General features: G+C 48.7%; 1 protein-coding gene across 2 annotated transcripts; it reads left to right on the top strand.

Moving 5' to 3' along the window:
• The first annotated feature begins 4,563 nt into the window (after positions 1 to 4,563).
• Positions 4,564 to 59,059, top strand: FIGLA (folliculogenesis specific bHLH transcription factor). 2 transcript variants are annotated; one of them, XM_075342905.1, is made up of 6 exons: positions 4,564 to 4,913; positions 23,793 to 24,023; positions 26,564 to 26,716; positions 37,789 to 38,022; positions 44,286 to 44,332; positions 58,917 to 59,059. In XM_075342905.1, exons 1-5 carry the CDS (start codon positions 4,719 to 4,721, stop codon positions 44,304 to 44,306), a joined length of 834 nt encoding a protein of 277 aa, XP_075199020.1. In that variant the 5' UTR covers positions 4,564 to 4,718; the 3' UTR covers positions 44,307 to 44,332; positions 58,917 to 59,059. The 2 variants fall into 2 exon arrangements, with proteins under 2 accessions (XP_075199020.1, XP_075199019.1); XM_075342904.1 differs by lacking the exon at positions 44,286 to 44,332 and having other exon boundaries at positions 58,917 to 58,983.
• The last annotated feature ends 1,889 nt before the right edge of the window (positions 59,060 to 60,948 follow it).

Genomic DNA, 60,948 nt, shown 5'->3' on the forward strand with positions numbered 1-60,948 from the left:
AAATTACTACAGGATGGGGACAAGGATGAGCACATTACTACAGGATAGGGACAGTGATGAGCACATTACTACAGGCTGGGCACATTACTACTGGATAGGGACAAGGATGGGCACATTACTACAGGATGGGGACAAGGATGGGCACATAACTACAGGATGGGAAAATGATGGGCACATTACTACAGGATGGGGACAAGGATGGGCACATAACTACAGGATGGGAAAATGATGGGCACATTACTACAGGATGGGGACAAGGATGGGCACATTACCACAGGATAGGGACAGGGATGGGCCCATTACTTCAGGATGAGAAAATGATGGGCACATTACTACAGGATGGGAAAATGATGGGCACATTACTACAGGATGGGGACAAGGATGGGCACATTACCACAGGATAGGGACAGGGATGGGCCCATTACTACAGGATGGGAAAATGATGGGCACATTACTACAGGATGGGGACAAGGATGGGCACATTACCACAGGATAGGGACAGTGATGAGCACATTACTACAGGCTGGGTACAAGGATGGGCACATTACTACTGGATGGGGACAAGGATGAGCACATTACTACAGGATGGGGACAAGGATGGGCACATTACTACTGGATGGGGACAAGGATGAGCACATTACTACAGGATGGGGACAAGGATGGGCACATTACTACAGGATAGGGACAGTGATGAGCACATTACTACAGGCTGGGTACAAGGATGGGCACATTACTACTGGATGGGGACAAGGATGAGCACATTACTACAGGATGGGGACAAGGATGGGCACATTACTACTGGATGGGGACAAGGATGAGCACATTACTACAGGATGGGGACAAGGATGGGCACATTACTACAGGATGGGGACAAGGATGGGCACATTACTACAGGATGGGGACAAGGATGGGCATATTACTACAGGATGGGGACAAGGATGGGCACATTACCACAGGATAGGGACAGGGATGGGCCCATTACTACAGGATGTGAAAATGATGGGCACATTACTACAGGATGGGGACAAGGATGGGCACATTACCACAGGATAGGGACAGGGATGGGCCCATTACTACAGGATGGGAAAATGATGGGCACATTACTACAGGATGGGGACAAGGATGGGCACATTACCACAGGATAGGGACAAGGATGGGCACATTACTACAGGATAGGGACAAGGTTGGGCACATTACTACAGGATGGGAAAAGGATGGGCACATCACTACAGGATGGGGACAGGGATGGGCACATTACTACAGGACGGGGACAAGGATGGGCACATTACTACAGGATGGGAACAAGGATGGGCACATTACTACAGGAAGGGGACAAGGATAGACATTACTACAGGATAGGGACAGTGATGAGCACATTACTACTGCATGGGGACAAGGATGGGCACATTACTACAGGATGGGGACAAGGATGGGCACATTACTACTGGATGGGGACAGGGATGGGCACATTACTACTGGATAGGGACAAGGATGAGCACATTACTACAGGATGGGGACAAGGATGGGCACATTACTACTGGATGGGGACAGGGATGGGCACATTACTACAGGATGGGGAGAAGGATGGGCACATTACTACAGGATGGAGACAAGGATGGGCACATTACTACAGGATGGGGACAAGGATGGGCACATTACTACAGGATGGAGACAAGGATGGGCACATTACTACAGGATGGGAAAATGATGGGCACATTACTACAGGATGGGGACAAGGATGGACACATTACTACAGGATGGGGAGAAGGATGGGCACATTACTACAGGATGGAGACAAGGATGGGCACATTACTACAGGATGGGGACAAGGATGGGCACATTACTACAGGATGGAGACAAGGATGGGCACATTACTACAGGATGGGAAAATGATGGGCACATTACTACAGGATGGGGACAAGGATGGGCACATTACTACAGGATGGGAACAAGTATGGGCACATTACTACAGGATGGGGACAAGGATGGGCACATTACTACAGGATGGGGACAAGGATGGGGACATTACAGGATGGGAACATTACTACAAGATGTTGGCCAAAATTATTATATGTTGCTAATTGTAAAATGATATTACTTACAAGAAGGGGATAAAATGTAAAAAAAAAAAAATTAAGCATGAATTTTTTTACCATGAAGAATGCTTTTTTATATATCAACTAAAATAAACAAAAAAAGTGCAGGTTTGTCATCGCCACATCCATAATGACTTAAGCTATAAAACCATACCATAGCCCACACAATGAATGCCATAAAAAAAAAAAAAAAAAAAGCTACAAAAAGTGATCCAAAAGGTGTATTGAAAAAAAAATGTGGTATTACTATAAATTTAACTTTGTCCTACAAGGAATGCGGCCCACCAAATTATTTTTGTGCGGACTATATTCCCATAGACTGTTTGTGGTCTATAGGATGCAGTGTGAACGTACGTTAGGTTAACTCCACGCTCTGCTCTGAGAAAACCTCTACACATTGCTATAAATTTCTGCACAAAATAAAATTGAGATGCAGATTTTAAAATCTGCATCATGTCAAATTTTCATATGTATTCACTGTACATTTTGCCCTTTGCAATGGATAGCGCACGACAAATTGTACATGATGTTTTTCATCTAGAAAAATTAAAACTGGATAATTTTTCAGTTGTATAAAGTTCTGTGTTTCCGTTTTCCACGTTCAGGTGACATCCAATTTTTTCATTAAATATAAATAAAAACCTAAAAGGCACAATTCAGTTTTCTACGAAACCTCTGCAATGGATCTGGCAAAATGGGGACCGTCCCTCACACATCTTTGTATGGGAGCGCCAGCGAACCGTCCCTCACAGATTCTGTATGGGAGCGCGAGCGGACTGTCCCTCACACATCAGTCTTTGTATCGGAGCGGGAGCGGACTGTCCCTCACACATCTTTATATGGCAGCGCGAGCAGACCGTCCCTCACACATATGTATATGGCAGCGTGAGCAGACCGTCCCTCACACATTTTTGTATGAGAGCGGGAGCGGACCATCCCTCACACGTCTTTATATTGGAGCGGGAGCGGACCATCCCTCACACATCTGTCTTTATATTGGAGCGGGAGCGGACTGTCCCTCACACATCTTTATAGGAAGCGCGAGCGGAACGTCCCTCACACATCTTTATAGGGAGCGCGAGCGGAACGTCCCTCACACATCTTTATAGGGAGCGCGAGCGGAACGTCCCTCCACATCTTTATAGGGAGCGCGAGCGGAACGTCCCTCAAACATCTTTATAGGCAGCGCTTGCAGACCGTCCCTCACACATCTTTATATGGCAGCGCGAGCGGAACGTCCCTCACACATCTTTATAGGGAGCGCGAGCGGAACGTCCCTCACACATCTTTATAGGCAGCGCTTGCAGACCGTCCCTCACACATCTTTATATGGCAGCGCGAGCGGAACGTCCCTCACACATCTTTATAGGGAGCATGAGTGTAACGTCCCTCACACATCTTTATAGGGAGCGCGAGCGGAACGTCCCTCACACATCTTTATAGGGAGTGCGAGTGGAACGTCCCTCCACATCTTTATAGGGAGCGCGAGCGGAACGTCCCTCACACATCTTTATAGGCAGCGCTTGCAGACCGTCCCTCACACATCTTTATATGGCAGCGCGAGCGGAACGTCCCTCACACATCTTTATAGGGAGCATGAGTGTAACGTCCCTCACACATCTTTATAGGGATCGTGAGCGGAACGTCCCTCACACATCTTTGTATGGGAGTGCGGGAGTGTGAGTGGACCGTCCCTCACATTTTGTAGGGAGCACAAGCGGATCGTCCCTCATACATCTTTATATGGCAGAGCGAGCGGATCGTCCCTCACACATCTTTATAGGGAGCGCGAGTGGAACGTCCCTCACGCATCTTTATAGGGAGCGCGAGCGGAACGTCCCTCACGCATCTTTGTATGGGAGCGCGAGCGGAACGTCTCTCACACATCTGTTTTTGTATGGGAGCGGACCGTCCCTCACACATTTTGTAGGGAGCACAAGCGGATCGTCCCTCACACATCTGTTTTTGTATGGGAGCGTACCGTCCCTCACACACCTTTTTATGGAAGCAGACCGTTCCTCACACATCTGTCTTTGTATGGGAGCGGGAGCAGAAGTGGACCGTCCCTCACACATCTTTTTATGGGAGCGCAAGCGGACCGTCCCTCACTCATCTAAGTGAATTTGCCTCAAGGTGGAAATTTAGTTTTTGCAGAAATATATGCAGTTTGCCTCTTTCTGGTGAACTGACCCCATTCAGTTGACTGGAAACATTTTCCAATTGCAGAAATTTCCTCCTCAGAACCCGCAGCCCTTAATGTGGCAGGGACCGCTCTTGTCCCCCTAAGAATGGAAGGATATTTCACATTCAGATATAATTGCCATGGCCGGAACACATGAGCGATACTGGACCCCATGGGTCTCATCCAGGTGTGGCTGAACATCCTCGCCACAAAGCCTCTAAACCCAGGCGTCGTTCTTTTGTCCGCCATCTTGTCTCACACATCTCCCAACCGGCAGCACAGCACACTATGGGCTGTAACAGACTCCATTTCCTCCCCCGCGTATTCTCCCTCACACAACGGCCTCATATCCGCTGACTAACTCCCTGCCAGCTGCAGCAGTTGAAGCCAATGTAAAATGGCGGCGGGTGAGCGCTGCGTGCGGGCATAGTGCGCAGTATATGAACCCGCTCGTCATGTCTCCTACTCTCGCCAATAGCGCCGGCTACGACATCATGGCGTCAGAGGCGGCAGCAGCGATGGAGCCCGCGGAGGCCGCCACCAACACCACATGCGGCAGCGTTCATAGCAGCGGGCAAACGGCGGAGATGGGAAGAGGGAGACACGAACTGCCTGCTAACATGTGGGCGTGTGAGGTATAAAGAGAGGAAAGTGCTATAATGGAGGCTCGTGTTAGAGTAGTCACCTGTTACAGCCAATCAGAGCACGGCTTATGTTCTGTTTAAAGAGTATTCAGATTAGAAGCAGCGATGTGATTGGTTGATGTGTTATTATATTGTGTCCTGAGTAATGGATGTCTCACATTGGGGACATGGAGCGTGGCCAGGTCTTCATTGGCACATGATGTGGTTTTCTGTGGGACCCCAGAATCCCCTCAGATTTATTGTCTCAGAACTTGTAAACAATATACAGTATATGGTAGTAGTGGACACCCTTTAATGGCTGAACCGTCCCACACTCTCCAGTACAGAAGCCTCATTGTGTTTGGGTTGGCTTGCAGTTTTTGTGCATAGAGCTTAATGGGCCCTTCACAACCTGTCCATGTGAGTCTTGGAGCAGATTCTGCTTCGAAATCCACATGATAAACCCCTTCAAATGTTTTCCGAACAAGCCTCCTATTGATGTCCATGGGAAAAAGGCACTACACTGCTGTTGTGGTTATATTACACATGGAGAACGAAGCTATATCAATTTGTGGAATGTGTTTGTTTTTTTTTTTTTTATTTTTTTTTTTTTTTATTTTCTAGCAAATTCACTTCACTTCAAGGCTGTGTATACACTGCGTCTTTTTCAGGTGGATTCCTGCCACAAAATGCCCCATAAAATGGACATAATGCACAGCTATGTCAAAACGATACAGCTGTGCATGTGTCCTGTCTTAGGCTATGTGCAGATGTTGCGTTTTTTTTTTTTTTTTTTTGCAGATTTTAATCAATTCTGCAAGGAAAAACGTATCCCAGAAAAGTCTGAGAATCCTGACTTGCTGTGCGCACGTTGCTTTTGCAGGAAAAAAACAGATTGTCAATTCTTTTGCCCCTTTTTTTTTTTTTTTCTTCCTGCTTTTTCCCCATCTCCATAAACGAAAATGATGAAATAAATGCGTCAAAAAAAGCGCTATTTTTCAGCAGCATTTTTCCTGCCAAGAGATGCAGTTTTATGTGCAGAAAAAAAATCTGCTACGTGTGCACATAGCCTCATGTCACTCCTTTCAGCCACTTCAGTGTTCGAGCACCACGAAGTGCTTATAAAAAGTAACCTGTTCATTATTTCAGGACTTCTTGACAGCCTTACTCATCGACATCCCCACCTTCCCAAAAAAAAAACATGGGCACTTTTTTTTTTTTTTTTTTTTTTTTTTAAACTGTTTTTCACATTTCTATGGATTTTTTTTAAGCAGAAAAATGAATGCCAGAATCAGGGGAAAAAAAACCACATTTTGTCTATGTGCACACAACGTTTTTGTTTTTTTATTTCCGGTTAGTTTGACTCCATTGAATAATGAAGAACCTGCTAGCTTTTTTTTTTTAATAGCAAAAACAATAGCAAAACGCACCATAACGTTACAGTACCTTCTAAGTGGAAGTCGGCAAAAGAATGGACTTTTGTTTTTTTTTTTTTTTTTTTTTTAAGATTTCTAAAAAAAAGTTAAAAAGCCTGAACATCAAATGAATGGTCATTCATTTGAATGTTTAATAGGCTTTTCAGGTTACTGCTGCAGTGTAATCCAACTGAGAAAGACCGTGTGGATGCACTGAAGTTTTTTTTATTTGTCATTTCTGTGTATTGTTTTTTTTTTTTCCTTCAGTAATCAAATGGGGCGTTGAGGGGGGGGGGTGTTAAGCAGAAATGCCCAATAACTGACATTGCTGGGGGTTTTTTTTTTATTCCCCCCCCCCCCCCCCTATGTGAATGAAACAAACCACCATATGTACTATAGACATATTTTCCCAGGGGAACAGATATGAAGCTTTTTTTTTTTTTTTTTTTTTTTTTTTTTTTTTTTTTTAAAATTGCCATTTTTCATGTGGATTTTAGAGTAGAATCCCGTCTACTTGACATTTTGAAAATAGGATTTTGGAGAGTTTCTGCTTCGAAAAACAGCAAAAAGACTGAACAAACCTCAACTCTCCAATAAAACCTGTCATTTTGGGAGAGTTTTGCACCAAAAACTCAGTTATCCAGGACTTTGCTTCTTTTTCCCTATGGACCTAAGAACATACCAGCTTGTATTTCTATTTGCCTGTTCTGCCCGGTGCTGATCTCTGTTAGCTCAGAGCCATCATGAACCGCCGATTCTGAGGCTTTGGTGATGTCACGTCACCAGAGCAGTTCCTTATCTTCTGATCTGCTCTATTGACAGGTCTCTGGCAATCTTGCCGATTTACAGCTGGATCACCGCTGCTAGGCAGCCGGTAGCCAGCTGTCATTCAGCATCAAGTTGTCAGTGACGCCCTGTCAATAGAGCAGACCGGAAGAGCTGGTCAAATCAAGTAGCAGAATAGTCCTCGAAATTTAGTCCCGTAGAAAAGTAAGCAAATTCCCAGATTACCCCTTTAATCCCTACCCTTCCTGTTAACGCCATAAGTCCTCCAAGAAAATACGCAGGGCTGTGGAGTCGGAGTTGGAGCTCATTTTGGTGGAGTCGGAGTTGGTATAAAATGCACCGACTCCTAAAATATATAATAAATTGGGTACAGTGGTTCAATGCAAAATGCGCTGAATATTTTTTCATAGGAATTTGGGAAAGTTATAAAATGTTCTATTCCTGATCTAAGGCTGCATTCACACACAGCGTTTTTGCTGTGTTTTTTGAGGATACGTTTTTCAGCTGCAAAAGCAGATCAGCTTTTTAAAAAAACGCATCACCTGAAAGGTTTTTGAGCTCATAAATAATGCTTTTGTGCCGCCCCGTTACCTTCAGGTCGTCTCAGGGTCTTCAGGGACTGCACGTCCTTGATCCTTCTTGTCACAGGTAGGTTGACTTCTATGGGATTCGTGACGCCACTCTCGGTATTGCGGTCAGGGCGACCGCCACTGCAGTTTAGTGGACGCCTGGGGCTGATGTTGAGTGCAGTTAGATGTGGTGGCCTCCCAAGAGTGAGACTGGCCCCAGGGCCCAGTGTAGGTGTGTAGTACCATAGGTCGCAGAAGAACTCACACGCACAGCAGTAATGTCTTTCAGGGTTTTTACTAACTTCAGATGGCAGGGGTGAGTTAACCCTGGGCGATGCTGTGATGCTCCAAGTCGGAACCAGGCTCCTTCAGGCTGACTTAGGGGTGGCTGCTGACTCTCTCCTTCCTAGCCCTCGTGTTTTTGTGGTGACCCAGACTTGTAGTCCTACGGGGTCACCCAGGGAAGTTGCTTCTGCCTGTTCTCCCCTTTTTCGGCCCGTTTGCTTGTAGACTGGACCAGGTCACTCCGGCTGCTTGCCTCTTGTGATCTATGGGCCCTCTCGTGGCTGCGGACTCTGTGGTGTTGTGGTGGAGGGTATGAAGTACCCCCACCTGCAGGTTGAGCAGGCCAAATGGGCCCCTGCTCTGGGGACCTGTAACCCCATGCGGGCCTGGTCCTCGCCTGGCAGTCCCCGTACTCAGCCACCTCTCTGCACTCCGGCCTTAGGTGGATTTCGGGCGGCACTACCAGGTGACCGTTCTCCCCTGCCAGCAACCACTGCACCTGCGGTGTCTGACTAGTGACAGCCTCCAGGTTTCCTCCTTGCGACTGCTCTCTCTCCCTGAGCTTCACTAACTGACTGGCTCACTACTCCCTCCCCTCTGTGCCTGCCTCCGCAATTTAGCAACCAGGCTCTCTACCACACTCCTTGAGTGGAGATGGAGGCCACGCCCCCTCCTGGATTCCCCAGGGGTCCCTTCAAAGGTCAGTGTGGGAGACCTGGTTACTATGCGCCTGTGTAACCACACCCCGGTCAGCCTTCTGGATTACTTGTGTTGTACTGCCCCCAGCATGGGTGCAGTACTCGGTGGTGCCTGACCAGGTCAGGGGCGCCACATTCCCCCTTAGTTATCAACAGCACATCCTCGGGCTGCAAGACAAACATTTTAAAATGCATAAAACATTTAAAACAGTAAAAACATTAACATTATAATTATAAAACATTCAAACCAGGTACCATTTTCCACCACGCTCCACCCACAAGTCCGTTACCCACCCAAAAACCTTCTCAAGAGGCAGGTCACCGGTCCTTTTAGCAACCAGGTCTAGGCCATCTGTTTCCCCAGATCTTTCCTCCAATTTTCCTCTCCTGGGGCTGGTGTTTGAAAGCAAGCCCCTTCCCGTCGAGCCGCGTCTTCGGCCTCTTCTGGCAGGAATGTAGAGGCGGCATCCACAGTCAGTCCAGACAGGGTACCCTCTTTGTGGTGGAGAGCCAGGCCCTATAAACAGGCATGCTCTCTGGTCACAGATGAGCCAGGCCCCATAAACGGGCATGGCCAGGTGGTTGTACCTCTGGGGTAACTATACACACTGCAAGAGTTTGTGGCTATAGCCAGTTCATAGCCTATGGTCCATTTTTTTTAAAGTGCACAAACCAGGTGCAAAGTAGGCTTAATTTCTCACAACAGTTTATGTGGGCACATTTCTTAAACTTTAACGTTGCAAACTGGAACTTCTGACTTTCTGAGCTTACATGGACTCTTCACCAGGGCTTTGGCCTGTAGGGCTGTGGTACCTGACACTACTTGTATCTCTGTCGTCATCTGTAGTTGTATCTTCATCTTGTTCTTTGTATTTGTCCTCCTTATCTGTTTTTCTGTTTCTTTATCTTGGCTTACTTGCTTTGGGGGTTGGGTGGAGACAGCTGGGCTACAATAAGGATTCCTGGGGCATGGTGTGACATCTAGTGCGTACCATCCGTGTTCACCTTGGTGCTTGGTAAATTCCACCAGGTCTCCCATGTGTAAGTCTCTTCCAGGGTGTCCTGTAGGCACGTGTGAACGAACATCTCTCCTGCTTACGAATATACCTTCCTTCACACCAGGCGCTATGATAAAGCCGTATCCAGATTTGAGGCTAAACTCTTCAACCATTCCACGATAAAGGGGGCCTCTTTTCTGGTGGCGGGCTTTTCTCAGAAGCTGCTTCTCCTCCAAGTCCCGGGCTGTGACTTCTTCCTTCTGCCGGTCTGGGGAGTGCTGCACAGGGGGTGGTCTTGCTCGGGCGCGGCACCGTGCGTGCTCTGCTCGTGGGGTTCTTATTGACTGCCGCTTCACTGCCTGCGGGCTCTCAGGTGACATACATTCTGGGTATTGTGATGGCCAGCGCTTCATCTTCAGCGGGGGACGTTGGGCTCTCGTCCCAGCGGGAGTAAGGCAGCATCTCTGCCTCCGGGCCTCCCTCAACTCTGCAAGGTGCTGCGTCCTCCTCTGACGGTTCTGGGGTCGACTCCTCAGCCTCCAGGCCTCTCCTTCCCCTTAGTTCTCTTGAGCTCTCCTCTGGCAGCAACACTGGGGGTAAACGCTCTTCAGCAGGCCAGGGTGGTGGGCTTATCTTAGCCAAAACAGCTGCTGGGACCACTCCGTGACCAGGTAACTGCCTGGGGACGATTTACCGGTCCACCAGCTCCTTGGGGTAGCGGGCACTCAGCTCCTCCTTCAGTTTCAGGAAAACTGGGTCTTCTCCTGGCGGGGACGCAGAACCTAATTTCCTGGACCGTGGCTGAGGTGCGATCACCATTTCTGCCTGGCAGGCTGGGGTAGATGGTCTTGCGGCCTGGTGTTGGCGGGCCGAGCCTGGCATGGCTGTGGCCTGGTGTTGGCGGGCCGAGCCTGGCATGGCTGTGGCCTGGTGTTGGCGGGCCGAGCCTGGCATGGCTGCGGCCTGGTGTTGGCGGGCCGAGCCTGGCATGGCTGCGGCCTGGTGTTGGCGGGCCGAGCCTGGCATGGCTGCGGCCTGGTGTTGGCGGGCCGAGCCTGGCATGGCTGCGGCCTGGTGTTGGCGGGCCGAGCCTGGCATGGCTGCGGCCTGGTCTTGGCGGGCCGAGCCTGGCATGGCTGCGGCCTGGTCTTGGCGGGCCGGGCTGGATGTCGCTGCTGCGGCCTGGTCTTGGCGGGCTGGGCGTCATTACCCCAGGCGGCTCTGCAGGAACCGCGGCTTCACAGCGTGGGCCGTGGCGGGCTTCGCCTCCGGGACTGCAACAGGGATCTTCACGGGCGTGGCATGCCGCGGGCATCGCAGCGGGGATCGGTGCGCTCTTGGGGCAACACAAGACTCACCCATCGGTAGCATCATCGGCGTCTGGGTGATCACCGCCCGGTGTTGCAGTTGTCGCGCGGTCCACTTCTCGTAGGCCCGAACCGCTGTAGCCATCTCTCGGAGCTCGGTGCGTCCTTCCCTGATCTGCTGCACGATCCTGGCCTCCAGCCGGTCGCAGAACTGGGCAAGCTCTCAGTCCCACCAGGCAGCGGAGCCTGGCTCCGGATCGCTGTGTGCAGATGCATCCTCTCTTCTCTCTCTGCACGACCTTCCACCTTCACTTCCAGCTGCAGACAACTCGTGACTTCTTCCTGCCGTCTCTGCACAACTCCGCCTCCATCACTTGCGAGGTCAGAACTCTGCAGGGGTTCTCTGGGTAGCCACACCTCTTCGTGGGTGGCTACTTCTAGCTCGGGCTTCTGTTGTTCTTTGTTGCGCATTTCATGGTGGCAATATGGCGGCGCTTCAAACTTTTTAAGCGAACCACCAAGGCACATGGTCACCTGTCTTAACAGGTCTAGTCCTTTATCCTGTTCGTGATGCCAGAGTAGTGCTGCCCCGTGGCCCCGTTACCTTCAGGTCATCTCAGGGTCTTCAGGGACTGCACGTCCTGGATCCTTCTTGTCACAGGTAGGTTGACTTCTATGGGATTTGTGACGCCACTCTCGGTATTGCGGTCAGGGCGACCGCCGCTGCAGTTTAGAGGACGCCTGGGGCTGATGTTGAGTGCAGTTAGATGTGGTGGCCTTACAAGAGTGAGGCTGGCCCCAGGGCCCAGTGTAGGTGTGTAGTACCATAGGTCGCAGAAGAACTCACATGTGAAGCAGCAATGTCTTTCAGGGTTTTTACTCACTTCAGATGACAGGGGTGAGTTAACCCTGGGCGATGCTGTGATGCTGCAAGTCGGAACCAGGCTCCTTCAGGCTGACTTGGGGGTGGCTGCTGACTCTCCTTCCTAGCCCTCGTGTTTTTGTGGTGACCCAGACTTGTAGTCCTACGGGGTCACCCAGGGAAGTTGCTTCTGCCTGTTCTCCCCTTTTTCAGCCTGTTTGCTTGTAGCCTGGACCAGGTCACTCCGGCTGCTTGCCTCTTGTGATCTATGGGCCCTCTCGTGGCTGTGGACTCTGTGGTGGAGGGTATGAAGTACCCCCACCTGCAGGTTGAGCAGGCCAAATGGGCCCCTGCTCTGGGGACCTGTAACCCCATGCGGGCCTGGTCCTCGCCTGGCAGTCCTCGTACTCAGCCACCTCTCTGCACTCCGGCTTTAGGTGGATTTCGAGCGGCACTACCAGGTGACCGTTCTCCCGTGTCAGTAACCACTGCACCTGCGGTGTCTGACTAGTGACAGCCTCCAGGTTTCCTCCTTGCGACTGCTCTCTCTCCCTGAGCTTCACTAACTCACTGGCTCACTACTCCCTCCCCTCTGTGCCTGCCTCCGCAACTTAGCAACCAGGCTCTCTACCACACCCCTTTTGTGGAGATGGAGGCCACGCCCCCTCCTGGATTCCCCAGGGGTCCCTTCAAAGGTCAGTGTGGGAGACTTGGTTACTATGCGCCTGTGTAACCACACCCCGGTCAGCCTTCTGGATTACCTGTGTTGTACTGACTCCAGCATGGGTGCAGTACTCAGTGGTGCCTGACTAGGTCAGGGGCGCCACACTTTCAATAGCAAAAGCAGATTAGAAAAAGGCCACACAAACTGACATGCTCATTCTTTGTGAGGAGCCTCACAAAACGATGTGTCTGAATGTCCTATCTTTTCACCCATTGCCTTTGCTGGGATGCCCGGAGTCACTGCATTTCACTGAATTATTTTGCCATCAATGTTCGATATGTTTGTAACAAAAGAAAGAAATTGTTAGTAAGACACTGGCAGTAAAAGATACTAAAGCTCATCACACCAGCCAGTTTGTCCAGGCCTTAGTGGAAAAAGTTCTGCAAGATTAGGAACTCAAAAAAGAACAGGTTCTTGCTATTGTAAAGGACAATGCTTCAAACATAAGTACAATTACACTGATGAATGAGAGTAATGAACAACAGCTAGAAGAAAATTTAGGATTTAGTATGTAACAGAGAACGGTAGAGAAGGGTTTCAACGCCGCGCCAATGACCGACAGATCCTGAAGTGTCAGATTAATGTTGCTTTATTTCACGCACCCTAGAGGTGAAGTCCTGATCCACCCCTTTTGAAAAAAATCGGCGGGAATCTATACATTTAAAAAACAGCATGACATCATACATTGTAATGAAAGAGTTTTCCGACGTATTCCTTTTGTGATAACTTATTCATGATTAGGGCCATTTTGGGGTTCTTCACTTCAAGGAATTTTTTCTCCTCTTTATTAGGCTGGTTTCACACTACGTCTTTTTAACATCCGTTGAAAACGTTATTTTAGCGGAAGTACGGATCCAGTGCAAATGCGTTTTCATTTCAATGCATTTGCAATGGACTCGCGTTAACATCCGTTCACCTGCGTTTGCGTGCGTTATAGTGCGGATCCGGTGACTTGCAGTTTTTTAACATGTTTCAAAAACGCTACTTGTAGCGTTTTTGAGCTGCGTCAAAATACTGCAAGTCACCGGATCCTGACGAAACAGCACGCGAACGCAGGTGAACGCTGGCGTGGTGATAGACAGGATCCTGCTTTTGTACTGAGCATGCCCAGGAAGTACTGAGCATGCCCAGAACCAGTCTCGCGTGATCTGTCTATCTCTCTACTCCCTCCCTCACCCTCTCTCTCTCTATCTCTGTCTTTCCCCCTTCCTCCCCTTCCTCTCTCCCCCACCTGAGAGCTGCGGACACTCGTAACCAAGGTAAATATCGGGTAACCACTTCTCTTAGTTACCCGATGTTTACGTTGGTTACGCGTGCAGGCAGCCCGGCTCCTAGCAGCTGCAGACACTCGTAACCAAGATAAATATCGGGTATCCAAGGCCGATGTTTACCTTGGTTACCAGCGTCTGCAGCTGTCAGAAGCCTCCTCCCAGTCTAGTTCCCCTCACTCCCGATCACATGACTCCAGTGCCCGCCCCTAAACATCCAGTGCAGGATCCTGCAAAATAACACATGCGTTTGCATACGTTATTTGCTGTAAAAGCAGGATCCGTACTTCCGCTAAAATAACGTTTTCAACGGATGTTAAAAAGACGTAGTGTGAAACCAGCCTTAAGCATGCCCGCTGTTACCACCTCATAATGTAAAGGGTTGGATAGGTTTCTTAGAGCCTCCTGGATGTAGGTCTCTTTGTCCTGCAGTACTATGCCTCCCCCTTTATCCGCATTCCTGATGACCAGGTCAGGATTATTTTTTAGTAAGAAAAGAGCTTTCTTTTCCTCAATATTTAGGTTGGAATTGCCCGAGGTTCTGTGACCAGCAAGTTTTTTGAGATCTTCCAGCACTAGGTCACTAAAGGTCTTCAGATGGTGACCTTTGCTTTGTAGGGGGTAGAAATTGGACTTTAGGGTATGTGCACACGTTGCTTTTTTTTCCGCGCGGAAAAAACCGCACCCTCTGGCAGAGGGGAGAATTGTAAACAATGCTTTTTGAGAAACAACGCATCGAAAACGCATGCGTTTTTCATGCGTTTTTCATGCGTTTTTTTAGGTGCGTTTTTTAAGACTTGGGTACCTATACGTCAGAAAAACCCCACAAGTGACCCCATTTTGGAATCTGCACCCCTCAAGGATTTTATTCAGGAGTATATTAATCATTTTGAATCCACAGCTACTTCCCCCAAAATGTAGCTGTAGCAACAATATTCTCACTGTTGGGCTATGTGGCCATGATCCAGCGACACGGTGTCTAGTACACAGTGTCAGCCTTCCTGCAGAGATGTGAGTGTTTCCCACGGGAGAACGCAGCTGGCCATGCCCACGATTTGGGTTCAGGCTGCTGTGGAGCTCTATGCTACCTGCAGAGAACACTCATCTCCGCAGCATAAATTGACATGCTGAGGCTCGGGAAGCTGCTTCACAGGTCGGTTTATGCTGCAGAGAAAAGCACAGTGGGCATGAGATTTCTAAAAATCCTTCCACTGTGCTTCTACTGCACAATGCAGCGTCATGGACGCAGGGAAAACACTCTGCGCCCAAAACGCTGCAAACCCCGATTGTGGGCACACAACCTAAAAAGCGTCAATGGAGGTCAAATATATATACAACGTCCCACCCCCCCTGCATATTCTAAGCTGGCACCTTTAGTACCTTTCATGTGGCACTAAAGGGTGCCTAGCCTAGTTTTTATCACAAAAAAAAAAAATGGCGTGGGGTCCCCCCTATTTTTGATAGCCAGTCAGGGTAAAGCAGACAGCTGTAGCCTGCAAACCACAGCTGGCAGCTTCATCTTGTCTGGTGATCAATTTGGAGGGCTCCCCAGGTTTTTTTTTTTTTTTATTTATAAATAAAAATAATAAAAAAAAAATAACATGGGGTCCCCCCAAATTAGATCACCAGCCAAGGTGAAGCTGACAGCTGAGGTCTGGTATTCTCAGGGTGGGAAGAGCCATGGTTATTGGACTCTTCCCAGCCTAAAAATAGCAGGCCACAGCCGCCCCAGAAGTGGCGCATCCATTAGATGCGCCAATCCTGGCGCTTCGCCCCAACTCATCCCGCGCCCTGGTGCGTTGGCAAACGGGGTAATAAATGGGGTTGATACCAGATGTGTAATGTCACCTGGCATCAAGCCCAGCAATTAGTGATGTCACGGCGTCTATCAGACACCCGACATAACTAATTGACAGTAAACAAAAGCAAAAAAACCCAAAAATTTTTATTAGAAAAAACACTCCCCAAATCATTCCCTTGTTCTCCAATTTAATAAAAAAAATGGGTCCGCAGAAATCCATTTGGATGTCCCACGTCGGCTCTGGACCTTCTAGAATATGGGGGCACGTTCAGGGAACGTATCCCCCATTTTCTAGGAGGGCAGACCTTCCATTTGAGGAGAGTGGGTGCAAAAATCTGCACCCACTCTCCCCGGGTCACAGCTGCAGAGTGCCGAGCAGCCAGCACAGCTCTCTGCACACAATGCTGGCTGTCAGCTGCTCTGCACATGTGACCGGCCAGCGTACACTGTGAAGGAGGAGGGGGCCGCGGGGGATCAGCGCTGCGACCGGACAGGTATGTATGACACCGGGGGGAATTGGGGTGAACGGGCAGGGCCTGGGTGCATTTTTCTGTCGCATGTCTCAAGGCACATGCGACAGATAACATAGGAGCAGGGCGGCCGGTGCGCTACTGTGCGCGCGGCCATGTTGGATTTTGTTGGGTCGGGGCGGGCACTTTGGCGACACCGGGGGCTTTCCTGAACTTTGCCAGGAAGTGAGGTCAACAGGAAACCACTTGACCTCACTTCCAGGTAAATGCCTGCGTTCTGGCGTGCCGACAAAGCCCGCAGACCGCAACAAAAAAGCAGGTCACTGCGGTGTAGCTGCGTTCTGACCCCACATCATTGATTTCAATGGGGGAGAGAACGCAGCCACAACGCACAAAAGAAGTGACATGCTGCTTTTCTTTCCGCACCGATTTTTGGCATCCAAAACGCTGCGTTTAGAAACGCAGCGTGTGCACTGATTTTTCAGCTTTCTCATACACTTTGCTGGGAAAGCTGAACGCATGCAATTTGCCACTGAAACGCTGCGGTTCAAAACGCAGCGTTTCCGCGGTAAAAAACGCAACGTATGCACACAGCCTTAGCCTGAGATCTGTGTGATTAAAAATAATCAGGCTCCTCCACGCTCTTATCAGAGATGTATTTGTGGATTTGAAAATGTCTGGTTAAAGTAAGCTTCCTAATGAACCTCTGGAAGTCCAAATATACATCATAAGTCATTGGCATTAGATGCTGGACAAAAGGATAGTCCCTTATTAAGGATTTTTATTTCGCCTTTGGAGAGAGCATAATTGGCTGTAATCCCTGTTTTATTATACACCTATAATACTTTGGTTATATACCGATATAGTTTTTCTAATTTTGATTAATTCTCTAATTTCTAACATTTTTAAATGAATATAGATTATTGTTTGACATAAAATCGAACTTTTGGGGAGTTTCTTTTAGCTCCAGCATTGAATTTTTTTCCTTTCACTTGCGCACCTGCGAGTCCTCAGGGTGGAACCGCAGGTTGGGCGACTTCTCACTGTATCCAGCTACTGCTTCACTTTAACCTTTTGGTTGGGTTCACACACGATCTCGCATAAAAATATAATTTCAACCCCTTCTTTTTTTTTTTCTCTAAAAGGAATTATAAATTTATATATATATAAAAAAAGACCCCCACGTCCCCTCTGCTTTTTTTCCTCTTAAGGTGAATATATACCTGGGATAGGTTTTTTTCTGAGCAAATTGATTTGTATATACACGTGGCACAGGCAGCTGCACGCTCCCTGTGCGGTGTTCCCGGCCCCTGGATCATGGACTGCTTAACACTCGGAATGGGGTTCAAGGCAGTTTGTGAGATACAGATATATCTGGAAGTATATGTGTCTTTTGTATATAAAAAAATTTTTTTGGAATACAAGGACTACACCTTCACACATATTGATTTTATACATTTTTTTTATTTTTTTCAATACCACTTTTATTCAGTATTACTAATATCCTGGGATTAAGAATAAGTTATCACAAAAGGAATACGTTGGAAAACTTTCATTACAATGTATGATGTCATATTGTTTTTTAAATGTATAGATTCCCGCCGATTTTTTTTTTTTTTTTTTTTTTTTTCAAAAGGGGTGGATCAGGACTTCACCTCTAAGGTATTTAATGCTGTATAGGGTGCCATGCAGCAGATTTGATGTTCTTTGCCAGCATGTCCTGATGAAGAGAGCTGAGTCTCTTGAAACGCGTTGACCTGACCTGTGCGTGAAATAAAGCAACATTAATCTGACACTTCAGGATCTGTCGGTCATTGGCGCGGCGTTGAAACCCTTCTCTACCGTTCTGTTATCTGCCATTTGGGGACTGCTGCCGTGACCTGGAGTTACATGCTTGCATAGGAGTTGTGACTTTCACAACCCCTTTTGGTGAGTAGGTTTGCTCATTCAAGACCCCTTATATACCGGGGTAGGACCCTATTGCGCTTCTCTTTCCACAGATTTTCCTATACGCAGGATTTAGTATGTATGAGATGGAGCCACAGTGCTGCTCATGTAGCTGAGGAACAAACCGATATTACAACAGAAGAACAGCAAAATGATACTTTAGAATTAGATGATCTTGCTGAAGCTGCTTCAAAACACTTTCATATTCATCATCACATGCGCTGTGTTGTGCACACGCTGCAGCTGGCAATAAGAGAGTCTGCAAAAGGGACCCCAGTTTAGCGGATTCCGTTGTGTCCCATAGACTTGTATTAGTGGCGGATTGTGACTGATTACCTTGCGTTGCATCCGCTGCGCCGCGGTCAGTCGTTTTTGGACTGACCGCCGAGCGGGAACAACGCAGAATGTAACGTTTTTCGGGCCGTCAAAATTAACACACAGCACAGGAATCCGCCGCCATCCGTCAAGCTTGTAATGTATGTCTATGGTGCTTAATTCCGTCGTAATCCGTCTTACGATGGAATCCAGCGCTGGATTCCGTCATGCTCTACCGAGCATGCCCAGCATGTTTGGCACATCTACTGGGCTGTCCCAAACACAAACTGATCATGACTGAGCCGTCAAAAAACGGACGCACAGCGGATGTAACGGATGCAACGGATCAGTTTTTTTCACAGGATTCCTGTGAAACACATCCGTTACGTCAGTTGACATCTAAAAAAACGACTGATCCGTTGCTGACGGACCTGACTGATTTAAAACAAAGGAAATGTGAACCTAGCCTAAAGGTCCAGTCACACTAAACAACTTACCAGCGATCCCAACAACGATAGGGATCGCTGGTAAGTTGCTAGGAGGTTGCTGGTGAGATTCACACTGCGACGCTCCAGCGATCCCACCAGCAACCTGACCTGGCAGGGATCGCTGGAGCGTCGCTACACGAGTTGCTGGTGAGCTCACCAGTAACCAGTGACCAGCGCCGCGGTGAAGATGCTGCGCTTGGTAACTAAGGTAAATATCGGGTAACCAACCCGATATTTACCTTGGTTACCAGCGCACACAGCTACACGTGCAGAGAGCAGGGAGCAGCGCACACTGAGCGCTGGCTCCCTGCTCTCCTAGGTACAGCACACATCGGGTTAATTACCTGATGTGTACTGCAGCTAAATGTGCACAGAGCAGGGAGCAGCGCACACCGGGTGCAGCTGCACAGGGTACATATATAGGGTATAGAGTACAGGGTGCAGCTGCAGGGAGCAGCGCACAATGCTTAGCGCTGGCTCCCTGCTCTCCTAGCTACAGCACACATCGGGTTAATTAACCCGATGTGTCCTGCAACTACATGTGCACAGAGCAGGAGCCGGCACTGACAGTGAGAGCGGCGGACGCTGGTAACAAAGGTAAATATCGGGTAACCAAGGACAGGGCTTCTTGGTTACCCGATGTTTACCGTGGTTACCAGTCTCCGCAGAAGCCGGCTCCTGCTGCCTGCACATTTAGTTGTTGCTGTCTCGCTGTCACACACAGCGATCTGTGCTTCACAGCGGGAGAGCAACAACTAAAAAATGGCCCAGGACATTCAGCAACAACCAACGACCTCACAGCAGGGGCCAGGTTGTTGCTGGATGTCACACACAGCAACATCGCTAGCAACGTCACAAAAGTTGTTCGTTAGCAGCGATGTTGCTTAGTGTGACGGGGCCTTTAGGCAAAGAGAGATCATTATAATCCCATAAGCAGACGACTTCCTGATAGTAGCAAGCTCACAACATGAGCTGGAATGTCATTTCACATTGAACATCTTAGGCTAGTTTCACACTTGCGTTGGACGGGATCCGTAGCATTGCGTTGTGTGACGCATGCAACGGATGCGTTGCATATAGTGACACAACGCATGCTACAGATCGTACAAAATAACGCAATCCGTTGTAGTTTTTTTTTTTTTCCTTGTCTTTACACATCTGAGCATGTGCAGTTGTGTAAAATCAGCTGCGTTAACGGAATCCATCAAATGACGCATTCTAACGGAATCCGCCACCATAGGCGTCCATTATAAAAACAACGGACGCCTAACGGATTCCTGCAGGTTGCGTTTTTTTGACACTCCGCCAAGCGCAGAAAAACGCTACATGCAGCGTTCCATCCGCCTGATGCAGCGTCAAAATAACGACGCTGCGTCGTCCAACGGATGCAACGCAGACACTTGCGTTACAGTGCGTCGTCCATACAAGTCTATGGAGAATAGCGCAGCCCGTTAACAGACTGCGCTATTCTCCATAGTGACGGAATGCGCTGAACGCAAGTGTGAAACTAGCCTTAACCTTATATTTATTAGTATTGGATAATAATAAACTGGTAGAAGTTGGATTTGACACTAGGGACCAGAAAAGTCTTCCTAGAAGGTTTCTGGATTCCCACAGCAGATCTTGTACTTTTCTTCAATCAGCAAAACAGGTGGTAATCGGAGACCAGATTCGATCTTTTCAATGGAAAAGGCACAACTTGGTTAGGTCTATGAGGAGTATCTTTGAGATTGACGTAATGAATTCCCAGTGTGTACTGGTGTCAGTTCCATTTAAGAGGATTTCAGTGAGAGCAGTACTATCCAGATGGGACAGGCAGCACGTGACCCTAGACAAGGAAATTACGCTATGTCTCTTAATAAGAAGATTTCTGGATTGGTGGATTTAATTTGGAAATTCTTCAGAGCGATTCCCTGGTTCTTTGTGCTCATGTGAATTAACATCTGTATAATGAAATTCAATATAATTTTGAGTTGCATCTGTCCTGGTGCAGTACATGGGGGGGGGGGGAACGATGATGGCTGGGGGTGAGGGCCTTAACCTCTTTTGTGGTTTCCTTTGCCTATTAGAGCAGTGTACCCCAACTCCAGGCCTCAAGGGCCACCAACACTGCATGTTTTTAGGTTTTCCTTAGTATAGAACAGATCATGGATCACCTGTGCAGGTAATTAAATTATCGCCTGCGTAAGGAAATCCTGAAAACATGCGCTGCTGGTGGCTCTTGACGTTGGGGAACACTGCTATAGAGGATCAGAAGGACAACCTCCCGTGGTGCTGTCATGATGGACTCCTGGAAATACAATTAGCATTAGGACTAATTCCTTCTTTTTGGTGGGGTTTACCTAAATCATACCAGTCCTCCAAGAAAAGACCACTTTTGGGTGTGGTTTTCCTAAATCCTACCAACTTTAAGTTTAAGTGTCCTGAGAGATCTGGTGCAATTGGCCACTATGCACCTGGCGCCATCACCGAAGCCTTTAAGTGTACGGGTGAGAGCTCGGTACACTGTCCATTCTCTGGTAATGCCGCTTGGTCCCTATTAAAGTTATGAGAACCAATTAAATGACCAAAAGGTAAAGATAGCTACACTCATTCAATAACAAAAACCTATAAAACGTGAGTGACCAAGCCAAATAAAAATATATATAATCTTTATTGAAAATCATTAAAACAAACATGTAGGACAAACAATGATGAGGACACATTCAGTTAACCTCAGGTAAACAGAAATATACAAACAATAAATAGCAAATATGCATACTGGCCGTGTGTCAAAAAGGCATAAGATAGTGCACCAGAAAAAATACTGTCAAGTTTCTTAGGGAGCCGAAAGTCTTTGGGTGGATAAGAAATGTCCCAAAGAACGCCTATGAAATAGGACTATATTAAATGCAAGCTGAACAAAGCTTAGTCCTTCACTAAAGACTAGAAGTATGAGATCCGCATTCCCATTACCGCAACACGTGGCATATATCAAGGAAAGCCAAGAGAGCATATGTCTATGATAATAACAGGATTGTAATCCTATAGGATGTAAGTGTAAGGGTATGTGCGCACGTTGCGTACTGCCCAGCACCGTAAAAGGTGCGCTTCAGAGCGCAGCTGAAAAGCTCCGTTCTGAAGCGCATGGTGCCGGCGAGAACGTGCGCTCTGCCTGCAGCTCCTCCCATAGACAGAGCAGGAGCTGCCGGCAAAGCGCACGGAAGAAGTGACATGTCACTTCTTTTTGCGCAGCGCTTCGGCAGTAGCCGAAGCGCTGCGCACTAAAACGCCACGTGCGCACGGCCCCTGCACAATCTCCATAGACTGTGCAGGGGACGCAGGACGCATGCAGTTACGCTGCGCTGCAAAGCGCAGCGTAACTGCATGAATTTACGCAACGTGCGCACATAGCCTAATGGTTATAAAAACATAGAAAAATCAAGTGGTATAACCACAAAGTGTTTCCCAAATGCCTACAGTCCCAAAAGGGAGGGACAGGATCTCAACCACACATATAGGGATGAAGACAGAAACCGACACAAAAAAAGTGCCAGAATGACACTGTAGCAACAGGGCTAGACTAAGGAAGTCATATTCCCAGTGTTATAATGCATGAAGAGGATTATAACAAACAAAGAAGGCGGCATGGCTTACAATACCAACAGTGTTTACACCTTACAAAGGCACAAAACCAGCCATAAAGACCCACCTTAACACTGGGTTATCAGCCCACAATGACACACACCAAAATGATGTTAACCTGAGGGTAGAATACCCCGACACGTGTTTCGCAGAAAAGCTTCTTCCAAGGGGTGCTGATGCCAGTCAATACCCAGGTATATATACCCCCATCCATCAGCGTGATGTGTAGCAGCGGCGCTCAATCACAGCTCCACCATTGTGCACATGGGGTCTGGCGTCTGACATCATCATGCTCCGCCCATGTCAGACTCGTCATCACATGGGAGGAGCATGGCGAGGCAGGAAGACACGTCGCCCCACAGCACAAAGGGTGGGCGGAGAAATGAGCGCTCCACACCCGCTGGGAAATACTGCCATAGAAACAAGGCAAAACAACAATGTGTCAGTGGCACACAGCTCAGAGACCACTCATACAAACAAGAAACACACTAGAGTGCACGCAAGGTTCAAGCCCGAAGAGTATAGGAAGAAAAATTGTAATGCCATTTGTTTAGAAAGGATTATTAATTTTATAATAAAAGGAAAAATGAAAAAAAAAAAAAAAAAGAAAAAAAAAAATATATAAGTATATATATATCTTAATACAAACATGCATGCAAAAGCATGCACATACATGTCCCCATAAGGATTCTGCACACATAAAAAATACAATAACCATGTGAAAAATACATATAATATAAAATATAAGTCTAAAAGTGCATAGTACAAAAATTGCTGTTACACAATAGCAATAGAAAAGTGCATAGTGCATGTAAAACTAATGCAAAAACGCATAATAAAAGTGTAAAGTGCAAAGATGACCAAACATGTATTAAAATGCATATGAAAGGCCCATGTGTAGTGGCGCACAACGAAAATCAGCAAAACCAATGCTCAGCATATTTTTTTTTTTTTTTCCCTATTAAAGTTAATTGGATCTGACCTGCTCTACTTGATCTCAGCTGATTGGTGGGGGTGCTGCTGTTTAGGCTCCCACCTATCTGATATTGATGACCTGTCCCAGGGATTGGTAATTGCTAACATAATCCTGGACAATCCCTTAAATTTGGATGGTATTTTGGTTTGAAAAGGTGACAATCCTAGCTGTTTCCTACTTATATACATGCATTGTAATGTTATGGATCCCGTTAACTAAATTAGTAAAGAGAGGAGGGGGACAAGAAGGAAGCATCTGTCCCTTCCTCGTCCCATATAAAGGCCCTTATATCCAAGACTCCTAAGTAGTTGGTTGGGTCCTAATCATTGTTTTATTCTGTTTTTGGGATTAATTGCAGAACAAGATCTATTGTGCTCCGCCAGAGAGCAGACAAGATGTTCTGCAGCTCTACGTTACGCCCCCTCCTGAGATGCTGGGGGACGTTCTGAAGGGGCATTACAATAACCTGCCCTACGTGGCCTCCATCAGTAAGATGAAGAGACTGCCATCGGGGCATTATTTGTGTTTGGAAAACTTTGAAGAAGTTCTAGAAAGACGACAGGCAGCCAATGCCAAGGAAAGGGAGCGGGTGAGTATGTTCTCTATCACAATGTGATATTTCAATTCTAAGAATCTCTCTTTAGAAATAAATAATTTTAAATTACACTTTCTTCATATACCTAAAGATCTGTAGAAAGTTCTTAGATTCCAATACTGGTAATGAGCCTGAATCACTGCAGAGACATCTTGGGGTACCTTCACACTTGCGTCGTTTAGCATCCATCACAATGCGTTGTGTGACGCATGTGACAGATGCGTTGTAAATAGTGTCATAATAAAGGCAACGGATTCCTGTGAAATAACACGCTTTAGTTTTTCTTTAGCAGAGAGAGAGCCCCCATCATCACCGGCACTACCGCCCCCCTCATCACCGCACACACTACCGCCCCCCTCATCACCGCACACACGCAAGCACTGCCCCCCCCCCCCCTCATCACCGCACACATGCAGGCACTACTGCCCCCCCATCATCACCGCACACACACAGGCACTACTGCCCCCCCCCCACCATCATCACCGCACACACGCAGGCACTACTGCCCCCCCGTCATCACCGCACACACCGGCACTACTGCCCCCTGACCCCCCCCCACCCTCCTCATCACCGCACACACGCAGGCACTACTGCACCCATCATCACCATACACACCGGCACTACCTCAGTGACGTCCCCGCTGACAGTGCGATTCACTTCAGTTGCTGCATGGAGCTGACAGAGAGCGGTGGTGTTCTACGGCCGCTCCTGTCCGCTTCTTGTAGCAGAGCTGAAAGCATCGTAGGACCTCGTGTGGATTACGTCGGACCTGGAGGGGTATTTGGGGATTAATAAAGTGGTGAAAGAGGGTGTTTTTGTTTTGTTTTTTTTTTGTCCCAAAAAGTATTTTCGGATGTATGTGTTTTATTTATTTACAGGTTAATCATTGCGAGTGTCTTATAGACGCCTGTCATGATTAACCTAGGACTTAGTGGCAGCTATGGGCTGCCATTAACTCCTTATTACCCCAATTTCCACCGCACCAGATCAATTCGGGATGAGCCGGGTAGAGTCCCGGGACTGTTGCATCTAATGGATGCGGCTATTCCGGGTGGCTGCTGGCTGATATTGTTAGGCTTGGGGGCTCCCCATAACGTGGAGCTCCCCATCCTAAGAATACCAGCCTTAAGCCCTGTGGCTTTACCTTGGCTGGTATCAAAATTGATGGGGACCGCACGTGTGTTTTTTTTTTTTTTTTTTTTTTTTTTTTTCTGCACGATATAGACCCACCCACCGGTAGCTGTGATTGGTTGCAGTCACACGCCCCCACGCTGTGTAACAGCTGTCTCCCTGCAACCAATCATAGTCGCCAGTGGGCGGGGAAAGCGTTGAATACGAGATGGAATAATGAGCGGCCGGCATTTTGGAAAGAGGAAAAACCACCAGAGCAGTGTGACAGCCATGCTGGTGATCGGTGAGTATGAGAGAGGGGGTGAGAGGGAGAGACCGACTGACAGAGAGCAGGAGTGATTTTAAACGATTTAGGGTATGTGCGCACGTTGCGTACTAGGCCAGCACCGTAAAAGGTGCGCTTCAGAGCGCAGCTGAAAAGCTCCGTTCTGAGGCGCATGGTGCCGGCGAGAACGTGCGCTCTGCCTGCAGCTCCTGCCATAGACAGAGCAGGAGCTGCCAGCAAAGCGCACGGAAGAAGTGACATGTCACTTCTTTTTACGCAGCGCTTCGGCAGTAGCCGAAGCGCTGCGTTGTAATATGCCACGTGCGCACGGCCCCTGCACAATGTCCATAGATTGTGCAGGGGACGCAGGACGCATGCAGTTGCGCTGCGCTACAAAGCGCAGCGTAACTGCATGAATTTACGCAACGTGCGCACATAGCCTTAGAACGTTCTGCTGTACATGCTGAGCATGCTCAGTAGAACTTGACAGAATCCTGCACTGGAATCCATCGCCAAATGCATGGCAACGGAATCCAGCACCATAGACATTAATTATTCCTCTTAAAGGATCCCTACGGAATTCTGCGGAGTGCGTTTTTTTTTTTTTTTTGTTTTGTTTTTTTACAGCAACAAAAAAATGCTACATTCAGCGTTCCTTCCGCCTGACGGACACCGACAAAACTGATGCGCCGTGGGGCGGATGCAATGCAAGACCATCCGTTGCAATCCGCCCTTAATAGAAGCCTATGAGGAATAAACTGCTTCCTGCAAAAGTTACCGTAATTCCTCAAGGCGGCGGATTGCAACGGATGCTGCACAACGCAAGTGTGAAAGTACCCTTAGCTCCTTACCACTGCCCTGCGGGCTGAGAGAATCTCCTGTATATGTCCCAGTTAGAATCTCTCCTAAATATTTAGAAAGGGGGGAAATAAATCATAAAAAATGTTGTGGACACCCTCTCTAACCTTCCAAACTAACAGCATCATAGGGACCTGTTAAAGGTAATGGAAGCTGCATTCAGGTCTGTGCACTTGGATTATATTACATGGAACTGGTCTGAACATCAACTATGATTTATGTGGTGTTTAAGCAGAACCACCTTTTTTTAGGTTGTTTTTAATATCTAACGTGTTTACAGATCAGGAATATCAATAGCGGGTTTTCCAAATTGAAGACAATTGTCCCACTGATCCCCAAGGACAGAAAGCCAAGTAAGGTGGACACGTTAAAAGCAGCCACAGAATACATCAGACTTCTTCATGACATCCTGGTGGAAACTGGAGGCTTTGAGGTAAAGACTTAATTTTAAATGACCTATTTCTAACGTCCGACATACACAGATATTAATTTTAGGAGAACCTGATATGCTTTGGCTGAAACTGGCTGACCTTCTAATGCAGGGGTGGGGAACCTTTTTACTGCCGGGGGCCATTTGGAATTTCCTACTAACCTTTGGGAGCCGCACAACATTATCAACCTGAAAAATAACCCTGCTATATTTGGTCAAACGATTAATTAACTCACCCCTATTGTGGTGGCCGGAGCTGCTTCTCTTTGGTGCGATTGTGATGTTCGGTGATATTGATCATCTTGTTTCTCACAGCTGCTTTTCCAGGTTTGTCTCTGTCTGGAGATGCTGGGGGCATACACATCACAGGAGGGGCCAGGGCGCATAAATTACAGGAGACACTGGGAGTACACATCACAGGAGGGGCTGGGGCATATACATCACAGGAGGGGCTGGGGCATATACATCACAGGAGGGGCTGGGGCATATACATCACAGGAGGGGCTGGGGCATATACATCACAGGAGGGGCTGGGGCATATACATCACAGGAGGGGCTGGGGCATATACATCAGTAGGGGGCATGGACAGCCCTGGCGGTGGCACAGACATGACTGGGGACACGCACAGCACTGGGTGGCAGCACGGACTGCACTGGGTGGCAGCACGCACTGCACTGGGTGGCAGCACTAGGGAGACAGACAGGTCTGGGGGAACATAGACATCAACAGGAGAGCACGGACTGGGGAGCATAGAAAGCAGTGGGAGGGTACAGACAGCAGTAGCGAGTTAAGAGCACTGAGGGGTGGCACACAGCACTGAGGAGCATGGACAGCATAAGGGGGGCACAGGCAGCACTCACCGTGGCATGGACAGCACTGGTGGCAGCATGGACAGCATTAGGTGGTGCGGACAGCACTGGTGGGGGGGCATAGACATCACCCAGGGGGTACAGACAGCACTAGGGGGGGCACGGACAGCAGTGAGGGGTACACCGCGCTGAGGGGGTACACAGCACTGGGGTGTACACAGCATTAGGGGGTACACACAGCACTAGGGGGTACACACAGCACCTGGGGGTACACAGCACTGGGGGGTACACACTGTACTAGGAGGTACACAGCATGAGGGGGTACACACAGCACGAGGGGGTACACACAGCACGAGGGGGTACACACAGCACGAGGGGGTACACACAGCACGAGGGGGTACACACAGCACGAGGGGGTACACACAGCACGAGGGGGTACACACAGCACGAGGGGGTACACACAGCACGAGGGGGTACACACAGCACGAGGGGGTACACACAGCACGAGGGGGTACACACAGCACGAGGGGGTACACACAGCACGAGGGGGTACACACAGCACGAGGGGGTACACACAGCACGAGGGGGTACACACAGCACGAGGGGGTACACAGCACTAGGGGGTACACAGCACTAGGGGGTACACAGCACTAGGGGGTTACACATAGCATTAGGGGGTACTCACTGTACTAGGGGGTACTCACTGCACTAGGGGGTACTCACTGCACTAGGGGGTACTCACTGCACTAGGGGGTACACAGCACTAGGGGGTACACACTGCACTAGGGGGTACACACTGCACTAGGGGGTACACACTGCACTAGGGGGTACACACTGCACTAGGGGGTACACAGCACGAGGGGGTACACAGCACGAGGGGGTACACAGCACGAGGGGGTACACAGCACGAGGGGGTACACAGCACGAGGGGGTACACAGCACGAGGGGGTACACAGCACGAGGGGGTACACAGCACGAGGGGGTACACACTGTACTAGGGGGTACTCACTGTACTAGGGGGTACTCACTGTACTAGGGGGTACTCACTGCACTAGGGGGTACTCACTGCACTAGGGGGTACACACTGCACTAGGGGGTACGCACTGCACTAGGGGGTACGCACTGCACTAGGGGGTACGCACTGCACTAGGGGGTACACACTGCACTAGGGGGTACACACTGCACTAGGGGGTACACACTGCACTAGGGGGTACACACAGCATTGGGGGGTACATACAGCACGAGGGGGTACACAGCACGAGGGGGTACACAGCACGAGGGGGTACACAGCACGAGGGGGTACACAGCACGAGGGGGTACACAGCACGAGGGGGTACACAGCACGAGGGGGTACACATAGCATTAGGGGGTACTCACTGTACTAGGGGGTACTCACTGCACTAGGGGGTACTCACTGCACTAGGGGGTACGCACTGCACTAGGGGGTACGCACTGCACTAGGGGGTACGCACTGCACTAGGGGGTACGCACTGCACTAGGGGGTACGCACTGCACTAGGGGGTACGCACTGCACTAGGGGGTACGCACTGCACTAGGGGGTACACACTGCACTAGGGGGTACACACTGCACTAGGGGGTACACACTGCACTAGGGGGTACACACTGCACTAGGGGGTACACACTGCACTAGGGGGTACACACTGCACTAGGGGGTACATACAGCACGAGGGGGTACACAGCACGAGGGGGTACATACAGCATTGGGGGGTACACACAGTACGAGGGGGTACACAGCACTGAGCGGGGGGGGGCAGCGATGGGTTGAGTACTCGCAGTGAGGGGGAGGGAGAGTCACACACACACAGCAGGTCCGGGAGGCTGGTAAACCTGCTGCTGCTCTTCTGTGTGACTTTATCGCAGCGTGCTGCTTACCCGCCCACCAGAGCACACAGGCCGGGGATAAGCCTAGAATGTATGGGCTGCAGTCAGGTCCTGGAAGTCAGGATCTGGAGAGAGCCCGTACATTCTAGCATCTAACCACAGGGCATAAGGCAGTGGGATTTAAAGGGCCGGCAGCCGGGAAAAGCGCGGCTGCCACCAAAGCACAATGGTCCCCGGGAATGTGCCCGGGGGCCGCATAAAAAGTTGTCACGGGCCGTATACGGCCCGCGGGCCGGAGGTTCCCCACCCCTGTTCTAATGTGTGAGGGAGACGTGCCGATTCTCAAATATCCGGGAGAAGGATCAGGCAAATTGCTTTAGAGAAAATGAGCCACCAGCAGGTATCTGGCTGCCGCTTATTGCAATATTTTGGTGTTACATATGTCTGACCATGTGTTTTAAGAGCATAAAAAAAATTGTTAAACACTTTCTTTTTTTTTTTTTTTTTTTTTTCATATAAATTCCCCTTCCTCTCCCCACACATTTTCTCATCCATGAGTGCACCTTTGGGGAGGACCTCCCATTACTGCAGGGGGAACCTAAAAAGATGGAACCGCTCTAGGTTCAGTTCTCTTGTGCAGTCGGAATGATCAGGCATCCCAAGGAACTGACTCCAAAGCATATGCCTCTTTATGAATCAGTAGCGTCTGACTCCAGACCATCTCCTCATCAAGACTGGCGTGTACAACCCTGGTCTTCATAAATCAGGATCATTGTGTTTTGGTTTTATTTTTTTTTTTTTTTTTTGTTTTTTTTTTTTAATGCATGCTGGAAATGTGTGAACAAGCCCTTACTGCAGGTGTTATGGTTCTTTTTGGTAAGGATTAAATGGCTGGCATCTGAGTTGGCACCGATCTGGGCTACTACAGTATTAAGTTGTATGATTGTACCTAATACTCCTGTGCCTGCTCCATAAGTCTATGTGCCCACAGGAGCTCACACCTGCGGATATATCCGCAAGTACGGCCGCAGGTTTCCCGCAGCTGTTCGCTGAAATCCGCAGCTATTTAATAGCTGCGGTAGTACAGCGAAATAGCTGCGGTAAACCTACGGACATTCATGCGGATTACCTGCGGAAGTCCTGGCCCCATCTCCATAGTGGAGGGCTGGGGTTTCCGCAGGTAACTCTGCAGAAAGAATTGTCATGCAATTACGTGCGGCTGCGGGAGATCCGCAGCATGTCCCACAGCTGCACCTATCCGCAGCATGGACACAGCACTCCTCATGTCCCATAGGATAACATGGGGAGTGTCTGTGCCTGCTGAAACCTGCGGATTTATCTGGAAAATCCTGAAAATCCGCGGATTTTCCGCAGATAAATTCGCAGGTTTAATCTTCCGTGGGCACACATGGCCTTACAGTAAAGTGGTTAAAAGTAATGACCTGCTTGAAGCAACGATATGGAGCAGGGTAGGAAGGGGTTTAAGAAGTGACCTTTTAAAAAGCGTATTTATGCACAATGACTACTTCTGTGGTTTCCAACCTGTAGCTTATGAGCTATCAATTATAGTGGAAAGTATAGGTGGCACTTGCCACACACAACATTATCTTTGCTTGTACACACCACTTTCATGGATCTAAAAGTGAATACACAAGGCGCGCTGCAGCCCACTCCCTTTTTCACGTCACTGGATATCTTCTCCGTGATTCCTTTCTCGCCTTTTCATTGGGGGACACAGACATTGGGTTATATGGTGTCTCCAGGGGAGGCGTGACACTAGGTTTGAAAAAAGTGTTAGCTCCTCCTCCCACAGCATATAACCCCAGCTAGGCGGGAACTAGCTCAGTTTTTTTTTTCCTAGTGTCAGCAGGGAGGCTGACATGTCTGGACTGAGCTCCACCAGAGGTGCCTCAGGCCAGCCTATTTTTACTTTTTTACTTTGTTTTTCTTTTCTTATTCATTCTATTTTTGATAGGGGCAATACCAGGGTGCCTTGCCACCCTCGTTTCCCCCCCCCAACGGGCAGAGGAAACCTGGCGTGCACAAGCCGTCAGTCTTTCCTCGCGCCCAAGTAGTCGGGTCTGCGTACGCCTCCAGGCTCCCTGGAAGCACCTCACACCAAGGTAGCTCCAGAGGGCTAGCAGAGCCGAGGGCCTGCTTCAGCCTTGAGCCGAAGATGCGTCCCCGAGATCCCCGCATCCCAGGACCGACGTGTCTTCAGACGGAGCCAGGAGCAGGTAGGGAGACGACGAGTCATCTGTCCCCTGCATCCAAACCGCCGCCTGAAAAGGCACAGGTGGGGCGACGCGGGCCGTGATCCCAGGGAAGCATCATTAATTTAGCTCCCGGCTTCGGCCTGCATTCTAGCAACGCCCCCTCCACTGCTCTAGAAGCCGCTCCCTCAAGTGGGCCGTCTCTCCCCTCCATGCTGCCAAAGAACACTGGACGCCATTACATGTTGGGAGCAGACACGGGTGAGATCGCCTCCTTGCCTCCGCGATTCTGCAGCACTATATACCGCTCTGCTCAGTGGTATATCGCTGTCTTTCTAGTGGTGTCTTTCTGCTGGCTGGCGGTGTATATCAGCTTTTAGCAGTATATACTAACTGTGCCTGTAGGTATATACCGACTGTTTGACAGGGTGTGCCACTTTACTCGTTATATACCGGCTCTGCATAGCAGTCATTTATAATACTGCTAGCAGCTCCTCACCCACAGCAGTCCCTTTTATAATACTGCTAGAGGCTCACTGTACTTATTGTGGAACTGTTGCTGACATGCGTAACTGCAAGGGTGATAAAGCTTCCCAGGCGTCCTCTACGGACCTCTACTATGCTTGTACCACCTGTGGACGCTCGTTTTCTAATGGCCGAAGCTATCCACTATGCCGGGGCTGCGATGCCCCTACTACCGTGTCACAACAGCCTCCACTGCCGGACCAGGAGGTCGTGCAGTCTGTGGATTTGGCTGCGGCCACTATCCAGGCAGAACCCCAGTCTGATGACGTTATTCCTGCCTGGGCTCTTCTAATGTCTAAGAGGTTAGATGACCTGGCCGCTCAGATATCCCAGCCTTCCACAGGCTCTCACAGCCTCCCCCCGGCTCAGCTCCCCCAGGGGAGCCCGCCTTCTTCTGGTGTCTCGTTCCCAGTATGTAAAAAGGCTGTCTCCAAAAGGCGCCATTGCGACCGTTACGTCTCGTCCGACTCGGACGATGATCAGTCTGACTCAGGCTCCGTGACCTTTAGTAGTCACGATTCACAAGACTCTGACTCTGACTCTGGTTCAGCTGTCCCTTCTGAGTCTAGACATATGGAAGACACATTAATTTCGGCTGTCAATCACTCTGTCGATTTCTGATCAGCCTTCGGACCAGACTTCTCAGTCGGCAATCAAGCGGGCCAAGAAGCCTCCCAAGTCCTTTGCCCAGGATCCGATTTTTTTTTTTTTTATTTTTTTTTTTTTCCCCATCAAATCATATCTAAACGGTGGGATCACCCTAATAGGTTTAATAAAAAAATCCTCCTTCATTCGCTTATCCCTTTCCATCGGAACTGGTTAAGCTCTGGTCAGTACCCCCCGTTGTGGATCCGCCAGTATCCAGGCTGGCTAAACACACGGTTATGTCTGTCTCAGACACCGCGTCTCTCAAGGACTCGTCCGACCGCGCAGTTGATGCTGCGGTCAAATCTATTTTCCAGGCTTCGGGCTCCTCTCTGCACCCCCTGTTTGCCTTGACATGGGTGGCGAGAGCTATGAGTGTGTGGCGTAGGAACTTGCGCAAGTTGCTTCGCTCTTGCAATATTCCTTCAGAGGCTCTTGAGATCCTTGATTTGTTCTCTCTAGCCTCTAATTATTTTCTTCACGGCTCCCTAGATGCAGCTAGTTTGTCAGCCCTAACGGCAGTCAACGCTGTTTTTGCCCGCAGAGTCCTGTGGCTAAAGATTTGGAACGCGGACAGTGCCTCCAAGAAGTCCCTGTCCATACTCCTGTTCCAGGGTCTTCGTCTGTTTGGAGAATCCCTGGACAAGCTTATATCTGAGACGGGTGGTAAATGTACCATTCTACCACAAAAGCGGCCTGTATCCAAAAATTTTAAAAAAGTCTTCTTGGCGTAGGCAGTCCTTTCGGCCCGCCCCCCCAAAAACCATCACAGGGGTTGTCGCAACGCTCAGATCGGGGATCCAGTCCCTCAAGGGACTCTTCCTGGCGTTCCCACTCCAGGCAATCTCAACCCAAGGGACCTCTCCCCGCGAAGGCCCCTTCAGCATGACGCTCGGTACCCCTCAGAGCCGACTCCTGTTGGAGGGCGGCTTCTGCTTTTTCGGGATATCTGGCTAGACCATACTCACGATGCTTGGGTTCGAGAAATCGTCACCTCAGGTTACAAGATCGATTTCTATTCCCTACCGGCCAACAGTTTTCTCCATTCTCTGCTTCCAAAGTCCACAACGCAAAGCCAGGCCTTATGTCAGGCCATAGCCTCTGTGCAAAAAGCAAACGTTATCATTCCAGTGCCCCTGGAACAGCGCGGCAAAGGTTTCTATTCAAACCTCTTTGTCATCCCCAAAAAAGATGGCTCTGTCCGTCCTATCCTGGACCTCAAAAGGCTAAACAGGTCCGTACGGATTTGGACTTTCCGAATGGAATCATTGCGAGCCGTACTAGCTGCTATGGAACCGGGAGAATTCCTAGCTTCCATAGACATTCAAGATGCTTATTTACACATTCCCATATGTGTATCGCATCAACTGTTCCTTCGTTTTGCCGTAGGACACAGTAATTTCCAATTCAGGGCCCTTACCTTTGGACTGGCTACTGCGCCTCAGGTCTTCACAAAGGTCATGGCAGCCGTCATGTCGATTTTTACAGAGGCGTCCTGGTCGTTTCCCATTTGGACGACCTACTTATCAAAGGGAGCTCTCCAAGTTTGCTCAGAAAGCGTTCAAATTTGCCCAGACACGTTCTCAAGGCCAGGGTGGCTTCTCAACTTCAACAAGTCATCCCTCATTCCTCATCAGCGCATCACCTTTTTAGGTATGCTGATACACGGTTCAGGCCCGGGGTTTTTCTTCCAGAAGACAAGAGGTCTTCCCTGATCCGGGCCGCCCAATCCCTCCGCTCCCGCCGTTACACATCCCTCGAGTGGGATGAGTGTGTTGGTCAAGATGGTAGCAGTCATGGAAGCCGTGTTGTTTGCCCAATTCCATTTGCGCCCTCTGCAATTGGATCTTCTGTCCTCTTGGGACAAGAATCCAGCCTCTCTAGACCGGTCAGTCCGCTTATCTCGGACTGCCCTTAGCTCCCTCGTCTAGTGAACTCAGGTCTCATCCCTATCTCAGGGGAAGTCCTTCCACCCTGTCCACTGGCACGTAGTCACGACAGATGCCAGCCTTTTAGGCTGGGGGGCGGTGTTTCTCCACCACACTGCTCATGGACGCTGGTCTCACCCCGGGCGATCCCTTCATATCAACGTTCTGGAGATCAGGGCCATATTTCTGGCCCTTCAGACCTTTCAACCCTTGCTTCTGGGCCTCCCGGTTCGGATCCAGTCAGACAATGTCACGGCTGTGGCTTAAGTCAACCGTCCGGGAGGAACTCTCAGCAGGGCATCGATGAAAGAAGTCTCCAGGATTCTTCTTTGGGCAGAGATGCACATTCCCATTATTTCAGCTGTCCATATTCCGGGGATAGACAACTGGGCCGCAGACTTTCTCAGCAGGCAAGGTCTAGCGGCAGGGGAATGGTCCCTCCACGACGAGGTGTTCCATCAGATCACTCTTCGTTGGGGGCTCTCAGATGTGGACCTCATGGCGTCTCTGCTGTACATCCCTTCGTATCCCGGTCGAGAGACCCGCTAGCGCTCGGCTCTGATGCTCTAGTCCTCCCGTGGTCGCAGTTTCGCCTGCCATACGTTTTCCTTCCGTTCCCTCTCATTCTGAGAGTAATCAAGAAAATCCAAGCGGAGGGAATGGTGATCCTTGTGGCCCCGGACTGGCCCAGAAGAGCCTGGTTTCCAGAGCTCCTCCACCTTCTCGGCGACACTCCCTGGCGTCTTCCTGACCGCCCGGATCTTCTGTCGCAAGGTCCAATATTCCACCAGAATACAGCACGGCTGCATTTGACGGCGTGGCGCTTGAATCCTTGATTCTCGCAAAGTCGCGTTTTTCTTCCAGGGTAGTTCATACCATGCTTAATGCTCGCAAGCCTTCCTCCGCCAGCATTTATCACAGGACCTGGAAGACCTATCTGTCCTGGTGTGACCGTCGTAATCAGTCGCCCCTTACCTTTTCAATCCCTAATGTTCTTGCCTTTTTGCAAGACGGTATGGACTCAGGTCTTGCTCTCAATACCCTTAAAGGACAAGTTTCTGCCTTGTCAATTTTTTTCCAGAAGCAGCTGGCTTCTTGCCCTCAGGTCCGTACCTTTCCTCAAGGGGTGGCGCATTTGGTCCCCCCCTTATCGTCACCCCTTAGATCCCTGGGATCTGAATTTGGTTCTCGGAGCTCTTCAGCTTCCTCCTTTCGAACCCTTGAGAGAAATCTCTCTTAAACGGCTGTCTTGGAAATTTGCCTTTTTAGTCGCTATTACCTCTATCAGGTCAGTGTCCAAACTGGCAGCTCTGTCCTGTCACTCGCTTTACCTGATATTCCATCATAAGGTGGTCCTTTGGCCTTCCCCCGCCTTCCTTCCGAAGGTCGTATCCTCTTTCCACCTGAACGAGCACATTGTGTTGCCGTCATTCTGCTCGGCCCCGGTCCACTCCTTTTTGAGAAAGCCCTTCACACTCTCGATCTTGTCAGGACTCTGCGGATCTACATCTCCAGAACAGCGCCGTTGCGCAAGTCCGATGCCCTTTTCGTCCGCTCAGAAGGACACAAAAAGGGCGACCGGGCTTCCAAATCCACGATTTCTCAATGGATCAGGACTGCCATCTGTGAAACTTACAAAGCACGAGGTGTCGTTCCCCCCTCAATCTGTGCAGGCCCACTCTACACGAGCAGTGGGTGCCTCCTGGGCTATCCGCCATCAGGCTTCGGCGGCCCAACTTTGCAAGGCCGCTACCTGGTCCAGTGTGCACACGTTTACAAAATTCTACAGAGTGCATACGCATGCCTCCGCGGATGCTGCTCTTGGAAAACAAGTCCTTCAGACGGCAGTGGCCCATTTATAAGTGGCCACTGCTTGGTTTTTTGACAGTTTATGTGTTCCCTGCAGTTGTTAGTCAGCTATTAGGCTGATGTTCTTCACTGTTAATAGTTCAGTTCCCACCCAGGGACTGCTTTGGGACGTCTCAATGTCTGTGTCCCCCAATGAAAAGGCGAGAAAGGAAAGGACATTTTTGTGTACTCACCGTAAAATGTCTTTCTTGGAGCCTTTCATTGGGGGACACAGCTCCCACCCTTGTGGTTTTGGTTGTGCTTCTCCTACTGCTTTTACAACAAACTGAGCTAGTTCCCACCTAGCTTGGGTTATATGCTGTGGGAGGAGGAGCTAACACTTTTTTTTTAAACCTAGTGTCACGCCTCCCCTGGAGACACCATATAACCCAATGTCTGTGTCCCCCAATGAAAGGCTCCAAGAAAGACAGACATTTTACGGTGAGTACACAAAAATGTCCTTTTTATGATGACACAAAACGGCCATTGAATGAAGCGCATTGTTTGACTTTTTACCCCACTTCCATGGATCTAATGCAATAAAGTACGGTAATTATTGCATGTGGAGATGTCACCTATTCTTTCCACTAGATCTGTTATAAGGACTTTGATACTGGAGGCTGAGCTCCATGCTTTGCCAGAATCATTTCTGTTCTAGGAGGAAAAAACTCGGGAGACGTAATCTGTGATTGAAGCAATGCTAGTGCCAAGTGTAGCTTTAGGCTATGTGCACACTGCATTTTGGGTGCAGTTTGTTGCCCAAATCTGTATGTCTATCCTTATACCGGTAAAGTCAATGAGAATTCTGAAGTGTCCTGCACAGGTTGCTTATTTTTCCTCGACCAATTTGGTGAAGAAAATCTGCAGCATGTTAATTTTTGGTGCTTTTTTTTTTTTTTTTTTCCTGTGTTTTTCAGCTTTTCTACCCATTGACTTCTTTGAAAAACGCCTCCCTTTTTTTTTTTTTTTTTTTGGTGCGTATATTTTGCACCAAATGCTCAGCGTCCGCACATGGCCTTGCTGTTGTAGATTACCAGCTCTTGTAAACTTGCATCTCCCGGGGTGGGGGGGGGGGGCTGCTGTAGCAGGATGGGAGTGGTAGTTTTGAAGAAAATGCAGAGCCACAGGTTGGATACCACTGGTCGCGACAGTTTTTTTTATAGAGGCAAGCAAATGCACTGTTCCATCTACAACCATTTTTTGTTCTAGGATGATAATTGCTACATAAAAAAAGCTTTAATTCTCTCCTTATCTACCTTTTTAGAAAGTTGAAGACGTTCCTGATGTAGAAAGCCCTGAGCAGTACATAGGACCGTTCCCTCTGAGGCCGGAAATCATGAGCTCCTTATCTGGTGAAATCCATATGAAACCTCTGGGAGATATTCCAGCAGGAATGCCATTCATGGTTAAGACCGCCGACCCCGCGGGTTTATGGAGGGCCTCTGGCATGATTCCTGGCTATCTGGGCATTATACAGATTCAGAAGGACGGCAAACTGGTAAAATATAATATATTTCTTTTTTTTGTTGATGACTAATCCAATATTTCTGGTCGCATTTTTCATATTTTCAGCATTGCAGCCCAAACAAAATCAACAAAAGGTGAAATTTGAATAATTTTATTTATTATTATTATTATTATTATTATATTTTTATTTTTTTTTCTTTCTCTTATGATTATTTTGATTCACTTAATCTTTGGATGAAATGATTCTATTTATTTACTTCTATTTTCTTTGTCGCTCCTAATTGGGAGACCCAGACAATTGAGACCCAGACAATTGGGGTGTATAGCTATGCCTCCGGAGGCCACACAAAGTATTACACTAAAAGTGTAAAGCCCCTCCCCTTCAGCCTATACACCCCCCGTACTGCTACGGGCTCATCAGTTTTTATGCTTTGTGCGAAGGAGGTCAGACATCCACGCATAGCTCCACAGCTTAGTCAGCAGCAGCTGCTGACTATGTCGGATGGAAGAAAAGAGGGCCCATAACAGGGCCCCCAGCATGCTCCCTTCTCACCCCACTCTTGTCGGCGGTGTTGTTAAGGTTGAGGTATCCATTGCGGGTACGGAGGCTGGAGCCCACATGCTGCTTTCCTTCCCCATCCCTCAATTAGGGCTCTGGGTGAAGTGGGATCCCATCGGTCTCCAGGCACAGGAGACCGTGCTCCATCCACAGCTCCTGAGGACCCTGCTGGATAGGAGCCGAGTATCGTTCAGGGACATGGCCCTGCTACTTGGAGGTACTCTGTGTCCCCGTGGGGACCGCGCACAGCAACACTCCAGCATTGCTGGGTGTGCTAGTGCACCGGGGACAGCAGCGCTGGCTGCATTTGTGCCACTATACACTTCAGCGTCACTGAGTGTGTTTTGTGTCTTTCTTCCCGCCCCCAGCCCTGCCAGTCAGGGGAAGGGCGGGACGCTGTACAGGTCGGCAGCACTGAGGGCTGGAGCATGCTTTGCATACTCCACCCCCCTCACTCTGCACAGTGGGGCACCAGTTCCCGCACTTTTCTGGGTCACGCCCACGGCTCCCTCCTCTCCCCAAGACGCCGGCAGCCATTCCTCTCAGCTCTGCTAACGCTGGAGAGGAGAGACAAGCTCAGGGAGACCCAGGCAGGATTTCTGGTGCCCACACAACCGCTTTGCGCAGGCGGTAAGCAGCACCTGTGGTGCTGGCCCCACTAGTGCAGAAGTGTATTTATAGTTTATATGATTATAGTCTATACTTTACACTGTATGGTGCACTGTTGATTTTTGTCTATATACCCTCCTGTATTGCTCAGAGGAGACAACAGCATGTCGTCCACAAATAGCAAGGGTGCCAAAGCACAGACTTACTATGCTGCCTGTGCAGCATGTACGGCTATACTGCCGGCAGGTTCCACTGACCCTCATTGTGTGCAATGCTCGGCCCCTGTGGCACTTTCTCAGCCAGAGCCTCTGCTAAGGCTACTTTCACACATCCGGTTTGAGCCCTGCGGCTCAATCCGGCTGTGCAAACTATGCAATGGATGCGGCGAAAACACCGCATCCTTTGCATAAGTTTTTACATGCGGCCCGTCCGTTTTTTTCCGGTTGCGGCACGCTACTGAGCATGCGCAGTGGGAAAAACCGCATGCGGCGACCGGATGCGGTTTTTTTCCGCATCGCGCCGCATCCGGCCTCCATAGGTATGCATTGAAAAATGCGCCGCAGCGGCCGGATGCGGCGCAATGCGGTGTTTTTTGCCGGAGCAAAAAACGTTGCAGGGGACGTTCGATCCGGCCGCCGCATCGGCTAAATCTGCCGCATGCGGCCAAAACCGGACCGAACGCAAGCCCCTGCGGCACAATACGGCACTAATGTAAGTCTATGCAAAAAAAAAACGGCAACCGGCGTTATAAAAGCCGGTTGCGGTTTTTCTGCAGAACGCCGTATTGTGCCGCAGAGCAAAAATCCGGATGTGTGAAAGCACCCTAAGGGTGGCCCAGGGAGAACCACCTGTTGACACTGTCCAGGTGACAGGGACGGAGTTTGCAGTTTTTACTGAAAGACTTTCTGAGACTATGGCTAAGATATTAGAAGCCTTGCAGTCCAGGCCGGCATCTCAAGCCAGGGGCACTGTGGAATCATTGTCCCCTGGTTCCCCTCAGTGGGAACAGCAATGTCTTCCCGGGGTGTCCCATGGATCCCAGGGTGAGGTCTCTGACACGGACCGCAGCCCCAGACCGACTAAGCGAGCTCGCTGGGAAATCCCCTCGACCTCATCACATTGTTCAGGGTCTCAGAAGATGAAGCGGAGGTAGCTGATCAGGATTCTGATCCTGAGGCCGCTCTCAACCTTGATACTCCTGATGGGGACGCCATAGTGAATGATCTTATTGCGTCCATCAATGAAATGTTGGATATTTCTCCCTCAGCTCCTCCAGCAGAGGAGTCGGCCTCTCAGCAGGAGAAATTCCGTTTCAGGTTTCCCAAGCGTACAAGGAGTATGTTTCTGGACCACTCTGACTTCAGAGAGGCAGTCCAGAAACACCGAGCTTGTCCAGATAAGCGTTTTTCCAAGCGCCTTAAGGATACACGTTACCCTTTCCCCCTTGACGTGGTCAAGGGCTGGACTCAGTGTCCCAAGGTGGATCCTCCAATCTCCAGACTGGCGGCTAGATCCATAGTTGCAGTGGAAGATGGAGCTTCACTCAAGGATGCCACTGACAGACAGATGGAGCTCTGGTTGAAATCCATCTATGAAGCTATCGCCGCGTCTTTTGCTCCAGCATTTGCAGCCGTATGGGCACTCCAAGCTATCTCAGCTGGTCAGGCGCAAATTGACGCACTCACACGTACGTCTGCGCCGCAGGTGGCGTCCATAACCTCTCAAACGTCGGCATTTGCGTCCTACGCTATTAATGCTGTCCTGGACTCTGCGACCCGTACGGCGGTTGCAGCCGTCAATTCGGTGGCAATACGCAGGGCCTTGTGGCTGCGGGAATGGAAGGCAGATTCGGCTTCCAAAAAGTGCTTAACTGGATTGCCATTTTCTGGCGACCGTTTGTTTGGTGAGAGATTGGATGAAATCATCAAACAATCCAAGGGAAAGGAAACATCCTTACCCCAGGCCAAACCAAAAACACCCCAACAGAGGAGGGGACAGTCGAGGTTTCGGTCCTTTCGGGGTACGGGCAGGTCCCAATTCTCCTCGTCCAAAAGGCCTCAGAAGGATCAGAGGAACTCCGACGCATGGCGGTCTAAATCACGCCCTAAAAAGACCGCCGGAGGTGCCGCTACCAAGGCGGCTTCCTCATGACTTACGGCCTCCTCACACCGCATCCTCGGTCGGTGGCAGGCTCTCCCGCTTTTGCGACACCTGGCTGCCACAAGTAAAAGACCGTTGGGTGAGAGACATTTTGTCTCACGGTTACAGGATAGAGTTCAGCTCTCGTCCTCCGACTCGATTCTTCAGAACATCTCCGCCTCCCGAGCGAGCCGAGGCTCTTCTGCAGGCGGTGGGCATTCTGAAGGCAGAAGGAGTGGTGGTCCCTGTTCCTCTTCAGCAACAGGGTCACGGTTTCTACTCCAACCTGTTTGTGGTTCCAAAGAAGGACTGGTCCTTCCGTCCTGTTTTGGACCTAAAACTGCTCAACAAACACGTAAGGACCAGGCGGTTCCGGATGGAATCCCTCCGCTCCGTCATCGCCTCAATGTCCCAAGGAGATTTCCTAGCATCGATCGATATCAAGGATGCTTATCTCCACGTACCAATTGCTCCAGAGCATCAGCGCTTCTTGCGCTTCGCCATAGGAGACGAACACCTTCAGTTCGCGGCACTGCCGTTCGGCCTGGCGACAGCCCCAAGGGTTTTCACCAAGGTCATGGCTACAGTAGTTGCGGTCCTCCACTCTCAGGGTCACTCAGTGATACCTTACTTAGACGATCTGCTGGTCAAGGCACCCTCTCAAGAGGCATGCCAACACAGCCTCAACGTTACTCTGGAGATTCTCCAGAGTTTCGGGTGGATCATCAATTTTCCAAAGTCAAATCTGACACCGGTCCAATCACTGACATATCTTGGCATGGAGTTTCATACTCTTCCAGCGATAGTGAAGCTTCCGCTGGACAAACAGCGTTCACTACAGACAGGGGTACAATCTCTCCTTCAAGGTCGGTCACACCCCTTGAGGCGCCTCATGCACTTCCTGGGGAAGATGGTGGCAGCAATGGAAGCAGTTCCTTTCGCGCAGTTTCACCTGCGTCCTCTTCAATGGGACATCCTACGCAAGTGGGACAGGAGGCCGACGTCCCTAGACAGGAACGTCTCCCTCTCTCAAGCAACCAAAGCTTCCCTTCGGTGGTGGCTTCTACCCACCTCATTATCGAAAGGAAAATCCTTCCTACCCCCATCCTGGGCGGTGGTCACGACGGACGCGAGCCTGTCAGGGTGGGGAGCAGTTTTTCTCCACCACAGGGCTCAGGGTACGTGGACTCAGCAAGAGTCCTCACTTCAGATCAATGTTCTGGAGATCAGGGCAGTGTATCTTGCCCTAAAAGCGTTCCAGCAGTGGCTGGAAGGCAAGCAGATCCGAATTCAGTCGGACAACTCCACAGCGGTGGCTTACATCAACCACCAAGGTGGGACACGCAGTCGGCAAGCCTTCCAGGAAGTCCGGAGGATTCTGCTGTGGGTGGAAGCCACAGCATCCACCATATCCGCAGTTCACATCCCGGGCGTAGAAAACTGGGAAGCAGACTTTCTCAGTCGCCAGGGCATGGACGCAGGGGAATGGTCCCTTCACCCGGACGTGTTTCAGGAGATCTGTTGCCGCTGGGGGATGCCGGACGTCGACCTAATGGCGTCACGGCACAACAACAAGGTCCCAACATTCATGGCTCGATGTCAAGATCACAGAGCTCTGGCGGCAGATGCCTTAGTTCAGGATTGGTCGCAGTTTCAGCTTCCTTATGTGTTTCCTCCTCTGGCTCTGTTGCCCAGAGTGTTACGCAAGATAAGGGCCGACTGCCGCCGCGCCATCCTCGTCGCTCCAGACTGGCCGAGGAGGTCGTGGTACCCGGATCTGTGGCATCTCACGGTCGGCCAACCGTGGGCACTGCCAGACCGACCAGATTTGCTATCTCAAGGGCCGTTTTTCCATCTGAATTCTGCGGCCCTGAACCTGACTGTGTGGCCATTGAGTCCTGGATCCTAGCGTCTTCAGGATTATCTCACGAGGTCATTGCCACTATGAGACAGGCTAGGAAACCAACGTCCGCCAAGATTTCCTCCCTAAGGTGGTATCCCCTTTTCATCTCAATCAGGACATCTCCTTACCCTCGTTTTGTCCTCATCCAGTTCACCAATGTGAAAAGGATTTGCACTTGTTAGATCTGGTGAGAGCACTCAGACTCTACATTTCTCGTACGGCGCCCCTGCGCCGCTCCGATGCACTCTTTGTCCTTGTCGCTGGCCAGCGTAAAGGGACACAAGCTTCCAAATCAACCCTGGCTCGGTGGATCAAGGAACCAATTCTCGAAGCTTACCGTTCCTCGGGGCTTCCGGTTCCCTCAGGACTGAAGGCCCATTCTACCAGGGCCGTGGGAGCGTCCTGGGCCTTGCGACACCAGGCTACGGCTCAGCAGGTGTGTCAGGCAGCTACCTGGTCGAGCCTGCACACTTTCACGAAACACTATCAGGTGCATACCTATGCTTCGGCAGATGCCAGCCTAGGTAGGCGAGTCCTTCAGGCGGCAGTTGCCCACCTGTAGGACGAAGCCGTTACGGCTCTATTATGAGGTATTATTTACCTACCCAGGGACTGCTTTTGGACGTCCCAATTGTCTGGGTCTCCCAATTAGGAGCGACAAAGAAGAAGGGAATTTTGTTTACTTACCGTAAATTCCTTTTCTTCTAGCTCCAATTGGGAGACCCAGCACCCGCCCCTGTTTTTGTATACACATGTTGTTCATGTTAAATGGTTTCAGTTCTCCGATATTCCTTCGGATTGAATTTACTTTAAACCAGTTTATAATTTTTTCCTCCTTCTGGCTTTTGCACCAAAACTGATGAGCCAGTAGCAGTACGGGGGGTGTATAGGCTGAAGGGGAGGGGCTTTACACTTTTAGTGTAATACTTTGTGTGGCCTCCGGAGGCATAGCTATACACCCCAATTGTCTGGGTCTCAATTGTCTGGGTCTCCCAATTGGAGCTAGAAGAAAAGGAATTTACGGTAAGTAAACAAAATTCCCTTCTTTTTTTTATATTTTTTTTTTTTTTTTTCTCCTCACCAGGCGTTTCAGAGCAGTTCTTAAGCTAAGCTTGGTTTTCTGTGTACATGGTGAGTATGTATGATCGGTATCAGGAGTGATGTGTTAAGAATAAATATACAGACATATATTCACGGGGTGTCCTTTTTTTTATCATACTATTGAAAAAAGACAAATATCCATGAAGTTCAGTCAAGGGATGGGAAAAAACAATAGGAAGGGGCACATGCTCATTCCCGTCTACACAAAGAGCTAATCTTTCCTTTCTCATGTCAATTGACGATATACTGGACCAAATAATCAGAACTGCTACTTTCCTCCCTCTGGGAACAATATCTTTAATAACGAGTTTGGGAATAATGTGCCTGTCAGGCGCAGGCTAGAAAAATACCTATAATATCTAATTTTTGCAATTTCAGTGATCTAAAAGTGATCAGAGACCTTCATAGGGATGCAATAAAAGAGACTACACATTATCATGTGCAAAACAAACCCATTTACTCAATATAAAAGTAATAACTCTGAAATACACAATTTCCAAACTCCCACCAAATAGCCCCCAGTTATAACACATAACTGTTATTAAACAGAGAAAAATGTGGCAAAAAAACATAATTTCAAGGCACCTAAAATAATATTACACACAATTATTCAGAATTAGATCCTGAAGTTTCCCCAGAAAAAAACACATTTGCAGAGCAAAGAGTAAAACCTAAAATACCAACCTTTTTATAAAGTGTGATGTGTTCGAGAACAATGAGCCTGAGAAGGCAGCACAGGTATATCTGCCCTCTTGAAGCTCTGCAGACCAACTGTGGTATCAGGTTTCACACAGCAGCTAGAGCCAGGAGACTACCTGGAGAGGGGATTTCCTGAAAATCTGGTGAGGAGGGAGAAATGAAAGTAAAAGAGAAGCGCCTGTCAGGCACATTAATCCCATCCAAGGGTTTCCAAGTCCTTTTTGAAACCATCAAAACTCCCCCCTGTGATCTGCTCCTAAGGTAGACTATTACTCAAATTACTAGTTCTTATGGTAAAGAAGCCTTGTCTCCTCTGGAGATTTCAGCTTTTTCTCCATACAGAGGGAATACCCCCCCTGTCTTTGCTTTGAGGATTGGGGGTAGTTACACGAAACCGCTTTTGCCCATACAGTACTTTTTGGATGGGCCATTTATGTTCTTGCATAAGAACCCCTCCCGCCCTCTCACTTGCAGGTCTCTGCTCAAGACTAAATTTACTTATTTTACTCTTTCCTCATAACCAGATCCTCCAAGACCCTTATCAGTTTTGTGGCTTTTTTTCTATCTCCAGGGCATTTTCTAGTAATGGGTGTCCAGAACTGAACATCATATTACACGTGAAAGTGCACAGGCACTTTAAACCCTTAACGACCGTGGGCGGTAAAATTTACGTCCTAGCGGTCATAGTGGTAATCTTCTGGCAGCAGCTGGGGGAGATCAGCGCACATGAAAGCTAATGTATACAGCTGAGATGTGTGCCTGTGAGGCATGAGCGGAATCGTTGTCCGCCCTTGCTTTATAACCCCTTAAATGGCACTGTCAAGAAGCGATCTCGTTGAAACTTACAGGCCGATACTGGAAGTCACGTGACGTGATCACATGACTTCCAGTTGTTGTCATGGTAGCACAGGGTCATGTCATAACTCCTGTGCTCACATGACTAAGGATTGTAAACAAACAGCCGAGTACTGCAGGTTACTAGACATGACCATTTCTCCCGGTCTGAGCGGTGCTGCTCTGATCGGGAGAAATGAATGAGCGATCAGACTGCTGATTGTTATAGTCCCCTAGGGGAGCTAGTAAAATAAAAAAAAAATGAAGTTTTGAAAAATTGCCCCATTTGAAAATTAAAGGCTTAAAAAAAAAAAAAAAAATATACACACACATTGGGCGTTTCTGAATGCAGCGATACCAAATCTATCAAAATATAAAATCAATCTGATCAGTAAACGGCGTAGCGGCAAAAACATTCCAAATGCCAAAAGTACACTTTTTGGTCTCTACAAATTTTGCGCAAAGTGTGATAACAGGCGATCAAAGCATAGCATCTGCACAAAAATGGTACCATTAGAAACGACAGCTCGAGACGCAAAAAATAAGCAGTCACTGAGCCATAGGCCACAAAAAAAAATTTCGGACAAACTTCTGATTTTTTTTTTTTTTTTTACCCCTTATATAAAAGTAAACTTTCTCATGTTTGATGTCTACGAACTCTCAACGACCTGAGGCATCGCAATTTTACCATATAGTGAACACTGAATAAAATATCTCAAAACCAATAGTGCAATCACACTTTCTTCGGTGCTCCATTGGGAGACCCAGACGATTGGGTGTATAGCACTGCCTCCGGAGGCCACACAAAGCAATTACACTAAAAAGTGTAAGGCCCCTCCCCTTCTGGCTATACACCCCCAGTGGGATCACTGGCTCACCAGTTTTCTGCTTTGTGCGAAGGAGGTCAGACATCCACGCATAGCTCCACTGTTTAGTCAGCAGTAGCTGCTGACTATATCGGATGGAAGAAAAGAGGGCCCATATGGGGCCCCCAGCATGCTCCCTTCTTACCCCACTTGTGGTTTGTAAGGTTGAGGTACCCATTGCAGGTACGGAGGCTGGAGCCCACATGCTGTTTTCCTTCCCCATCCCCCTGGGGGGCTCTGAGGAAGTGGGATCTTACCGGCCACCAAGCCCTGAGGCCGGGCTCCATCCACAGACCCATAGAACCTGCTGGATGTGGAGCGGGAGTGCCGTTCAGGGACAAGGCCCTGCAACTTTCAGGTACTCTGTGTCCCCGTATGGCAGGCCACGCACACCCCAGGCTTGCTGGGTGTGCTAGTGCGCCGGGGACTGTAGCGCTGTGCGCTGGGCTTATAGTCCCCGCAGATTACTGGGGGACTTTATGTGTGTGGATCGCCGCGCCGACCGCCCCTGGAGCGGCGGCGCAGCTGCGACTTGTAGTGCGCCGGGGACGCGCCGACCGCGCTTTTACGGCGGCGGCGCTTCTAACTTTAGTCCCCGGTTTTTTCTGCGGCCTAGCTCCGCTTCGTTAACGCCCCCCACCCTGTCAATCAGGGTAGGGGAGAGACGTTGTTCAATCGGCAGCGCCGAGGGCTGGAGCACGATTTACATGCTCCAGCCCTCTCACTGAGCACAGTAGGACACAGGCTTCGCGCTTTTTCTCTGTGCACGCCCTAGGCCCGCCCCCAGGCTTGCAGCTCCCCAGGACGCCGGCAGCCATTATACACATGCAGTCTGGCTGGAGAACGGACGCAGGCTCTGAGGGACCCAGGCTAGGGGTTTCTGGCGACCACACACCCGCGCTAAGCGGGCGGTAAGCAGCACATACGTGCGGCCCCACTAGTGCCACAGTGTTATATTTGTGTACTGCACTGTAAGGTCGCTTCTTGGCTGTACACCCTATATTGCTTTGAGGAGACAACAGCATGTCATCCGCAAAACGCAAGGGTGCCAAGGCACGGGCTGTATACACTGCTTGTACAGCATGTGGGGCTAATCTACCAGCAGGCTCCAACGACTCTCATTGTGTGCAATGTTCAGTCCCAGTGGCACTTCGTCAGCCAGAGCCTATTGTGGTGGTAGCCCAGGCAGAGACGCCTGTGAACCTACCCCGGTGACGGGGACAGAATTTGCAGTCTTTGCTGATAAAATGTCTGTGACTATGACAAAAATCCTGGACACCTTGCAGTCCAGGCCAGTTGCTCAGACCATGGACACCGCTGTGTCTATGTTCCCCGGCCCCCCTCAGCTGGAATTAATCCGTAATTCAAGGGGGTCCCAGGCATCACAGGCTGAGGGCTCTGACTCCGATGACAGTCCCAGTCCGCCTAAGCGAGCTCGCTGGGAGAGACCCTCCACGTCATCACGCGGATCAGGGTCTCAGCGAGAAGGGTCTCTATATGATGGCTCAGAGGTGGGTGATCAGGAGTCTTGTCCGGACGCCGCACTCAATTTGGATACGCCAGATGGTGACGCCATGGTAAATGACCTTATAGCGGCCATCAATAGGCTGTTGGATATTTCTCCCCCAGCCCCTTCTGCAGAGGAGGCAGCTGCACAGCAGGAGAAATTCCATTTCCTGTATCCCAAGCGTAAATTGAGTACTTTTCTGGACCACTCTGACTTCAGAGAATCCATCCAGAAACACAATACTTATCCGGACAAGCGTTTTTCTAAACGCCTTAAGGATACACGTTATCCTTTTCCCCCTGACGTGGTCAAACGCTGGACCCAGTGTCCAAAAGTGGACCCTCCAATATCCAGGCTTGCAGCTAGATCCATAGTTGCAGTGGAGGATGGGGCTTCACTTAAAGATGCCAATGACAGACAGATGGACCTTTGGTTGAAATCTGTCTATGAAGCTATCGGCGCGTCGTTTGCTCCAGCATTCGCGGCCGTGTGGGCGCTCCAAGCTATTTCAGCTGGTCTGGCACAGGTGGACTCTCTCATACGTCCAGCAGTGCCGCAAGTGGCGTCCCTAACTACGCAAATGTCTGCGTTTGCGACCTACGCTATCAATGCGGTACTGGACTCTACGAGCCGTACCTCAATGGCATCCGCCAACTCTGTAGTTTTGCGCAGAGCCTTGTGGTTAAAGGAATGGAAAGCAGATTCTGCTTCTAAAAAATGTTTAACCAGCTTGCCATTATCTGGAGACAGACTGTTTGGTGAGCAATTGGCGGAAATCATTAAACAGTCCAAAGGTAAGGACTCCTCCTTACCCCAGCCCAGATCAAGCAAACCTCCACAGAGGAAGTGGCAGTCAAAGTTTCGGTCCTTTCGAGGCTCGGGCAAGCCCCAATTCTCCTCGTCCAAAGGGACTCAGAAAGAGCAAAGGAGCTCTGATTCCTGGCGGGCTCACTCACGCCCCAAGAAAGCAACCGGAGGTACCGCTTCCAAGGCGGCTGCCTCATGACTTTCGGCCGCCTCCCTCCGCATCCTCGGTCGGTGGCAGGCTCTCCCGCTTTTGCGACATTTGGCTGCCACAGGTCAAAGACCGGTGGGTAACAGACATTTTGTCTCACGGGTACAGGATAGAGTTCAGTTCTCGTCCTCCGCCTCGGTTCTTCAGAACTTCCCCACATCCCGACCGAGCAGATGCCCTTCTGCAGGCGGTGAATTCTCTAAGAGCAGAAGGAGTGGTGGTCCCTGTTCCTCTTCAGGAACGAGGTCAAGGTTTTTACTCCAATCTCTTTGTGGTGCCAAAAAAGGACGGCTCATTCCGTCCTGTTCTGGACCTAAAACTGCTCAACAAGCATGTGAACGCCAGGCGGTTCCGGATGGAATCCCTCCGCTCAGTCATTGCCTCAATGTCTCAAGGAGATTTCCTAGCATCAATAGACATCAAGGATGCTTATCTCCACGTGCCGATTGCTACAGAGCACCAACGCTTTCTCCGCTTCGTGATAGGAGACGACCATCTTCAGTTCGTAGCTCTGCCATTTGGTCTGGCGACAGCCCCACGGGTGTTCACCAAGATCATGGCGGCAGTGGTAGCAGTCTTGCACTCTCAGGGACACTCTGTGATCCCTTACTTGGACGATCTACTGGTCAAGGCACCCTCTCAAGAGGCATGCCAACTCAGCTTGACTGTTGCACTGGAGACTCTCCAGACGTTCGGGTGGATCATCAACTTCTCAAAGTCAAATCTGTCACCGACCCAATCACTAACGTATCTTGGCATGGAGTTTCATACTCTCTCAGCGATAGTGAAGCTTCCGCTGAACAAGCAGCGGTCTCTACAGACTGGGGTGCAGGCTCTCCTTCAAAGTCAGTCGCACTCCTTAAGACGCCTCATGCACTTCCTCGGGAAGATGGTGGCGGCAATGGAGGCGGTTCCGTTTGCGCAGTTTCATCTGCGCCCACTTCAATGGGACATTCTCCGCCAATGGGACGGGAAGTCAAAATCCCTGGACAGGAAAGTCTCCCTTTCCCAGACGGCCAAGGACTCTCTGCAGTGGTGGCTTCTTCCCACCTCATTATCACAGGGAAGATCCTTCCTACCACCGTCCTGGGCGGTGGTCACGACAGACGCGAGTCTGTCAGGGTGGGGAGCAGTTTTTCTCCACCACAGGGCTCAGGGTACGTGGACTCAGCAGGAGTCCACCCTTCAGATCAATGTTCTGGAAATCAGAGCAGTGTATCTTGCCCTACTAGCCTTCCAGCAGTGGCTGGAAGGGAGGCAGATCCGAATTCAGTCGGACAACTCCACAGCGGTGGCATACATCAACCACCAAGGGGGGACACGCAGTCGGCAAGCCTTCCAGGAAGTCCGGCGGATTCTGATGTGGGTGGAAGCCACTGCCTCCACCATATCCGCAGTTCACATCCCCGGCGTAGAAAACTGGGAAGCAGACTTCCTCAGTCGCCAGGGCATGGACGCAGGGGAATGGTCCCTTCACCCAGACGTGTTTCAGGAAATCTGTCGCCGATGGGGAAGGCCGGACGTCGACCTCATGGCGTCCCGGCACAACAACAAGGTCCCAACCTTCATGGCACGGTCTCGCGATCAAAGAGCGCTGGCGGCAGACGCCCTAGTGCAAGATTGGTCGCAGTTCCGGCTCCCTTATGTGTTTCCACCTCTGGCACTCTTGCCCAGAGTGCTACGCAAGATCAGATCCGATTGCAGCCGCGTCATACTCGTCGCCCCAGACTGGCCGAGGAGGGCGTGGTATCCGGATCTGTGGCAGCTCACGGTCGGCCAACCGTGGGCACTACCAGACCGACCAGACTTACTGTCCCAAGGGCCGTTTTTCCATCGGAATTCTGCGGCCCTGAACCTGACTGTGTGGCCATTGAGTCCTGGATCCTAGCGTCTTCAGGATTATCCCAAGGGGTCGTTGCCACCATGAGACAGGCTAGGAAGCCCACGTCCGCTAAGATCTACCACAGAACGTGGAGGATATTCTTATCCTGGTGCTCTGCTCAGGGAGTGTCTCCCTGGCCATTTGCATTGCCTACCTTTCTTTCTTTCCTGCAATCTGGGTTAGAAAAAGGTTTGTCGCTCGGCTCCCTTAAAGGTCAGGTCTCGGCGCTATCCGTCTTTTTTCAGAGGCGTTTGGCACGCCTTCCTAAGGTGCGCACGTTCCTACAGGGGGTTTGCCATATCGTACCCCCGTACAAGCGGCCGTTAGATCCATGGGATCTGAACAGGGTACTAGTTGCCCTCCAGAAGCCGCCCTTCGAGCCTCTGAGGGAGGTTTCACTTTCTAGACTATCACAGAAAGTGGCTTTTCTGGTAGCGATCACATCTCTTCGGAGAGTGTCTGAGCTGGCAGCGCTATCATCCAAGGCTCCCTTCCTGGTCTTCCACCAGGACAAGGTAGTGCTGCGCCCCATTCAGGAGTTTCTCCCGAAGGTGGTATCCTCTTTTCATCTTAATCAGGATATCTCTTTGCCTTCGTTTTGTCCTCATGCAGTTCATCGGTATGAGAAGGATTTACATTTGTTAGATCTGGTGAGAGCACTCAGAATCTACATTTCCCGCACGGCGCCCTTGCGCCGTTCGGATGCACTCTTTGTCCTTGTCGCTGGTAAGCGCAAAGGGTCGCAGGCTTCTAAGGCCACCCTGGCTCGATGGATCAAAGAACCAATTCTCGAAGCCTACCGTTCTGCTGGGCTTCCGGTTCCATCAGGGCTGAAGGCCCATTCTACCAGAGCCGTGGGTGCGTCCTGGGCATTGCGACACCAGGCTACGGCTCAACAGGTGTGCCAGGCAGCTACCTGGTCGAGTCTGCACACTTTCACCAAACATTATCAGGTGCATACCTATGCTTCGGCGGACGCCAGCCTAGGTAGAAGAGTCCTGCAGGCGGCAGTTGCCTCCCTATAGGGGAGGGCTGTCTTGCAGATCTAACATGAGGTATTCTTTACCCACCCAGGGACAGCTTTTGGACGTCCCAATCGTCTGGGTCTCCCAATGGAGCGCCGAAGAAGAAGGGAATTTTGTTACTTACCGTAAATTCCTTTTCTTCTAGCTCCTATTGGGAGACCCAGCACCCGCCCTGTTGTCCTTCGGGATTTTTGGTTGTTTTTCGGGTACACATGTTGTTCATGTTGAACGGTTTTCAGTTCTCCGACGTTACTTCGGAGTGAATTTGTTTAAACCAGTTATTGGCTTTCCTCCTTCTTGCTTTTGCACTAAAACTGGTGAGCCAGTGATCCCACTGGGGGTGTATAGCCAGAAGGGGAGGGGCCTTACACTTTTTAGTGTAATTGCTTTGTGTGGCCTCCGGAGGCAGTGCTATACACCCAATCGTCTGGGTCTCCCAATAGGAGCTAGAAGAAAAGGAATTTACGGTAAGTAACAAAATTCCCTTCTTTGTTTGCAATTTTTCCGCATTTGGAATTTTTTTGCCGTTTTCCAGTACACCATATGATAAAACTCATGGTTTCATTTAAAAGTACAACTCGTTCCAAAAAAAAAAAAACAAGCCCCTTACATCACCATATTGACTGAAAAATAAAAAAGTTACGTCTCTCTCTCGGAAGAATGGCGGGAAAAAAAAAACGGAAGCGCAAAATCGGCCAGTCGAGGAGGGATTAAGTGGTATTATTCTGTCCGTCCCACGAATCCATTTTTTGTTTTCTTTTTATTCATACCCATATCCTTCCTGTATTGGAAGCCAAGATTGGCATTGTATTATGTTTAGTCTGTGATTCAGAAGTTGACCCAGTTCCTCCGCTAAAAGTGACTCTCCTAATTTTCTCTCCCTACAACGTACGATACCTGAGGAGCAGAATATTTAAAAAAATGGAGTGTTTTTGTAAGTACAACAGCTAATCAATGGTAAACCTTATTGAATATTAACCTTTATTGAAAATCCAGCACAAAAAATGTGTACAAAATTTGAAGCTACAGATAAAAATGCCTAGTGTAAACACCTAAAATGCACTCAAAGAAAGTGAAACAAAATGGGTAAGTAAAATACATGCATACCAACAAAAACAGTGTTTGTGGAGCCAAAACTCTTATCAATGTACATACCATCTGAAGCTATTCAGTATACAATGTAACCACAAGATGGTGCTCAAGTAACATGAGAAGGAAGTCGCTGCATAAGGTATAGAAAGCAAGCAAGTAGTATAGAGAATGTGGCCAAGGCAGAAGAAAAGTACAAGGGTAAGTTTGAGTAATGAGAAACATCATAGCAGCAGGTCTGAAGCAAGTGGCTTGCCCATAGCAAAGTGCCTAGATGTATAGACTCGCTCAATGCGCATTTCGCTATGGCTTCTTGGGGGGCTGTAGCTATGATGAGCTTCTAATTTCTCTTACACTTGTTCTTTTTCTGCCTTGGCCACATTCTCGATTACCTGTTTGCTCCCTATACCTTATGCAGTGACTTCCTTCTCATGTTACTTGAGCATCACCTTGTGGTTACATTGTATACTGCATGCCTTCAGATGGTACATTGATATTCAGAGTTTGGCTCCATTAAAAATTGTTTTTGATGACATGTAGGACTTTGGCATGAGAAAAAAATTGCTGAATGTTGCGACTGGCAGCATATCTCGTAAAGATCAGACTGCACTCGGATGTCATCCAAGTGCAGTCCGATATATGCTACGACAGGCAATGGCGAAGATGGAGAAATTAAGCTCTGCACCTGTCATCCAATTGCATGTGAGAGAATCTGAGCACCGTTAATAACACTCAGCTCAAGCTTTGCAGCGAGCATGAGCCAAGTGTTATCAACAGATCGCAGCCGATTCTCTCAAATGGGATGCTATGTGCCAGTGTGACCTCTGCCTAAGGGCATGCTCACACGAGCGTTGAAATCGTACGAGTGCAATGCGACAAAATCTCGCATTGCACTCTGATCAACTACTCTCCCTCATTGACTAGCATTGGTCAGATTTTCTCGTATACAGATTCTGGATGAGAGAAAAGTCGCAACATGCTGCGATGTTCTGCAAACGCTGTATCCCTCGCACCCATTCAAGTAAATGGGTGCGAGAGAAACATCTGACTGCACTCGGATGTTGTTCCAGCGCAGTGCGATATACGCACAGGCTGACAATGGAGGAGATGGGGAGATTAACCCCTCCCTCTCCTCTGAAGCGCCCGCCCTCAGCTTCACAGCTGTGACCTGATTGCAGGATCGGGTCACAATCGCATGACACTCGGCTCACGCTCGCAGCATAGCCTGAGCCGGGGGTCATTAGCATATCACATCCGATGCTCTCTCATCCGAAGCCATATGCTCGTGTGACTCCAGCCTTACTGACATATTTCAGCCCTCATCTTCAGCAACCAGTGGGGGAAGGGTCAGTATACAGAAGTTGAATCTCATTACAAACAGTTCTAGTAGCTTTCCTCTCTAATTCAAATGCGCTTTATTGGCAGGACCACATACACATTAGCATTGCTGAAGCAAATGTAGTGCTGACAACTCTGATGTCCCACCTCTGCGCCCCACACTGACTGCTGGAGAAGAAAGTTATTAATTACTCTCTGGTCTGCTGTGCTCTGACACATGTAGACACAGATGCAGGACAGTTCATTTATTTACAGCGGAAGCGCGACACCATGTGGACACGTGGTTGTGTATGAAGGACACAGCCGCATGGTGCCGCGCTTCCAATCTAAACAAATGAACTGTACGGCATCTGTGCTGGATTCAGTGTACATCAAAACGAGGCAAATGTGAAACCGACCACACACACACACACACACACACACACACACACACACATACACACACACACACATACACACACACACACATACATACATACATACATACATACATACATACATACATACATATATACATACACACACACACATATCTGGGTGTGATTGTGTGCGTGGTGGTGGGGGGTGGGTAGGGGTGCTCTTCTTTCCCGATGTCTTGCTGCCTGCTCATGATTGGTTTGGTCAGCGTTAAAAAAAAAAAAAAAAAGTTCCTTTTTGTTGTACCCATTATATCGTGTATCCAGTTCAACAGAGGAAATTTGTTAAAAGATCTTCTTTAAGAACTCCTTTAGTAATTCTGTCTTTTGTTGATTCTCAACAAACTCTATTACCATTATTTAAGGACCCCCACCCCGTGCAGAACTTTGGTTTTCTGTATTTGTAGGATTTCTTGATATTTTCCTTGGCTGCCTACCATTCATTTTCTACTTCTGCTGATTTGATTTCTTTCGTACAGGTTCTGTTCAGCTTTTTTGTAGTTTTTATGTGCTAGAACTGACCGCTCGGACTTATATATTCTACATGCCCTTTTTATCACTATTGGTCTTTTCTAACTGTAGGTATAAGACTTGTGGGGTCAATTGTTGTGGTTTAATACTTCTTTGTTTTTGGAATGAATTTCTAGTCTGATGAACCCATATAGACTTCCAGCGCTCTATATATCATTGCTATCACGATCACTGTGTGACAGTAGCTGCTTCCAATGTCCTGACGTGCAGCCTTCATCCTGGGGAAATTGGCCTTTTTAAAATTAGTTGGTTTTGCCCTCTGTTATTGTTTTTTTTTATTTAATTTTTCTCAAAAAAAAAAAAATAAATGTGGTCATGGTACCAACCGTGATGTTTCCAACAAGCTCTACATTGTTAGAAATGACGAGGTCCATCAGACAATCATCACCTCGTCAGGTTTTTCCCAAACTGGCTCATAAAAACATCCTGTAATAATCTCTCCCTTTGCAGCTGAAAAACCAGAGCTGTGGTCAATATCTGGGTAGTGAAAATCTCCAAAAATCTCTCCTGCACCACCCTGTGCAGCCCGCACCATCTGCTTATGCAGTCATCCCTTTAACTCAGTGATGTAGGGGGGTATCTATAGATTACACCAAAAATTACCTTTACCCTCCCTATATAATTCCACCCACAAGGTATCACCTTCTTTATTTTTGGACATACTGTAACTATCTAATGGTATGAGAAAAGATTAAATATTAAGGCGATGTAACTGATCAGAAAACAAACACATTGACCTGACAAATGGGAAGTATTCCGACTGCAATTTCTTTTTGTAGGGAAAAAAAATGTTTGTTCATGTCCAGATTTTTTTTTTTTTTTTTTTTTTTTTTTAACAGACTGGTCAAAACCGCACCATAAATCTACAGAATAGGCTGTAGATCTGTGGTGCGGATTGCTCATTACTAGTGATGGGTGGACCCGGACTGTCCGAATCTGCGTAGTTTCAAACATGCCAGGCCCGGAGTTCTCAGGGAATTCTGGGTATTTGATGCGGATCCGGCAACGCTGGAAATAAAGGGCAAATAAGAATGAAGCAAGTGCGTTATACTTGCCAAGTCACTGGTGTGACTGTAAGTGCTCCTGCAACTGCTCATTCCCTTCTGGGGCCGCTTATTATCCTTCATGAATATGCAACGCTTTCTCCGCCCACCGGCGTCTGTGATTGGTTGCAGTCAAACGCGCACACCCCCCTCCTAATAGTGGCAGCATGTCTGATGCTTCTAATCAGACGCTGTATGCGTCTATCGTACAGTAAAAATAAATAAAAATTGGCGTAGGGTCCCCTCATATTATGATACCTACCACAGATAAAGCATACTGCTACAGGCTGCAGCCCCCAGCTGTGCGCTTATCTTGGCTGTGTATTACAAGAAGAGGAACCGCATGTGGCTTTTTTTTTTTTTTTTAATTATAATTGTTGTTTAAATTTTAAAAAACTGTGCTTGGTTCCCACACTCCAGCCATGATAAAGTCTGACAGCTGGGGGCTGGTATTCTCAGGCTGGGGAGATCCGTGGTTATTGGGGTGCCCCTCCCCAAGCCTAAAAATGGCAGTCTGGAATTGCCACATCCATTAGAAGTAAAGAGCACTTTACCAGGCTCTTTTCAATTGCTTTGGTGCGGTAGCAATTGGGGTAATAGGGAGTTAATGTCAGCTCACAGTGCCACTAAGCCCTAGATTAGTGATGGGGAGGGTCTATGAGACCCCCCCCCCATTACTAATCTGTAAGCGAAGGTAAATGAACACACACCAAAAAAATCCTTTTTGAAATAAAATAGAAAAAAAAGCCCTCTTTCACCCCTTTACTAATCACAAAAACACCCCTGCAAGTCCAACGTAATTCACACAAGGTCCCACGGTGATTCCAGCTCTGCTACATCTGAGTCACAGCAAGCGCCATAGAACATTACTGCTCGCTGTGAGCTTCAGGCAGAGATTGAGTGAGCCACGCGATCAGCGGTGAAATCACTCGGGTGATTTATGGTCACAGCTGCAGGTTCTCACGGCACCTGTAGCCGTCTGCTTTATCTGTGCTGGGCATCATAATATGGGGGGGACCCTACAACATTATTTTTTTTTTTTTTTTTTCTTTCTAATTTTTACACTACTTTTACATACACAGATGGCAATAGTGATTGGTTGCAGTCAGACACGCTGTCACACAGGGTGGGGGCGCTGTCAGACTGCAACCAATCACAGATGCTGGGACTGCCAGTGGGCGGGGAAACTGCATATGTATGAGGGTAATGAGCGGCCCCGGAAGTAGCGTTACAGCCGCCTGGAGACTGGTAAGTATAATGCCTTTGCTGAAATCCCCCTATCCCTTTTACCACCATTTTAAAGCGCTGGATTTGTGTCCCAATAGACTTATATGGGGATTGGTGTCCAGTCAGATATCCAGAAGTAATTCTTGGCGGCCCCAAACTTGTTGTTTTTTTGGGTTTTTTTTTCTTGCTTTTGGGTGGGTCCGGGTGGATTTTTGGATAAGTATTTTAGTATCACATGCCCCAGATCAGGCACTGGCATTACAGGGCTCTGAGGCTGCGTTCACACATTCAGGTTTTTAAAGCCAGAAGTGGATTTTGAAGACGTTTTCAGGAGTTTTTTTGTTCTGATCCACTACTGGCTGTGCATCATAACAAAAATCTAAGGATACGTGCCCACAATCGGGACCCACTGCGTCCTGGATGCAGTGGGTCCTGACCTGCGGGGCTGCAAGTCTCCTCCGCAGGAGACCGCATCTACTCGTGCTCACGATCAGGGGTTGGGGTGCTGCAGTCTCTCGCTTGTATTCTCCATAGGGAGAATGCTTGCGACTCTGCAGCAAAAAATTGACATGATTGTGGCTTGGACAGCCGCTCCGCAGGTCAGTTTTCGCTGCGGGCTGCGCACGCACAGTGGGCACCGGATTTCTAGAAATCCATCCACTGTGCTTGTACTGTACAATGCAGAGTTTTGGACGCAGCGAAAACAAACACTGTTCGTGTGCACGTACCCTTACAGTGAACAATTACGTCTTCTTCAGCTGTAGGTCTACAAATTTACCAGTAGACGGCAGCAGTGCATACATGAATACATTTTATTTTGCTAGATAGTTACATAGGTTGAAAAAAAGACTTGGATCCATAAAGTTCAACCTTTCATCACCATTGTACAATCTTTGTCACTAAATTATCTTCTTCCTTACAGGCTCCTATTTTGTCTGTTGCATTTAATATGTATTTCGTACTGATATTGCTATGAAACTGTCGGCTCTTGTCATAGATGACACTTTCTGGTCCCTTATCCTAATATGCTATAATATACCAGGACGACCCCGGCTACTTCTACCTAGTACCCGCAGATGATTGGTGTGTGTCAGCATTCACATGTTATATATGTGGAGTAACTCTCTGTCCTATTCTTTCAGGGTTCTGTGGACATTACTGGATTCTGAAGATCATCTTTATTTCTGTTATAAGAAATTACTTTTTTTTTATGTAAACTTTTTAAATGCAAAATTGTTTGAGTTTTGTTTGTTTTTTTTGTTTTTTAGTTTAAAATAAATTCCTTTTGGCAGGCAGGTGTTGAATGTTCTGTTCATTTCTGACAAATATTGCAGCTGTGGTATAGGACGTTACCATTATGGTTTTGGATACTTTCTGTAGTGCGTAACACAAGCTTAAAGGGAACCTGTCACCAGTTTTTTTGCCCTGTCACCAGTGGGCTCTTATATACAGCATTCTAACATGCCGTATATAAGAGCCCAGGCCGCTGTGTAGAACATAAAAAAAAAAACAACTTAAACCAGTCGCTGCGGTGGATGTGGGTCAGATGGGCTTCTGTTTTTACGGTGCCAGCGCCTCCTTTCAGCCATCTTTTGTCCGCCATCTTCTGAAGCCACGGTGTATGACGCACCCGATGTCATACAGTCAGGTCCTGCGCAGGGTAGTTCAAAGTATTGTAGTGCGCATGCGCGGGACCGGCGAGTGAGTATGACATAGGATGCATCATGTGCACAGGCTTCAGAAGGAGGATGAAGATGGTGGAAAGGGGAGGCACCGGAGGAAAAGGACGCCCATTTGAGCCACATCCACCGCAGCGACCAGTTTAGGTGAGTATTATAAAGTGTTTTTTATGTTCTCACAGTGGCCCGGGATCTTAGAGTGTGTATATAACATGATTATATATATATATATATATATATATATATATATATATATATATATATATATATATATATATATATATATATATATATATATATATATATATATATATATATATAATGAGCCCACTGATGGTGGCCGCAGCTTATAGAGCAAAAAAAACTGGGGACAGGTTCCCTTTAAGGCCATGCACACTGTGGTGGGTTTTTTTTGTTTTGGTGTAGTTTTGTCACAAATCTGCATGTGTATCCTTATGCCTGCAGTCAATGAGAATTCAGAAGTGCTGTGCACTTATTTTTTCCTGTGCAGATTTGGTGCAGAAAAAAATCAGCAGCATGTCAATTCTTGATGTGTTTTTGCAGCCCTTTCACCCATTGACTTCACTATATATATAAAAAAACATGCAAAAACGTGACAAACGCACTGTTTCTGCATGTAGTACTCAGCATGTGCACATACCCGAGACATGCAAGACCTGTGTGCACGTCTCATATAATACAGGTTCTCATTAGGGTAACAGATGTTGTCTTCAGCAGGGGCTGACCCTAAAGGATTCGTGTGTGTACAATTGTAGGAAATATACCAATGAATTGTACTTCCTAGGGGTCCAGGAACGATAAAAAAAAAGTTTTATTTAAAATAGTTAAAAATCCAATGCGTTTCGGCCTTTTGAAAAGGACTTCTTCAGTTTAAAAATATTATGATTAATAAGAGGCCAGTACATTCACAATCAACCACACTGGGTGCTGCACAGAAATGAATGCTTGATATAGTCAGAATAGAATTGAAGAAACTGGACCCCTTGAAAGCACATATGGGTATGACCTCAGCACAGGTCCTTCTAGTCAGTAAAACTATTCTAAAATAGAATTGGAATAAATGACAAAGGGACTGGAATCACTATGAATACCCACCCCAGCTATCAGCTGATCGGCAGCTGCTGTCTTTCAAAAAGCTGCTCATTTTACAAACTTTACTTGCTTGTGTTTCAAAACCTGTACATCCGAGCTGACAACTAGAGGTCTGTATAGAATCAGCCTGATAGTGCCAGTATAGCACTGGCTTTAAGTTATATAGGAAAATCTTGGTGATTTGGTGTGCTTTAGGTTTATTATACAATACCTGACTATACTTTTTCATTATCTAATTAGTCCCCAAATGCATTTTCTTTTTACTGCACTTCCTGTGACACTTTGTTTGAGAAGAGTCTCAAATGTAACATCACAACAGGCTGGGGGTGCACTTATTACAGTGCAGCGTCTGGCTCCCCTCCTGGGTCATCAAAGAGCAGTG

The sequence above is a fragment of the Anomaloglossus baeobatrachus genome, chromosome 4 (genome assembly GCF_048569485.1).
Source record: "Anomaloglossus baeobatrachus isolate aAnoBae1 chromosome 4, aAnoBae1.hap1, whole genome shotgun sequence".
In the NCBI taxonomy this organism is placed as follows: domain Eukaryota; kingdom Metazoa; phylum Chordata; class Amphibia; order Anura; family Aromobatidae; genus Anomaloglossus; species Anomaloglossus baeobatrachus.

Bases quoted from the DNA above. Each gene is read 5' to 3' on its own strand.
- FIGLA (XM_075342904.1), top strand. From the start codon at position 4,719: ATGAACCCGCTCGTCATGTCTCCTACTCTCGCCAATAGCGCCGGCTAC. The intron at 26,717-37,788 runs GTAAAGACTTAA...CTACCTTTTTAG, and splicing joins TGGAAACTGGAGGCTTTGAG to AAAGTTGAAGACGTTCCTGA. The intron at 38,023-58,916 runs GTAAAATATAAT...CTATTCTTTCAG, and splicing joins TTCAGAAGGACGGCAAACTG to GGTTCTGTGGACATTACTGG.